This window comes from Anoplophora glabripennis, unplaced genomic scaffold, assembly GCF_000390285.2.
Source record: "Anoplophora glabripennis isolate ALB-LARVAE unplaced genomic scaffold, Agla_2.0 scaffold43, whole genome shotgun sequence".
Classification (NCBI taxonomy): Eukaryota; Metazoa; Arthropoda; class Insecta; order Coleoptera; family Cerambycidae; genus Anoplophora; species Anoplophora glabripennis.
In genome coordinates, this window is record NW_019416281.1 from 543,422 (window position 1) to 615,510 (window position 72,089).

Sequence of the window (72,089 nt, forward strand, 5' to 3'; positions counted from 1 at the left end):
GTTAACTTTAACGGGCTATAACTCCGAAAATAATGGGCGGATCATCAGTTTTTTTTTAAATACTCGTCTTTACGAGTACTTTCAGACCATATTTTAAAATAAAAAAAATTGAAAAAAACATTAAATTATTGTTTATAAGCGTGAAAATTGCGAAAATGTTTAAACAATCACCACGGCTCACCTAAACGTCCGATTGGAATTTTTCAAAAAGCATTTTAAAGCTTGAGAGCTCTTCTTTTTGTGGTGACATTTTCAAGTATTCAAAGGCTGTAGATTTTTAGAAATTTGATTTTGAAAATTTTTTAATTAAAAAAAAATTAAACAATTATGATGTAAAAACTATTGAACCGAATTAGATGAAATTTGGTGTGATGATTCTATGCACTAAGAATTTTAATTGGGAAGAGTATGAATATCCTAGATGTTAATCAAGTGTGTTAAAAAAAATTGACAAATAAACTAGCATTTTTTGCAATTTTTTAAATGATTTTTCCGATTTTTGCAACAGCAATAATTATTTTTTCGAATTGCAACTACCTCTATCTTGTTCAAAATTTAATTACAAAACTTTTTTCCTCTACCATTTTTGTCTAAAATGAATAGTTGCTAAGTTGTCGACGAGAAATCCAAGAAAAAAATGAATTTTTTACTATTTTTTTATACTTTTTTGCAATAACAATTATGCCCACGTTTTTTTATTTGCATAAAAAAATTATCATTTCTGATGTTATTTAGAAGCCGTTAAAGCAAAAATCTCCGATCATATGCATTCTACCCAACCCGAAACAGATACCGCCTGGACTAATCGTTATTGTAGTTGTTATGTAACTGTTACTAAATTAAGGTTTGATATCACAGTTAAGTAGATAGTTTTGTAGTAAACAGTAACAAGAAAATCAAAAAATACCAAAAAAAACATAAAACAAAATTTTTATTGTAAATGTAGTTTTACCGTTGAAGATAATATTGCATTATGGGCTAATTCAGACACGGCGGAAACCGCACGGAGCTTACTTGTTACCGTTTTCGAATTCGTTCACACCTGCCCGCCGTGGATAGTGATCCGCGCGGATTCATCTGTATCTAAACTAGTAGCCCTATAATAATTTGGTTTATTCTATGTTTATTACAGTATCTAAATTCAAAGAGTAACCGCAAAAAAAAACATTTTTTCGCCCGTTTTTGCGTAGTGTGTAGCAAGAACGGGGAAGGTCGTCCAGAGGTCTCCGTGGGCTTAAATTGATCGTCATGAAAAATCTAGGTGAGCATAATTACTTAAGGGGTGGAAACCACCCCTAAAACAAGAAACGTGAGAAATTGGTCGATCAATTCTTGGTAAAAATTGGCGGGAATTTGAATGGCAAGGAAGAGATCAGGGATGTTCTTCNTGAAGACGAATAAGTTGTTCTAACTTTAAGTGTTTTGTACATCAAACATTTTTTTCAGTTGGTATTTTTTAAGTATTACTATATTCATTTGTATGTCTTAATTCTTCAATAAAGTATATTCGTTTCAATCATAACTACTTAATTCAATTTCACTCATTGTTGAAAAGTACTAAGTCCTTACTTTTGAAAAATAGCAAAAAATACAAAAATTAAAAATTATCATTATTTCTGTAAGATAAACCAGTCCTAACCAATTCACCTTCACAACACTGACAGTATGTATCAATGAACTAAAATATATGATATCTAAACATATTTTTTTAATTTACTCAAAACTTTTATTTTTGGACTTTCACCCTTTCAACAATCCGATTCAATTGTTTATAAACGTGAAAATTACGAAAATGTTTAAACAATCACCACGACTCACCTAATCGTCCGATTTGAATTTTTCAAAAAGCATTTTAAAGCTTGAGAGCTCTTCCTTTTTTTTTGTGGTGAAATTTTCAAGTATTCAAATGCTGTAGATTTTTAGAAATTTGATTTTGAAAATTTTTTAATTAAAAAAAAATAAACAATTATTATGTAAAAACTATTGAACCGAATTAGATGAAATTTGGTGTGATGATTCTATGCACTAAGAAGTTTAATTGGGAAAAGTATGAAGATCCTAGGTATTATTCAAGTGTCTGAAAAAAATTGACAAATGAACTAGCATTTTTTGCAATTTTGTAAATGATTTTTCCGATTTATGCAACAGCAATAATTATTTTTTCGAATTGCAACTAACTCTATCTTGTTCAAAATTTAATTACAAAACTTTTTTCCTCTACTATTTTTGTCTAAAATGAATAGTTGCTAAGTTGTCGACGAGAAATCCAAGGAAAAAAATGAATGTTTTGCTATTTTTTATACTTTTTTGCAATAACAATTAAGCCCACATTTTTTTTATTTGCATAGAAAAATTATCATTTCTCATGTTATTTAGAAGCCGTTAAAGCAAAAATCTCCGATCATATGCATTTTACCCAACCCGAAACAAATACCGCCTGGACTAATCGTTATTGTAGTTGTTATAACTGTTACTAAATTTGGGTTTAATATCACAGTTAAGTGATAGTTTTGTAGTAAACAGTAACATAAATATTACTCTTATTATTTTAATTTGAAAATCAAAAAATACCAAAAAAACATAGAGCATACAATTTTTATTATAAATGTAGTTTCACCGTTGAAGATAATATTGCATTATGGGCTAATTCAGACACGGCGGAAACCGCGCGGAAGCAAATCGCACGGAGCTTACACGTTACCACTTTCGAATTCGTTCACACCTGCCCGCCGCGCCGTAGATAAGTGATCCGCGCGGATTCCTCTGTATTTAAACTAGTAGCCCTATAATAATTTGTTATTTTGTTATTAAATGTAGGATGAAGAGCAGAGTCGGTAGAAATGAAAATTTGTGATGAAAAGGAAGTATGGGTGTTTGAGAATTAGAACAGTAAATAGCAAAAGCAGGAAAAGAGCTGTTGAAGAGAAAATTGTGGTGCCAAAACCTCCGCACACCGATCGAGGACATCAACAATTGTTAGTAGAAGCAGAAGGCGTCCTGTTAGTATATTTCTCATTATTTATTTTCCGGAATAAAAGACGCATCAAAAGTGTTTGCTTGGATATCTGAGGTTTCTAGAATGTTATTGTTGTAAAGGAATTTAGTTATAATGTAAGAATATTTTTTTACAATATTCTGCATCAATTGGATTATTTGTATGTTGTTTAACAAATATTTTTTGTTCGCAGAAACACCTTAGCCAAAAGTCTGTCTAAGAAAGAGTGTAACAGTGAGAACTGTAAAAGAAATCGGTCTGAGTGAAAGCAAAAGGTACTGAGTATTGATGAAATTATTGAATACATTTTCAGTCAATATCGGGCATTTTGATAAAAATGTAATAGTTACACTTTATAGCTACTTTTTTCTTCAAGTAGGTTCACTGTGAATTGTTCAAAATATGCATTGATAGCTACAAAAAGAGACCAATTACACTGTTTAAAACAAACTAGCGTATTTATAACAAAAGTAGTATTAAAATTGAATAAGTCAATTAGAAGTTACGGCTATACAAACATCGAGCTTATTTAAACTAATCCAGTTCATATGAACCCGAGTTCAATTATTATTAACTGTTCAATATCATACTGAATAAACTGATTTCATTAAATTACGTGCCCACATTATTGTATTTCACCGTTCAATTCTAGCCGTTGCGAATGCAGCGTTCGCCAACTGCAATAATATCCATACTCGAAAAAATAATTTCAGCACTGAGTTTTGAGCTGTGCGAGCATTGATGTTCGTTTTAGTTGTCGATGGATTTAATTAGTGGACAATTTGGAATCTGAACTGTTTCGTTGGAGTAAATAATTAAATATTTCCAGTTTCCTATATCACTTTCATTATTGCATTACATATTAATCCTGCTTTTTTATTATTTTACGTATACATACTTTTATATTATTATGTGTTTATTCATCTTATAATTTCCTTTTCCGAGGAATGACCTAGTAAATAAATAAATTAAATAAATAGATAAATAAATAAATAAATAATTTAATTAAACAAACAAAAAACAAACAAACAAACCAAAACAACAAACAAACCAACAAACAAACCAAACAAACAAGCAAATAAATAAATAAATAAATTTGACGTAAGTTCTAAGTTTAATTTTAGTGTCTTCTTCCATAAATTAAATACGACGTTATTGAAGATTCCACGTTTTCGGTCTGATGTCTACCCTTCAAATTTTAAAATAAATTTTACACACGCAGTCACGCTGACATTGTTCACATTTTTTGCAAATATTTTTTATGGCATAATTTAAGCCAAATATATGTCTGAATTTTAACAAGGTTATATAACGTGATTTATCGCCGACAATGTCTCACCTAAATTAACTTTTAGAATGATACGTTGATATTTGAGATTCCACGCTTTGGAGACCTTCACCGAAACTCACATAATGGATATTGGTGGAACAGTGTATGGAGATGAGCGAGGAGAAAATTTAGTATTTTAGCGAATAATACATAATACAGAACGGTTTGTGTTGTTTTCCCTTGCTTGTTTAATAATTCCGGGGTTGTTCATAGGAATTAAGTTATTCCCGTCATGTGTAATATTATGCAAAAATGGTAATTAACTACAAGAATTTTTAATAGCTACACTGTAAAAAATCGGTGTGAGTGAAAGCAATAAAGGTAATAGTCCAGGATATATAGAGTTGGACGCGACTTTTAGTTTCGGCAGGCTGAATTTATCAGTAGATGCTAAATATTATGTACAATAACATTATTAGTTTCCACAGTCACAAACATGGGGGGAAGATTGTTTACAGGGTGGTTAATTGTATAATTTTTACGTAAATTCGCGTATTTCGCGATCTACCTTGAAAAAAATCAGTGCGATTGTGGAAGATCCTCGGGATCGTCCAGACTAATAATTAGAATAATTAGTTAATTTGTTTATAAGGCCACAACTTATAAACTATTCAACTTACCGATTCCAGATTTCATGTGAGTTATTAGAGAGTGATAAGAAATGAGAGAATGCGATGCCAAAACGTTCTGGTAATAATAACGCAGTTTATAAATGTTTAATTCTAAAGTCATAAATAAACTTCCTCTCTTTATAACTTTTGATCTAATCAATATTTTTTGACGCTCGAGGGCTAGTTTTGTAGGTCTTTTGAAGACGAAAAAAAAGTACTTTACTTTTTTCTCGTGGAAATGAACAGAATAAAGTTATGTGAAAAACGTGAATTTACGTAAAAATTATACAATTAAGGACCCTGTAAACAATCTTCTCCCCATTTTTATGACTGTGGAAACTAATATGTTATTGTACATAATATTTAGCATCTATAGTGATAAATTCAGCTTGCTGAATCAAAAAGTCGCGAAATGGTCATTTTCCAGCTTATTTTCCTGGCCTATAAGGAGTGAATGCGTTGTGTGAAATTATCGAGTACATTTTCACTTAATATTGAGCATTTTGATAATTTTATTCATTTGTGATAACATTTGAACTTAAACTGAGTACATTCACTCAAATATAGATACTCGCTAAATAAATTCTACAGATAATCTCGTATTTGGTACATTTACTGGTTTGTTTCCTTAACTGTAGTCACGATAACATTAACTCGAAATAAATTGCCCATTGTCAGTACGAATGTCTTTATATAATTTCAAAACGTTAACAAATTAAAGACATCTAGCATGATATTTGGCAAATCGTTAAAAAAATTAAAGAACAGCAGTGAAGCCAAGTTGGAACCTTGAGTAACACCTGAAGAAACTCAATATTGATTTAAAAAGATGTCATTATATTTTAATAAAAATATTCTATTTCTTAAATAAGAAATATAATAGATAAGAAATAAGCAATTTTAATCAAATAATCAATCAAAAATAGAAGTGCTTATCAGATTTCATTGTGGTGTGTGGGTTGCTGATAAGAACTATTGTTAAACTTCGTTTAAAAAAAATCTCAACGCGATAGAAGTTGAAAACAAAGTACGATATACCCACAATTCATAGTACAAAATATTCTATAGTATGTACTATCATAAACTCTTTTCTGCAAAAACCAGCGATTGTTTAAATTTGTTCAAAACTGAATAGAGTCGGGCTTATAATCTTCCAGCTGCAAACGGACTTGCGGTATGAGCATACTATTGTTTGTTTCCATGAACGAAAACACAAATCGTTTATTTTAAACTGGTGAGTTCATTTTAAAGGACCGTTCTCTATGCAGCATTATGACAGCACAACCCATTTATTCTCCCGAACGTTGTCAACTAATGGAAAAAGATTATAAATAACAACGGAGTGTACAAAGCCAAAAAGCCAACATTTTTGTGTCAACAGTGTTTTGTATGTGACAGGCCCTACACATATTTAGGGCGCTTTTGCAGGAGGAAAATGGCCAGAGTTTGCGTTTATTTGTTTTCTGTCTTAAACTGTGTACATAACATTAATAAATTTATTCTTATTTCCGTTCTACTGTAATTATTATCATGTTAATAATAGTTCATAAAATAATTAGTAGTTTTAATTACATACAAGATAATAATAATAATATTTATTTGTCCTTTATGACATTTTACAATGTATAGGATAAGTCATAAAAATAGTGTATAAACGACGATTTACACAGGAGTACAGAATGACAAACATACAACATAAACGAACACTTATAATTAAATACATAATCTTTGACGGGTCTATTACAGGGTTTAAAAACATTCATGTAAACTATAGAAGCATTTTGACTAGAAAATCCTCTTGATCTTATTTTTCAAGGGTTTGTTAAATATCCTTTATTTTCCTTGGAGACTTTATAATAAAGTATAGGAATAGTCAATAAAATTCAGTCAAATAAAAATTCTTGTACGGTAGTTATGGTACTCACAGTTACGCATGAAACTTTTATAATTACTTTTTGCGTATAGTATACATTTGTAGATGTATATAGAATAAAAAGTAAGTATATTAAATTGTTTAAAATAATCTTTGCATGTCTGTCTGAGAATAAGGTTAAATATTAGACGAATTATCCTCTTCTGAGAAATAAAAATTCTGGAAGCATCGCCCGCACTTCCCCATAAGATAATAACGTTGTAAGAAATATGAGAATAAAAAATAGCATATTAAACACCAATTAGTTGATCAATGGTAAATATATTTTTCAGCTGAAGTATTGCATAGAAACTACTATTTAACTTCTTACATATGTGATTTATGTGAGTAGTCCACCTCATATTACTATCCAAGTAGACTCCTAGGAATTTGGCGGTATTTGAAAACTGAATATTTATATTCTTAACTAAGACTGATATATTGCCTGAAATTTCCGTCCTGTTGAAAAAATGCATACAAACAGTTTTGTTTGCATTAACCATTAAAGCGTTTCTTTCGCACCAAGTTGTAAATTCCTTGGACAAAAGGTTCATATTTTTTATTAGCTCTTCTGGAGACTTTGCATCTGTTGCTAAAGTTGTGTCATCTGCATATAGAATAAGATGATTTGTACTCACATAATGTGGAAGATCATAATAAGAAAATTAGAGGTGCAAGAATTGCCCCTTGAGGTACTCCAAGCTCTCTTTGCTCAGAACCAGATCTCTGGTCACCCATTTTAAGTATAATTTTCCTAAATTGTGAGTAAGAAGTCTGCCATTTCAAAAAGCTACCACGAAATCCCAAATTATTTAATTTATTTACTATTACTTCATACAGAATCAAATGCCTTAGATAGGTCGAAGAAGAGTGCACCTACATACTTTCTTGCATCTAGTGAGCTACGTATACGAGAAAGAAAGCTATGCAATTTTATTTTACTTCACTTTAGGTCAGAGGCTTTCATGGTCACCTTGTATATTTAAGTTTCCCTGAATATTATAAACTCCAGTTTAATTTGTAAGTCTAATGATCAAGTCGATTATGACAGTTGATATGGTTTGTTTTTTGTTTATGAAACCATTTTTAGTTGAAGAATTGAAACATTATTTGAAGAAGCAGAACGACTTATTGTCGTAATTGTAAAAGGTGGCTTTTAAAGTAAAACAAAGTCCATACGTCAGTTTATTTGACATTTACCCTTAAACGAAATTGAAATTGGTGATTTTAAATACTGCTCTTTTAAAAACTACCCATTTATTAAATATATCTAATGTTGATTCCATCGGAAGAATTGATGTGACCTAAATACATAACTTACATTTGCAATAGCATGAACTTGGGACTTAACTTCAGTGAAGATTATTATTATCTTTGAAATACTCTCAGAATGTTTTTTTAAATTTCTTGCCATAACTATGGATATCGGCAATATATACAATAGTCTTTGAAATCATACCATGCTGAATCTTTTAATTGTAGCCGGCATGTCATGAAATCTCAATTTCCATAGAAAACGCAGTCTTTTCTTTATCATCTGGAGGAAGTTGGATTTGCCAATAGGCATTTTCAGATCTAGTGTTCAACAACATCGAATAAACACTTCCGACGTATCGTCTTTGTAACGAATAACAATCGTTCCTCATAACAACATTGATTCTTCCTTGATCTACGCAAAATATGGTAGCGAAATCTTTATTCTTTACCAAAACTATTGGAGAGATTCATAATCTTTGAGATAGTGCCATGACTCTCTATTGCTGCATGTCACTCAACATTCTCGATGTTTTTTGTTTCACCAAGAGAATTTTTCGTAGGACTTGGTTAATATTAGTGGTCGACATTCTGATATTACATAACACAATTTCCATTGTTTTATGTCGCAACGATAATTGGAATTTATAACAAGGTTCTGGAGTAGTTCGGGAAGTTTTCCAGGAGTTCGACGATATGTTGGTGATTTTACATTACTAATCACAGTTTAATAAGCTCAGTAGTCTTCAAAAGTCTTTGAGAAAGGTCCAACGCAAAATTGTGCCGTCATGACAGGTCCAAGAGCAACATCATAGGTGATATCTGCTACCAGAATGTTTCACGATGGTATAATACACAGGGGTAATTTTAACTGCACAAATACAATACAAAATATCGTCAAATGCCTTGCAAGATGATTAAATAATTTTTAAAACTGTTCAGAGTTATGTAGAATAGGTCGTTTACTACCTATTTTGACTAATTGAGACTTTTCGATTCAAAATAATCAAAGGAAAAACTTTTTTAACTTAAAGAATATTTAAGGGAACTTTCTTTAGTGTATGGAACAGTACTATTTGAACTAGCTACACTTTATAATGAGTTTAGCTGTTGTATTGATGTTTTTATCGGGAGAAAATACCAAAACTGTTTGAATTTATTTACGATATTCATTGCCACTAGTTAAATTAGCAGAAAATTACATTACGTAGCCGTTGAACACGGATTGTCATACACTCACGTTTTTTTTATAAATGTGGACGCTAATTTAACCGAATAATAATGATGATGGTGTTAAACAAGTCGGAATAAACGTCGCCACCAGATAATTCGCTCCCACATTTAAAACGGCATCTTAGCGTAGTAAGAATAATTGTTATTGCTCAAAATATATTCTCTTGTCAGTATCTGTTCCTTCAACAATCGTTTATATTCTTCCCCCCGAGTTTATTCAATCTTATCGGGCCAACCGACCATTAAAACAAATTTAACGACCTAACAGTTTTATAAGGTTGTTATGGCTTATATTTTCGCGCCGGGCCGTATTAAACCGACTCCATTATTCTCGAAGAATAAAAACTCTTCCACAACGACCTTATTCCTTATTACACGCCATAACATCCACTGGCTTAAGATTCGGTTATTACCGGGAGTACCACGTGGGTATAATGCTAATGCGATCGCCCTGATAAGAGAGATAAACCACGTTTATCTCCACCTTTATATCTTATAGGTTTCGTCGCCCGTAGTCCGAAATAATAATTTGATTACGCCCAGCTACTTGCGAAGCGTGGTTAAATAATAAGCCATTGATTTATTATCGAAGCGAGTGGAAAGGATGTAATGGAGCTGGGCCTGTTGTCGGTGGTTGGCGAGGTATATTTACTTTGAGAGAAATTTGCATATTTTTATATATGTGGCATGCCGAGGCGTCTGCATGTAAATGGTGTTGTCGTTTTTACTTTGTAATTACCAACTTTGCATTACTCGCTTCGCGGACGATGTTTTTGTCCAGAAAGAGGTGCGGACCTTGCAAACGGACTTTGTAGTGCTTTTATGCATTTTTATAAACGCTAATGGACACTTATGCCTAAGACTGATGCTACGCTATTCCAGCCTCTACAACTCTACTAGTCAGAGGTCAATAAATATTATAGCTGGAAAGGCAGCACTCTTAATCTCAGGGTTGAATTTGTCTTAAGTCAGAGCACACAAGGTTACCTGTGAAAAGGTAGGTGTGTGATTATTTATTAATAATCTGTGTTTGCCCATCGTTCACTGCAGGGACTGATGATAAAAGAAACTTACAGGTTAAGGTATATCATTTACTACTCATTCAGAGAATCAATGATATATAAGGTTGAATGTCAAATTTATGTCACAAATATCGTTAGTTATATCCCCCAAAGTGCAATTGCAAATTGTGTACAATTAGCTAACTTATAAAGTTAAAATCCTTAAACTAATATCATCAAATTAAACTATAAGCACTACAACAATACAGATATCGAATAAACAGTAAAGGATATAGAGGCCAGGTACTTATCTTCAAATGAGGTGTTAAAACTAGGTATATATTCCTACGACGAGTAAGGTGGTTCCTTGCTAGCTCTTTAGGGAACTAAAGTGGTGTCGGTGTCCTAATATCAACAAGTGTCTTGTCTCAGAATAGCTGTCAACTAAGCGAGGTTATGTCTCTCTACTACGCTAACAGAATCACGGAGCGTGGTGGTAGTAGAACGAGCTCAGCAGGGTGGGAAGACAGCATGTCCAATAGTATATTTTGTCAACGAATATTCCCCCAAGATCGCGGTGTTATAACTTATAACCATGCCCGTCTGTCGTACTTCCAAAATCTTATATTTCCCAAATAATCGTGATAATAAGACGATGAGGGACCGGCTCAAAGAAGCCTAAAAAGTAGATTAATATTTCGATGTGAATATTTTTGAATTTAAAAACCATCAGAGAAAATTATACAACTAGACCAGGCGGTATCTGTTTTGGTTTGGGTGAATCGTATATCCACGGAGATTTTTGGCTTTTTGGCTTTCAAATATCACTAGAAATGAAAATTTTTCTATGCGCATAAAAAAAAACCTGGGCCTAACTTTTGACGGCACAATATGTTAAAAAAATTCGAAAAATGTTTACAATTAAATTTTTTACAAAACATGTCTAGTTACAAATCGAATGAATCATGATTATTATGGTAAAAATCGAAAAAATCGCAAAAATGCGGTTAAAAAACAATACTTTTTAGGGATTTTTTTTGGGGTATTTAAATTGGTTATAGGACCTTTATACTTGGCTCAAAAAAACTTCATGTTACGTAGAATTATCACACCAAATTTCATCAAAATCGGTTCTATAGATTTTGCACAATAATTTTGCAATTCAGATTTTGAAAAAAAAATTCGCAAATCTTCAAAATTTTGCACAGCAAAAACCAAGGCCCTTAGATACTAGATTTAATCACATATAGAAGGGCTCTCAAGATTTCAAACTTTTTTTGAAAAATCCCAATCCGTCAATTAGAAAAGCTCTGGCGCTTGTTTAAACATTAGTCGAATTTTTGTACTTATAAACAATTAGAACTTTGTGAATATTCAATCAAATCAAATTTTTTAAAGCAGGTTTTATAAATTCTTGAAATCACGCTTCTTTAAAAAAAAACAGATCGATTGATCAATTAGTTACATAGTTATAGCCGATTCAATTTCGAGCAAGCCGAAGAGGCCGCGCTCTCTGCTTCCCCACCACCACCACCCATACGATTTTATTGAATATTGAATTTCAATCGTTCTGTTTTTTTTTTAAACAAGCGTCTTTCCAAGAACTTTTAAAACCTGCTTTAAAAAATTTGATTTGATTGAACATTCACAAAGTTCTAATTGTTTATAAGTACAAAAATTCGACAAATGTTTAAACAAGCGCCAGATCTCTCCTAATTGACGGATTTGAATTTTTCAAAAAAAGTTTGAAAGCTTGAGAGCCCTTCTATATGTGATTAAATTTTCAAGTATTTAAGGGCCTTGGTTTTTGCTGTGCAAAATTTTGAAAATTTGCAATTTTTTTTTCAAAATCTGGATTGCAAAATTATTATGCAAAATCTACCGAACCGATTTTGATGAAATTTGGTGTGATAATTCTACATAACATGAAGTTTTTTCGAGCCAAGTATAAAGGTCCTATACCCAATTTAAATACCCCAAAAAAATTCCCTAAAAAGTATTGTTTTTTAACCCCATTTTTGCGATTTTTTCGATTTTTACCATAATAATCATGATTCATTCGATTTGTAACTAGACGTGTTTTGTAAAAAATTTAATTGCAAACATTTTTTTCCTCCTCCATTTTCGTCTAAAATCAACTCTTGAAAATATACATAATTAAATAGGAAGAAAAATATGATTTTTCGAATTTTTTTAACATATTGTGCCGCCAAAAGTTAAGCCCACGTTTTTTTTTTATGCGCATAGAAAAATTTTCATTTCAAGTGATATTTGAAAGCCAAAAAGCCAAAAATCTCCTTGGATATACGATTCACCCAAATATGGCTTTTTGAAACAGATACCGTCTGGACTAAATCCTTACCCAACTAACTGAGCCTCTCCTCGTGAAATAAAATCCAGCACAGCTGCTTACGGGATAAACCCTATATAAATATTATTAACGAAATCCAACTTCCAAGTTGATTAACTTTCCAAAAGTTACACAATTGTTAATAATATCTTTCAACGAGCTAATGAAGCTACGAGCCCTTCAACGGTTGAGATTTAAAAGAAAGAACTGACCTATGGAATATAGAATTTTAAGACAATGGTCACGTGACTTAGATTTATTCGTTTTGATACAGAGTAAATTGAACCGTTTCACAATACCCTCGTCATCTATTTGAAACTGTTATATTATGTTATAAACAAAGTAATATAAAAAGTTATGAATATATACATTAATAATAGTAATTGATAATTAATTTTGAAATGAATTGAGTATATTACAACTGATAAAATAATTAATAAGTAATTATAAAGACATAATTTAATTATTTGTAAATGTTTATATATTAATAATTTTGAAAACCGTAACACTGATTCTACGAGAAATACAAGGTGTAGTAAGTCATTTAATAGCAACCTTTTAACTGACGTTTACAAATGCAATACAAAAGACTTTGCAGTCTGAAATAAAAAATGACTATTTCAGACACCTGAAATGTTATCAGCCTCAGTTAGTGGTTTCGGCTGATAATTCACGTTTGGTTTGAAACGCTTACAATGGCTGTCGTGGAATTCACGTCTCAAGGTTGACTAACCATTTCAGTCGCACCCTGTACATCAATAAACTACTGTATGAGAAATGCATATGAATGCAATCTGCAACTAAATAATAGATTTATGCAAAATAGCACAGTACATTGAATAATATTACCACAAAGATGCACAATGTCACGGTAAATAATGACTTCCTCAAGTAAAACGAAATTATGGTCGTGAATACATTTTATAAATTTTTAAATTAAATTCAAGACGTGCATTGTGGGGAATAAAAAGAATGAATGTTGATAATAATCGAATATTAATAATAATTTTCTTTTTGTTGGAGAACCATACTATTTGTTGAGTAGTCAAATAAAATTTCCGCTGTAATAACAAAGATTACTACCAAATTTGAATTCCCCATAATAAATTATGAATATAGAATTTATTTGTGTACAATTTATTTACATAATTTAAATGTTTACAGTTTGTTTTTGTTATTTGTTGTCGCATTACATTGAAATTAATAAAATAATTGGTTTGATTTGGAAATTAGTTATAGTTAATACTGCATTTTAATATTTTATATCAAAATGCATTGCTGCAGTATTTGGTTCAATAAAAATATTGCAAATATACCTTGAAAATAATATTTATTCAAACGTTAGTTAATTCGAACAGCATATTGTAGCGACTAGACACAAAGTTTTTAGCATATTTGAAGCAAGTACTCCATTCTTGTGACTTAAATATGTCGAAATAGATATTTGCACCATAAAAGAGGTAAGTATGATTTACCAGTCGAGGACGATTTTGCGCCCAAGCGGAGCTAGGGCTGGCAATAGAGTCCGGAACTTCTGTGATTTTCCTTTATGAAATAACAAATAAACATACTAAAATGGCCCACCAGTACACCTTGGTAAACATGGTGGTAACATAATATGAACAGCGCCTCTTACAAACACTTTCGGATTGTAAATCGAGCCAGCAGAGCTATCGATGAAGTCAGCGTTTCTAAAAATGTTCATCATATTATTGTGGTCAGTAGATATTAAAAAATGTATATTTGCCAGCCCTCGATTTATCTACTTTACAAATATTCGCTTTAACATGTACATCTGAGACAAAATCTGACACCATCATTTTCCGCTCCTATTATGTATGCCGCGCTTTTGGAATATTTTCATACGGGGCAATCGTTATTTGAGGCACACCACCAATAATGGAGGGTGGACATGACCTGAAAATGTAATGTCGACATCGTTCAATCCCATCGATGCGATGGTTGAACGTGAAGAAATCTCGCAGGACCCTGATATGTGGTTCACTTTAAATCAACATTTACCAATTCGCTGAAATTGTGTGCTGTGGGGATTACGTCCGATTCCTGTGATAAATAGAAAATATGAACTCCCTTAAGTTACTTCTGAGGATCTAGTACTCGCATACGGGGTGGACAGTTTTCCGGTGCCACTACTGGCGTCCGAGATATTGAAAAGTGTATAAAGTAAATTTAATCAATATAAAGTTCACATAGAAGGACTATTTTCTTTTAATGATTTGTTAGAATTTCATTTGCACCAGATGATAATTTTTTACTGATTAATCTAGGTTTTTTACTTACTGTAAATCGTTTTCCTAAATCATTGTTTCATGTTTAGGTAGTTGCTGTTTTTGCTGTTGATGATATATATTTAAGTGATATTTAAAGAATTTAACTAACAAAACAACTGTAAGTATTGGTCAGGCCAAAATCCACATTGGCTGGAAGATGTTCATACCCAACGACCACAGAAAGTAAATGTTTGTTGTGTCATTATACATCATAGTACCTTATTTTATAAACGGAAATTTGACCTCTGAAGAATATTTATTACTTTTGCAAGGTCTAGAGCTTACAATTAGACGATTATTCCCGGAAGAACAAATATGGTTTCAACAGGATGGGGCAAAATGAAGCATTTCCCGATAAATAGATTGGACGCAGAGTGGCAATTGAATGACCAGCTAGGTATCCCGATATAACCCCACTTCACTTCTTTCTGTGAGTTACATAAAAAATTTAGTCTACAAAAATAAGCTAAATATCGAAGAATTGCAGGAAAGGATATGTCATGAAATTTCCACTATTCCTCCCAACGTTTTTTTAAATTCACTATAAAATTTTGTTCAGCGAATTCATTTTATTGTCAGGGGGTAAATGGTGGACACTTTGAACACCTTATAAAAATAGAATTACAAAGAAATTGTTTAATAATACTTGTCTTCCCTCTTTTTTTATTCCGGTGTAACTATTGTTTTCATAAAATTTAAAACATCCAAGACAATAATTAAAATATACATTTTTTCGTTTCATACATTTTTATCAACCCTGAACTATTATGCTTGTTCAATTTCTGTAAAAAACTAATAACAAAATGAAATCATATCCATATCCTCCACCTTGTGTTATTTTCAAAATAAATATCCATAATTTGGAGCCCTTTTTCTTTTATAAATTTGAGAGTAGTAAAATAAAAAGTTACTTTCAAAGTTCGATATTTCGAATACGGTTAATTTAGGTACATGATGTACTATATGAATTTTGTTTAGAATTTCGAGAAAAATTGAAATATGGAATAATATACAGGGTATTTCAAAAAAGAAAAAGCAACTTTGTTTCGTCATGACTTTTTGATTGATCCTGTTACTTTCTTTATTGAAACAGATTTAAAAAGCCCCAAAAAACGCTGGCGTCTTATGATTTCTCGAAAGCTATCTTACTTTAGGAGATAATCGACGGTTTCCCTACATATCAACGACCCTGTATAAGTTAATTGATTAGAATAGGAGTAGCAGAAGTAGGAAGAACTAATAAATATATTTAAGAAAAATATCTTTGACGTATCGAACTTAAACACTTCATAGTTTATTTGTATCATATCTGTAGTAGACTCAGATGCTTTCATCAAATTTTCTATTAAAAATTAATGCATATTCATTTTCAATTTTACTATTTGAAATAAATTATGAATTACATTTTCTGCACGATAAACTCTATTTAAAATATATGTACGCATTTGTAAACCTGAATAATTTAATAATGAAAATTCATTTTTATTCCATGAGAGAGTAATAGCTTTGTCCACCTGTTAACATTGATCTAAAAACGTTAAACCAGACTAAGAATCTAATCCTACAGAAGAAATATGTAGTAAGGCCATTCAAGAAAGAAACGATGCGAGAAGCTGTTGCTGAAATGTGCAAAATTAATAGAACTACATTGCTCGAAGGTAGCTCTGCCAGTCAACGGTTTTGTCTCTGAATGAAGAGAAATTGCCCAGGCACTGAAAACGGTGAGTAACTCACGAGAGGGTCGATGTACGGGGTTATGTCAAAATATTGTTGAATGAAACAAGCTGTCTTTCGACAGTTTTAAATATATCACAAGAAAGAAAAAATATAGAACTAAACGGCATGCCAATGTAGCTAGCAGAAAATCAGACACTTCGCTTCGCATTTACATTTCTCTTAAAAATTGACGTAACTCTAAAAGTAATTCACTCTAACACCAATTGAGATAAACAGCTAAATTTAGGGACACGATAAATTAAAAAAAAATTGATAAAGGGAGGCAGGTAGAAATTGGTGATTTGTTAATTGTCCATCCTTATTGCCATACATTTTTGTAATGGCTTGACCGAACTCGATGAAAACTAAAATAGAATTGAGGATTACCTAGAAATGAACTAGCAATTTTTCTGTTTGCTACAAAAAACAGGACAAAGAAGCAGACCACACGCCACTTACAGCCAAGATATTCGTCTTTTTATGTAGTACATAGCCCAGGAACGAATCCAGAGATTCTCAACATGTTTCAAAATAACCCAAGACTGTAAACACCTTGTATTTTGTTGAAACCTGTGTTTTTTTCAGGCTTTGAGCACTAACCTATTATTGCAAAATTGACCTTTGCGTGTTATTATTGTAAGTAAATTGACGTAAGTAATTGAGAAATTAATTTTGCACAGGTTTGAACCTTTTAACCGGAAAACATTACAAAACGGTAGTGTAAAAAAAGTGTGCAATTCGCTCCGCTAAATTTATATTATATACTTCTACGTAAGTAAAGGGAAATAATATGCTGATTTGAATATGTAAATGAGGATATTTTTCAAGGCATTTACATGTCGACTGTATAAATAAATGCGTTATGCTAAAAGCACTGTGCTGAATCTAAAATTCATTCAGATAAAATAAAATTGTTCCAGCAGTGACCCCGCTGGAATATCTTTTAGGAAACTGCACTTGAAATCTGATGTCAAGGGATGTTCACATAAAATCCTGTTTTATTCTCTGCTTGTATAATATCTTTGCTCTATTTTGTACACCTAATGAAGGCGACTTCTTCTGGAAAGGTAACTATATATATTTCAACGAGGTATATACAGTAAATTGGTTAATGCAACTTTTGCATTAGTTATTTGTAAACTATGCTTTATTAGCTAGGTCGCGATATTTAGCAGAGTGGAACCATTTTAATTTGTATTTTAATTAAAGTTATTCTCAAATATTATCAACGGTATAATTCAGTTCAGCTTCTACGCTTAGATTCAGGAACCCATTAAAAGGCATTGCCTTTTAGGTTTATGTGATAAATGAATAGGAAAATTTTACAATATTTTAAATTAATGTGTAATTTGGTAACATTTTACCCGATATTTAGAACAATATTTCGTCTATGAAAAGAAAAAAAATCGAACTACTGCTTAATGTGTCATGGGTTTATAGGATTATGGGGTTATAGGGTTAAATATTATTATGTTATAAATAAATGTTTTGATATTTGTTTATAATGTTGAATTTGTAATTGTGTGTTGGTTGTTAATAATTAGTTGGGCGCCTTTATTGAAATATAAATGTTTTTAATTTGTTTACAATTTTTAATTTGTAATTTGTTGTGTACTGATAGTAGAACAGACTCAAGTTCAGTGGGTGGGTTTCTGTGGTTTCATTTACTTTTATAATCTGCTTAAAATTATTTAAAATGAAAGATGTTTTTAACTTTTACAAATACGGACATATTACACTTTATGTTTGTAATTGTGATCATAGGTTTGCTATATTTTAATATTATACCAGATTTATTGCATGCTCCTTCTTTATGTGTAAAACTGCCTAGTCACAATTTTGACAGATGTGACGTTTCATAGAACAATTTTAAGACTTATACTATTACAAACTTATTTTATATGTAAAAATATCCTTCATTTTACTTTATTCTGTATTCCACACCCTTTTTGTGTCAGATTTTACTATACTACAGTTAAATATTTTTATTTATTTCAAAAATTTTGTATGCTGGTACATCTTGAGTTACCATGCGAACAAATCATAACAATATATTCTGCTTATAGAGCCCCGATGAAAGATCAAGTCAAACTTCTGAGTTGATCTTTGAGGTTGAATGTATACCCACAAGGTGTACAACTCCCTTTACATGATCGTTGACAGCTTCGGTTATAAGGTGATATTAGCCCAGTTACTGTAGCTGAAAATATAGTAATACCTCCGAATTTTTTATAACTGCATAGATTTTTCTCAAAATTTAGGATTAGGCTCATCTTACCCTCCACTTCAAAACTTATATATGCGCTAGGTATACTTTTTGTTCTTAAGGGGCGAAAAGCACCCCTTATTGGAAAAAAGAAAAAATACAAATTTAAGCATTTTATGTAATCAAATCTGTTTTATTTATGCAGTATGAGTAATTTGATGTGCTATCTAACATGAAAATTAATGTATCCCAAATTTTCAACCCAATAAAACTTTTAAAAACCACCCCTTTGGATGAAAATAATATATAGAACAAATTTTTTCAACTTGAAACGTTTTAATCATGCATTTTTATCAAATTAAAATTGATTTCTTCATTAAAAAATCTTTTTTATCGATTGCTTTTCAACCCTTGAAAAATACCCCTTTTTTCTAAAATAAAATGAAAAAATATTATTGAAAAAGTAGAAACATTTTAAATATGCATTCGTATTAAATAAACATTTTTATTCCCTTCTTATAAATNTCTTTTTTTCAACTTTTTCAAGTTTTAATTATGCATTTTTATCAAATTAAAATTGATTTCTTGATTAAAAAATCTTTTTTATCTATTGCAAATTTTCAACCCTTGAAAAATACCCCTTCTTTCGAAAATAAAATGAAATATATTATTGAAAGAGTAAACATTTTAAATGTACATACAATAAAATAATTTTGAATTGATTGCAACTTTTCAACCCTTAAAAATTACTCCTTACATTTATAAATTTTTATTTTCCTTTTTAATAATAATAAATACAAAAAAAACATAATTATATGTAAATGATTATTCGTCGTCACTGCTATTCTCTTATTATTATTATTGTATGTGGTGTGTGTGTATTATAATATTATAGTACTGGTTTATTCGAATATACACATACTAAATACGTATATATACGAAAAAGATCTAAATGCTTCAAAATTTTTGTTTGACTTAAATTTTCCTAAAATTATCACCTATACACGTGTTTATTTTTTTGACGATAACTTTCTTACTTTTTAAGATTTTTAATCGCACAAAGGCTCATTTTGCGCGGAATTGTAAGGGCTACGTGAACTGTTGAGTTGATCTTTTTTAAGCCCTTCATTTTTAAGTTTGAAGGGTTTAAAGGGCTCGAAAAGGGTGGTTCTCTCATTCATATGATAACTTAAAATGGGGATATCTCGATTAATATTAATTTTAGAGGAATAAAAAGACACCCTTTAATTTTTAAGTTACAGTGTAAAAATCGATTTTTTTTTTAATTTGAAAAATTAATATTTTCAAAATTTAATTTTTTTTCGAAATCATGGTTTGTAAATGAGCCAAAGACCCAGAACATATTCTTAGAACATAAATGAAGAAATCTGTAAATGGATTGCATTTAATTTTAATTCTGTCGCCAAAGGCACTGATTTGTTTATTGATTTTTTTCTTAAAAAAATGAGACCATCATGTTATTCCGATCATATTTCCGTTAATTTTTATTCTAAAGACTTTTAAAACAGCTAATTTTAAAGATTTTTCGAAGTACTTTAAAAAAGGTTCAAAAATTTTTTTTCCTAATATTTATGGTTTTGGCGTTATTTAACGTTAACTGGTTCCAATTTAGTTTTTAGCTAACATATAATAATGTTTAAAAATCCATAACTCGGTTCATATTGCAATTAGAGAAAAACAAAATAATGTCATTAGATTTGTTTTTTTATTACCTTTCTTTTTGTTCATTATAACTTTCTCGTTAAATCCAATGGTTTCAGAATTATTTGCAAAAAACTGTCAGAAAACAACCACTTTTTCAGTAAAAAATCAACATTTTCAATGACGAATTACTCGGAAAGTATTGGATTATCCAAAAAACTTTATATGACATTTGTTAATTAAAATTGACTATCGATTCCTGAGGTTATTTTGGGCTTAAAAATGTCCACCCCCAAGAAGGGGTGGGAACCACCCCCAGGGCAAAAGCACACTTCGGCACTATATAAGTTTTGTTCCTTGAGGCATTCCCCACATTCAGTCAAAATTTCACGCCAATCGGTTCAGTTATAAAGAATTCGGAGGTAAAAACCCTGAGTAACTGGACTAATATGGGATTATCGGTGAAACGTGACGTGATGGGGTTAAATCCATGGATCCAAATGGATTCGGATTCAGCGATCCCGAAAACATATAGTAGATATAGTTTGACCTCAGACTCGAAACACATTCTTTTTTGTGGCTGTGAAATTGACATTGACACAGAGTTTTGTCGCCTAACTTGTCGATTTGCCCCACTGTGCGGCGTGCGGTAATGTACAGGGTGGTTGATTTTCGATAGTTTTATAGGGTATAGCCAAAACGGTGATAGGTACAAAAAATCTGATATCGATGTCCCGTCCTCTTTTTTTGAGTTTACTTCGCTGGTCCCAAAAGATCTTGGCTAACTTAATTAGTTTTAGATATACAGGGTTTTTTTGAAAAATGGCCCATTTACATTAACCTCTCTATCTCCGTTGTCATTCAATTTAGAAGAAAAAAGTGTGCACATTATTTGTTCTATATTTATTAGGAAGCCATTGGCGTACTCAGATTTTTTATAAATCGCACAGTTTCTCCGATATTGCATAAACATAGATTTTTTTTAAATAGAACACCCTGTATTTGGCCATCCCGTTGAGTAGCATTTTTTTTACCTTTTCAACCATATATAATAATAGATACTTTTTATTTGCCTAAATGAAGAAAAATATAAAAAATGTATAGATATTTTTTCAGTTGCCCATGAGATTTGTTTAGTATTGGTCTCTTCGTTTTCTATTATTATTTTTATATTAAGCACCTAACTTAGACTAAAAAATTAAAAGAAAAAATAAATTAGATTATCCATTTATCTTTACTTAATAGGTTTAATTATAGGTACACTTATAACTATTATTTAAACATAAACTAGACAAAAATAAGAACTATAAACTGAGAGAAACAACAATAAAACAAAAATGACATAACAAAGTCACAGCAAGTACTCGAATTGTCGGCCATTTTCGTTGATACATAACTGACAACGTTTGGCAATGAAGCGGGTCGCATTGTAAATGTGAATATTTGACACCCGCTGAATATAGTTTTCAAAATGTTCCCTTAGCTCCTCGACATTATTAGCTCTATACTTATAAATTTTGTCTTTAACATCCCCCCAAAAATAAAAGTCTATAGGGGTTAGGTCTGGTGACCTAGGCGGCCACCTGTTTGGCCCGTACGTACCAATCCAATTGTCCCCGAAATTATGATTTAATAATTCTCTAACTATGTGGGAATTATGTGGAGGCGCACCATCATGCTGAAAGGACATATTATATCGTCCAGCAGTTCAATAACATTTTCTTGTAAAATTCTCATATATCTCTGAGCGTTAAGGTTTTCATCGTACATTTCGTAAGCTAACACTCTATTGTGGAAAAGAGCTACCCATAGATGAAAACTAAACCGCCCTTGTTGAATTCTGGCCACAGTTTGGTGAGGATTCACATCTGACCAATAACGCGCATTATGCCGGTTGAATATACCTTCGCTGCTTATAAAAGCCTCGTCGGTCCAAATAACATTTTGAAAAAAATTGGGGTATACATGAGTTTGCTGCAAAAACCATTGGCAGAAAATGACGCGTCTCTCTTCATCTCCTGGATGCAAATGGTGGACTTTTCTTATAGTATATGGTCGAAACTTGTGTTTTTTTAAAATTCTCAATGCTTTGAATTTACCAATTCCTATCGTTCTTTGAATTTCTCTGCTGGATACATTGGGATTTGCGACAACAAAAGCTAAAGTATTGATTTCATCATTTTCTCTATTCTGTATATTATAAGATTTAGCTCTCGGTTTTTGAAAAGAACCAAACTCACACAAGTTATCATAGAGTCGGCTAAAAATTCTCTTTTCTGGCTGATGACGCTCTGGGTATCTCTCCAAATATAAGTTTAAAGCTGTGTCACTATTTTTTTCACTTTCAATGTAACACTCTAACATTTGAACTTTGTGAAGATTTTCGTACACCATTTTTATACTTTTCAAAATTAAAACCAAGTAATAGACGTTTAACAAGCTTTCAATCAGTCAAAAATAAACTAACTGTCAATATTAAACAACAAAAGACGAATAAATAAATAACATGGCCAACTGAAAAAATATCTATATCTACATTTTTGCATTTTTCTTCATTTAGGCAAATAAAAAGTATCTATTATTATATATGGCTGAAAAGGTAAAAAAAAATGCTACTCAACGGGATGGCCAAATACAGGGTGTTCTATTTAAAAAAACCTATGTTTATGCAATATCGGAGAAACTGTGCGATTTGTAAAAAATCTGAGTACGCCAATGGCTTCCTAATAAAAAATAGAACAAATAATGTGCACACTTTTTTCTTCTAAATTGAATGACAACGGAGATAGAGAGGTTAATGTAAATGGGCCATTTTTCAAAAAAACCCTGTATATCTAAAACTAATCAAGTTAGCCAAGATCTTTTGTTACCAGCGAAGTAAACTCAAAAAAAGAGGACGGGACATCGATATCAGATTTTTTGTATCTATCACCGTTTTGGCTGTACCCTATAAAACTATCGAAAATCAACCACCCTGTACAACTTGCCACACTTAAAATGGTGCGTGTAACTTTGCTTACCGCACGGTTGTAGATAAAATCCATTATTGTTGTACGATAATAGCTGTCATACCGTGGCATACAAATCAATAATGAAATGCAAATGAGAAGGCCATTTACTCTAAACAAACTCTACGATTCCCTAGTCTCCAGCGGGGCATCCGACAAATTGCCAATAATTCTCCATCCCTGAAGGAATGTCAAAAGAAATGTAATAATGAGTGAAAATATTTCAGTACACAAATTTAAATTTAAAGGCGCGTTATATGGGGTTAACTCTACAAGCGGCTCTAATTTCTCCAGGGACGCGAGCCGCGCTGCCGTTCCATTTGGTGGCGCGTCCCGGGGCCCGATTCCTTTTGCCTTTTTGCTGCGACTCGTTTGCTCCGTAATTGCCCGACTGCATCCTATCACTCCCATTTTAATTACATGAGCTGCATCCAATATACATTGATTCACTTTTATTCCCACCGATTGAATTATGTCCGTTCTTCCAACAAAAACCTTTTCGCTACATGTTTGTTTCGTTATCCAACAGCAGGTCTCTGTAATTGGAATCCTTTTCCGTCGATGTTCGATGTCGTTCATCAACGAATAATAAACAAAACGATGGATGGCATTATTCATAATTCCCTGTTATTATGAATAATGTTCGAAAGTTATGAATAATGCCCAAAATGATAAGTTGCCTAAAAACTGTTGATTCAATTTTTGAATACAAAACCAACTTGCTAAATAAATTTATTAGTCAATATTGGACAAATCAATTTTCAACTAAATGCTGGACATTATTCATTAACAACTACTTATTATTTTAAGAACATTACGTTGATACAACTTGTAACGTCAATAATTTATTCACATCTAACACTGCATAACAATTTAATGAAGAACATGATGAGCTATATTTAACATAGGCTGCACTTTTATTCCGTCAAAGTAAATTATATGCTGGCAAAATGATTTCTGGAATGTGTTTGTTTAATCATTCTTGCATTTTGTAATAATTAATGTAAATGAATAATAAAGTACTGAATAATGGTTTAATAAATATATACAGTATGTTATGTTTAAAACTCTGTAGCCCAATATCCCCAAAAAGAATGTAACTTTATGTATTATCGGTATAATCAATTATACAGGATGTTTCGTTTAAAACCCCCAAGGCTAATAATTAAAAGTTATAGCTATGTTCTGAAATAAAGGTAGCGTAACTACATAATTTTTTACTTTTTAATTTTTCTGAATTACCTATACTTTTTTATTTTTTAATATTTTTGTTTAACTCTATACGTTATTGTACGATTTGTAAAATAATGACAGATTACACATATTATATTTAGACCCATATTATAGTTATAAAAATCTGTTGATATAACAATTTTTATAAATTAGAAAAATTAACAAAACAGGGTTTTTTAAAACGCCATATTATAAGTATGAAAATTAATTTTGAAAAACTAATTGATGACTAAAATATCCGAAAAAAATCAACTTTGGAAAAAACAGTTTTATCCTATTGGAAAACATGGAAAATTTAGGAATAATTGGACTTTTGTTACAGTCTAGGATACCAATGAAGTCTAGATATTATATTCGCCAAACTAAACAATAAATTATTACGTATGTCCCTATATATTTAAAAAAAATACCTTTGGTAATTATAATAAAATAATAAATAAAATAAATAAATAAATAATAAAAACAACAAACCAATTTTTTTAAATAAAGCTGATAAAGATTTTGAATATATTCCAAATAAGCAAAAGCTGTAAATCAGATTATTCGCACTGTACTCAAAAAACCATTGCCATTAAGGCAATTTACAAAATTATATTTTTTAAACACGGTTTTTAACCGCTTTGTCAAAAAATTACTTAAAAGTTATTTTTAGTTATTCAAAACTGATATTTTGCGTATTCCTTGTTTTCTCATGAAAAATAAAGAATTTATTTAGTTAGATCATTTTGTTCTACAAAATACTACATTTAACTTTTTTTGAAGTACGCTCGAACTGGATTAATTTGAGACATGAGGGTATGCTGATAATAAATATATAAATTTTCTTAAAATATATTATTTCATACTCATTAAAGTTAGAGTTCCAACAAAATATACTATCTGGAAAATATTTTAATAAGTGTTTTTTAAGTCTTTATTTCCAGAATCTTTCAATCTTTTCAAATTTTGCTTATGGATAAAAAAGAGGGAAAAAATTTTTTCAAATTTTTCCCTTGTCTTTTTCCAAATTATTAAAACTCCAAGTGAAACAGTTTTTGTACTTTAAATAATATTTTTAGCAAATATCTTGGAATTGCTTATATTTCAAAAGTTATTTTGCTCATATCAAAATTTCTTTGGTGTGGTGCGTTACCTGTATCACTATTTGAAAAGATATCAAAAGTTTATCAGACACTTGTTTGAAATACACAACACTTTTTATAGAACTTATGTAGATATCTACTTCAGTTTTCAAGAGGCCTAGTGAGTTTTAAACGGAACTACTTATCATTGTCAATAAACGTGTATTCCTAACTTTGATTTTATTTTTANATACCAAAAGTTTATCAGACACTTGTTTGAAATACACAACACTTTTTATAGAACTTATGTAGATATCTACTTCAGTTTTCAAGAGGCCTAGTGAGTTTTAAAGGGAATGCCTTGTACAACTAATTATCATTATCAATAAACGTGCATTCCTAACTTTGATTTTATTTTTAAGTAAAAATTGGTGACTTTATAGACTACATATTTCAAAATGCTGCTCAAGCAATAGTAGCAAAAAATGTATTTTAAAACATATTTTCCTGAAATAACACCAGATCCGAAAGATCGCTGAAAATAAGACATGGGTTGTATATCTCACTTGTTAATACTGTCATCCTAAGTACTCTGTATGTTTACAATGCCTTTGACGTAGAGGGAAATTGACGTTTACTTTCTACGAACAATCTGCTGCGTGTCCTTTACTGCCTGTTGAAGTATACGGGACATTTACGTCTCATTTGTTTCCAAAGCTTAGAGAGACAAGCATAAAATGATCCGTTGGACAACTTCAGGCTTACTGGTTTGCAACTTTTCGCCGTCCGCGAAGTCATTTGTTCTCTACGGTGGTGCACGAAATTCAGCTACGACATAGGTCAATCGTTTCTGCATTTTAATAATCGCTTGGTATGTGAAAATTCAAATTCTTTCAGGTTAAGGGTGTAACAAAATTACCCGTTATTCGTACAGATTAGTTTTAATTTTAGTTAGATTTTAATTAGAATTAACCTCTTAAAAATTAAATTAAAATCTTGTATGGCTGTTTGTATCTCTAACAAAACTATGCACCAACTTTAGGATGATCAAAAAAAATTTCTTGAAGCCTACCCTGATCCGCAAACAATGGAATTTCTGACACTAATACATTTTAAGCTTTTTCCGTGAAAGAATAATTAAAACAATGCCAGGATTCCTTGTTTTTTTTTTTTGGTTTCTTAAGATGAGTACTTTTCTTTGTATCGGCAGTAATTATTTTAACGACGTCCTATTCAGAAACTGTCACATAAAATGTGTAGTTTATATTGTTCATAGAAAATTAACTAACAGTCAAACGAATTCGCGAGGAATACAGCGATGATCTTCAAAGGGCCGACTAAGCTGTGATGTTTTTCAATTTGACACGATTTTCATAAGCAGCGAGAGTTGTAAGCAACATTCTGTCACGTATGGGGATGTTGGTGTTTACGAGAAATTGATACAATATATTTTTATTAATTTGAAATTGTTGCGTTTATAAATACATGATGACAAAAATACTGGAGGGACAGTCCTTCATTATTTTTAAATCGGTTAAAGATTAATATGTCGAAATCTGTACACGAACAAAATATCGAGATGCAAACCATATTATTCCCAATGACAGTGGTGTAATTGAAGGAAAAAATTCGACAACGCAAACTTTAATTGTCACAAAATAATAAAATAAATAAAATAATTTTATTGTAGGAAATAAGACATGTTAAAAAATCAGTCAAGTTAAAAAATTAACTTTTAAAAAGACAATATGTTCCTATTTTGTTTTATAAGAATCATACTTTGTATTATTAGCTGTCCTATGTTGACTTTGTTTTACGGGTATTAAGGAGTGTAGGGTGCTATGAAAAAATGCAAACAATTTCGTATTATTGAGATATATTATTTACTTCAATCCTTACTTAATTAATTAATAGATGAGAGAAAGAAAAAAGAAGGATACTGCACATTTCACAGAGAAATAAATTATCAAACATAAAAAGTTCTGAGTTGTTATCCGCCAAAATAAACGCGAAGGAGTAACGGCAACAGCGCAATAGAGTATGAATAGGTGGCGGGAAATTTAAATAAACGTTTAGATACACAAATTAGTCATTAAAAATGGATTACATTCAACTTGTGTTTATTTAGATTAACAAAATTAAATTTGAAATTTTCAAATTAATCAGTTGTGCGAGCGATCACATAGCATAATGTGTACGTATATACATGACAAGGACTACCACTTAGAAATAATAAACTTAGCATCTCGTGCGCTGTTGCCAAGTTTCTGTTGCAACTTTTATTTATGCATATTGGGTCAAAAATCATAATTGAGAAATGAAAATATATAATTTTAAGTATTTTAAACTCGATTTTATTCAACATCTACAAGCAAGTATATCAATTTACTTACTTTCTAGTGATAATGAATATTTTTCTTTTCAGGACCCCTGCGTCCGATCCTTCTTAAGTTAAATCGTACAGATTCAAACATTTTTCTAAAAATTGTATTAAAAGTCAAAGAATTTTCTTCGATACCAAACCTCGGTATGCAAAATCTAACGACACAGACTGTTGATGATCTTAGAAACAACTACTAACCTAGGCTAACGTAGTCTAACCTATCCTAACCCAATCACGACAAACAACTATGCTATGGGCAATATACCCAACTAGTATTTAATTATACGAGTAATATTTAGTAAACATCTAATAGTTACAATTAACTAAAATAATGAAAAATAAATGTTTAAATATTATTAATGCTAAAATACATACCTACCTGATATAATGAAGATATTAAATAGTGTAGTCTTGCAGAGAAATATCTTGTAATTTTGTTATTCTAACATCATCTTTGACAGAGACCATGTAAAAATAGCCAGGATAGAAAGATCTTACTATATCTACATTTTACATAGGATTATTTTTTCAAATGGCCTTCTTGCAAATATTCGTAGAACAAAATTATTTATAAAAAGAAACAAATTTTATCCTGAAATCATTTATACGAAACTGTATAACACAACAGAATTCCAACAATTATACCATAGCTGCAATTTATACAGAACTGGGATTTGTCGAATAACTAATTTAATATTATTAGTGCAATCACATTCATGAAAAGTACTATTTCTGATGCAATTTACTATTTTCATATTGAATAAATTATACGATAATACCAACCACTACATAAATTAATAGGTATATGGTAACTCTGATGATTATGCATTTAGGTGAGATCATATTATTATTACAGAGCTCTAATAATGTTATGCGGATTATAATTTTGCCATAATTTGGTTTATATGAATTTTAAATTGATTATGTTGGAAAGGTTAAGAATAAATTAATAAAAACATGATCAGTTAGGCATTCAATATGGTTTCAATAAATTTTTGAAATTTCTGGCAGAAAAATAGTAACTACTAACATAAGATACATATTAATACTCTTGCGATGAAAATTGTTTACTTTGCAAAGATGCTTTAAAATATTACGGGTTTATTATATACCTCTATACAACAATCTTACAAAAATAGCCGAAATGTAGAAGTTCACCATTTCCATTCCCCTAATCGTGGAAGACTACCTCTATTTATCGTCCTAGACACTAAAATCGCTCCGATCGGACCACACCTGCGCCCAGCGGTGACGAAATAATTGTTAAATTTTGAAAGATTATGCTCCTCAAATAAACTGAGTGTTTCTATTATTCACTGCGCTTACATTTATGTGAAAGAAATCCTTATTTCTACCCCCAAATACTTTCACGTGTGTTCCCAGTCATACCTTACACGTTTGTTAATTAACAAACACGGTTTCTTAGCATATTCATGTCTAGCCGATTCAGCTACTCAAATCCTATTTCATACGTGTATCTCTTTGTTCCTATGAAAGCAATTCGTGATTCCGAGAACACAAGATAATTTCCTCGAACACAAATTCAATCTGCACGATTCAGATTGGGATCGTCTCATTACCAGATGTATTAAAAACTAGGAGCACGTTACTGAGGTAGATTTTCAAATTGAAAAAGCCGTGCATTTTTAAAAATAAGTGTTTGATTCTTAAAAATGTAACGCCACTGTAGTCTTTTGGTATTATCTGTAATTTTGTATTTCACAACAACTATCTCTCTGTCATTAACAAAATAAAACCATGCTAACTTATTGTCCTTTACCATATGATACAGTTTTTTCGTTTCTCTGGTGACATAAATAATACACAGTATTTAATTTTGTAATAAAAAATGGATTCGAGCGATTCTGGAGGGGTAGTTATCAGTAAAAGCGAAAGAAGTAACAGAAGATTTGCTGCCGGAAAAGTCTAATTCAAGGTATGGCAAGGAATACAACAGTTTCACCCAACCAACGGTACACTACAAAAAAGCGATAAGCATCAATGAAAATACTCTCATCGCTTATTGCGCTGTCAATTTTAAAACCAAAAAATCTATGGTGCTACCATTCCTTGTTGAAACCTACTTTGACTGTGGAAAAGAGCGCAAATTAATACTGAAAAATATCCTATACTAATACCATTTCTTAAGAAGAAATCAGTTGGATATAAGGCTAAATACCCAGGATATGTAAAATAGAAGAGTAGGTTTATTATGGAAGCATGGGGCGACGGTTCTTTAATGATGAAGGCAGGATTTGTTCTATTAGGTATTTATTAAGATTTAACCATATCCTAAATACTAGAAAATGTATATTTTAAATTATTGCCTTATTCATAAGATTAGAGGCAGCCTATTGAGAAGAGTTAGCCCAAATGACGTTAAATGACATCGAATAACAGGATAACATTTTTTATTATTACCATTTTTACTTCAAAATCATACTTAGGTAGAAAATTTGTAGTTTTTGTTCAGGAGAAGGAATATTTCATCAAGTAATGTGTCGCTGAGACTTTTGTTTGTACCACACCTCGACTGTTTTTATTCTTTTAAGAAAGGAAAGTGTACCAATGCACCACTAAGTGTTTATGAAATGAATTCTATTGGAATAGCTTCCTACATGAAATTACCACGTCCTACATAGCTACACATGCCACTGTTTTAATGGATGTCCGCAGCGCTATTGGCAGATGCCCGGAGACATCTCAGAATTTGAAACACCACGGTGGATGGAAATCGTCTGCTGATCAAAACTGAAATAGCGAAGAAAATCAGTTAAGTTGAGAAAATGGTTCAAATTGACGAATCAACGCCATCCTCTGCTAAGCGAATCTGCATCTATTAAAGTAAAGAGTGCTACTAACTCGATCATAACAATTTAATTAAAATAAGATGCATAGTCATAAATAGGCTTAGTGTGGCACGAAGTTGAACAGGACCGTAGTCAGATTGCGAATGAAAATATTAATATGTTTACAGAAAATACAGGGTGTCCCGCTAAGGTCGGCGAGATACGATATTAGGAAATGTATAGGCCCTAGAACTTTCGAAAATAATTTTGGGAATAAATTAACCAAGAGAAATCGCTGGAAATAGTGTTCAACTTCGTACTCTACCCAAAACAGAGTTGAATATTTCTCAGAAATGTTTCCTGTTCAGGTATATCATATAGTACAGATATGGATAGCCGGATTCATTGCACATAACTTTTGTTATTGCTATTTTGTTTTATCTCTCGACAGAAAGGGTGGGGGAAGCCCCTAATGCCTTATCAGAAAAATGCATTTTTTTAAGGATTGGCTCGTCAAAAGCCCATAGTGTTATACCTCGTTGGAAAGGTCTTTTCATGCTTTATCTCGTGGTGAATGGGTAATGTCATTTACCTCAATATGGAAACCTATAAATGGCGCTATTTCAAAAGAATACCGTTTTATATATTTTTCTGAAAAATTTTAAATGCAATGCTATACTTTCTTTACATAAATGAATTCAGCAACTTGGAAACTATTTCCATTGATTTTTCTTGGTCGATTTGTTAATCAAAATTTTTATCTCGAAGCTCTAGGACTTTCTCTAATATCGTACCTCGCCGACCTTATTGAGACATCCTATTACCATAGAGCAAGGCTAAGTAGAAGATCAAATACCTATATACATTTAAATGACGCCACTTACACGATAAACCTTAGTGTTGAGACAAGGCTTCCGTGGCATATTGGAAGGAGTTAAAACATATTACTACCTACGTGCATTTTTAAGTTGTCTTTAGTGAAACGGCAACGTTTATCACTTAATATTAACTTGTGTAGGGAAAACGACCGTTCAACGTCTACTGTTGACAACGGACAGTATGAGAAATTGTGGAGGCATATTATATATGAATATACTTGTTGGTAACTCCTGATATGTACCAGATAAAACTTTACATATGTTTTCCAAAATCTATCCTGGATTTTTTCCAACAGTCCTTGTAATTTTTCTTTTATCGTACTACTGACTGGGCATATATTATTGGCATCGTATATATATTTTTTGTACATCATCCACTATATCAAATTGTTCAATTAGGAATAGCCCATGTGATTCCAATTTACGGAATTATGCAACTTGGGGTTTTTTAGTTTGTTTAATGGAATATTTCTTGATAGAAAGGCGTCTGTAAGTCTTCAGCACTGGACGAAATGTCTTGTCACTTTAGTTTTGTTACAATAAGAGTTTATAATGCGTTCACACACAGTACAAAACAGGTCATTTCCTTTAATACTTATGTTCCTGTAATCTTCAGTGTCAAACCACATTTGAAATAATTCCCGTCTATTTCTTTTCTCTTTTGGCATTTTATTTCACTTTTCGCCCCACAACTAATAGTTGTTAATGTAAATTATGTTACTACTTATAAATAGTTATTTAAATACACACAGCGAATACAATTTACTGCAGACGTAAAAAAGGAAGGTATCGACGCGACACCAACTATTACAAGGTTCCGTAAATAACTGAACAGTTCGCGAACAAACGCGAGTCAGCTGTGAAGGCCATCGACCCCCGCGCCGGCTCTGTTAAACTCTGCACGTGCACTAAGCCTAGTCGTAAACATTGATATGTTTTAAAACTTTTTATTTTCGTTCATACATAAAAGGATTAACCTCGTTTTTTTCCTATTAAATATACTCTTTATTTTTTACATTAGCATTTTTTCGGTTCAGCTTTGAAAACGCTCCAGGAAAAAGAACGAACAACCCGCCGCGTCGGTTGTAATTCTACGTCATGGGAGATAAGTGCCGTCTCCGCGAGGTATTACATAAAAAACAGTTGTAATGCAATTGAAACACTCGAGCTGCTACCCCCCAGTCGAGCGAATGGGTCCACCAGGGGCAACTCTAAAACGACTCTATTACGTCACGGACTGCGGTTTATTGCCGCCATCTTGCCTAAGGCGTCTGCGATACAGGGCCATGCACGCTCGAATGGCCGGACATCACGACGCTTCTGTTTCTTTTTTTGCCTTAGAGGCTGGTGCATCTAACAAAATATCGACGTTTTTGTAAGCTCTCTAGTTAGCCCCGTAATATGTACAGGGCGTTCAGTGTCTGCAAATATATCTTCCTAAACAGTTGAAAAGAATACACAGTTTTGACAAAGGATAGACAAAGCCAATAAAGTAAAAATAAAATGAACAACAAAATCATTAGTGAGTAATTAATTTATACAACTTTTATTATAAAAATTGTTCAGGCAAAAGTTAAATTTTTTGCGTCATTAGATAATCATGAGTTTGTTTTGGAGCCAGTAATTTTGTTGTCATGGCAACCAATTTTGTTTTACTAAATAGGATCACTATTTTCTGTTCTTATTTGGAACCAACACTAACTTGTTTTTTGTACGGACGTGTACTCTGTGTATGGGGTTGCATTTGTTATGGAAATGGAATGTCATATTCTCAGCAACTATAATTAATAGAATGAAAATTCAGTTAAATCTAGAACAGACAGGTACAGAAATGGAAAATTTAAAATTTTTTAATTTTGTAAATAACTCTAATTCTAATACGTATTATTCGATTTTGATTATTTTTGGGGTTTGGACTTACTTTCAATCTACAAATTTTGGTGTTATATACAGTGTTTTTTAAAACTTACAACTCCTACAAAATTGATGTATGGTGATAATATCCGTTCATAACTTTTTCCTCTTTCGGGCAATAATGACAATTTTTTATTTGATAGGTAATTAGAAGTTTTTGAATCTATTGGGTAGAATAACAGAGCCAATAATAATGCTATCGATAATCCCAAACTCATTGATAAGAAATTCATGCTGATAATGTTTCACTTTGACAGTATGTGGATTTTCTTAAGCATCAGTTCATTATGAGTATTTATTATTCCTCTTCTAGTAAAATAGAATTGACAGGTACAATGACTCAAAGATCAAACTGAAATTCCAGTCAACCTACAAAATCAGTGACTACTAGCATTTTGTTAAGTATTGTAATATGGGTGGCTAGATAATGTAGACACTTAAAAAATATATTTTTGTACTCAAACCGCTCATTTAATCAAAATTCTATAAGCGGTTGAAAAACTTCCAAATGGTATCACCTATCAAATACAAAATAATTGTCAATATTGCCCAAAAGAGGAAAAAGTTATGAACTGATATTATTACCAAACATCAATTTTGTAGGAGTTGCAAGTTTAAAACACTCTGTATAACACCAAAATTTGTAGATTGAAAGCAAAAGTTCGCACCCCAAAAATAATCAAAATCGATTAATGCATATTCGAGTTATTTACAAAATTCAAAAAAATTTCACGAACTTTGAGGCAAACAAAGCGATTTGGGATATAGGTGGATTAGCCTAAATCTGCCTATTTTGAGTCACCGAAATTGTGGTCTTCCGTTGTACACGTTATTCTGGGACACCCTGTGTATATAATTACAAAATAAATTGCTAAAAAGGTTTTCATATAACAATTTAAGTAAAAATTTTGACAGTATCGTCGAAAACACAAACAGTGATGATTTTGTAAAAAGCAAAAGAATATTGATTAGAGAAAATGCAGACCGCAAAGATGAATTTGATTTTAATAGGAATCGTGAGCAAAAATTAGTCGCTGAAATTTCGTTGCCTGATTTTCCAAAAATAGCATAAACATCCATAATTTTCCTATCAAAAAGATTAAATTGTCATAGTAGATAATCCCAGTGAAGATTTCATTAGAATTTTGAAGTTAATTTAAGAACATCTATGGAAAAACAAATTTTAATAGCGGCAACCGAATAAAAAGTAGGAAAATTATAGAAAAAATGTGGAAAGGGTGAAAACCCCATGCTAAAAAACATAAAGGTAACCTAATCAGTTATATAGCAGAAAAGCTTTAAAAAAATGTATAAAAAGGAACTAGTAGCAGATTTAAGTACAGATCAAGCATAGTGTAGGAATTCTAACGAAATTAGCTGTCAAAGGTAACTTTATAACTTATTTCCGGCAAACAGCATCTCACCAAATAAGCAAAAGTGGTAGACCTAGTCTAGTTGACGAAGGAGATTTCTTATTGGATGGCACGAATCTAAGCTTATTGGCTTACTCAAATAAATCAGTGACACTAATATGGACTAGAAGCAATCAAACTGAGTTAGTTTAACAAATGTACAAAAGCAGTTTAATTTTAGGTATATCAGGGTAACTAATTCCGGATTTTTTTTTATATATAAAGTAAATTGTAAATTAGCAACCCTTCAGTAAAAATACAAAAATCCGAGTTCAGGAGCATTGCCGATGAGAAGGCCTTGCCCAGTAAAAAATTTGACACGAAATTTGAAGAGATTTTATTTTCCTATTTCATGAACAAATGCTTTGAATTTTTTGCCCCTTTATAGTTGTTTCAAAATTATACTATCCAAGAACGCTTGGGTTTTCGGAGCCGCTCTGTTGTAGCACTTCTGCTTATACCGGAAGTCGCCATCTACTTGCTTATTTTAAATGGAACACCCTGTGTATTTCTACATATTTGGATGTGCGTAATTTTAATTGGACTTTTATCAAGCTTCACTATATCTATTTCTAATGGTCTTCGAGATATTTCAATTCTATAAAAAAAGTTGTTTTTCAATAGCCTAATTCAAAATTGTCTATTTTTTACATCGTGCATGCTGAAATAGTGATATTTGGAAGAAAGATAGGAGTTCGAACCCCAAAACTTATTTTTTCTAAATAGAACACATCTATTTTAGTTTTTCTGTTATTGGCGATTTTTGTGATAAGTAATTAAGATGGTCTAATGTCTTGCGAGGATAGCTATGAAATTGCTAGCAACTTGACTAATATGTCATAAGTCATCATTTGCCGTTTTGCTGTGAGAGATAGAGATATAGGGAAGTGTAATATAGACAGATAGAAGGTAAAATTCTACAACAGTTTTTGGTTAAATATACAGGGTGCCCCATTTAGAAAAAGTCGAGTTTTGGCATTTGCATTCGTACGCCTTTTTAAATTGCAACTTTTTGAAGAAATTGAAATATATCGAGGACTAGTAGAGACAGATACATGGAAGGTTGATAAAAGTCCCCCTAAAATTACGAGTAGAATCCAAATATGCAAAAATATACAGGATGTTCCATTTAAAATAAGCAAGAAGATGACGACTTTCGGTACAATAATTGCATTATTTTATTTAAGGAGAGAATTTTAGATAATATTTGTATGGGTTTTTTCGAAGAAGACAATTTAGGCACAGAACATAGGTACTATTATTGGACAATATTTATGAAATTTGATCTTTAACTGTTGAGGTGGCCAAATACGGAAAATAAACAGGAAAAACAGACATGATCCCTTCTAAAATATGAACCATTTCCCAATCTTCAGGAGTTGAACACTTCTAATAAAATTTTTATAAACCTTAAATTAGCCACATCAAACTGGCGAGCTAATATATATGAAACCGTATTTCAAACCTCGAGGGCTGGTGCGCGATTCCGGTGAAATATTCGATATGAGCTCTTATTTACGACCGAGATAGCAGCTGCATCGGAACTGGGTTATAGCAAGTATAATATTCCCGACAAGTGAGTTTATATTATTCCAGCGGAATTCCAGAAGACGCGCAAAGGTCCTTTGAATGGTGTCAGATAACAGAAGGATCGAAAAATCTAATAGAATGTATGCGAGGCGGATCCCCTTGCAAGTGTTCTAGCGTTAAGAGAATGCAGTGATAGATGATGATAACAGGTCCGTGCACTGATTTACATGAAAATAGTCGAAATAGAGTGGATCTGTACCAACGGGGCATTAGTAAGATTGATTAATGGGCAAGAATCCTTTGACAAATGTAGGTGCATTGAACCAGTGCGAGCGGTGTTGCTGGCGGCGGTATCTGCTTAGTTCATTTAGTGCTTACGATTACTCTCGCCTGTATTAATCAAATGGCAGCTGATTTTCATCACACTGATGACAACTTAAAAACTTATTCTCGGTTGCACCGATATTATGCTAAGAACTACTTAAGTTATACTTAATTTATTAGTGTAGCGGCAACAACTCAGAAATTTAGTGACTTCTAGTAACTTTGTCACTATACAGGGTGTTTGTTGAAATAAGGGCCTTCCTTGAAAAGGGCACGAATCACGAAAATAAGCAACTTATATTAAGCAAATGATGGTCTAAATGCTCCTGGTTACGAGAAAATGAATTAAGAAAATAAATGTAAGCCTACCCTGTGCAACTTGTGCACGTGCGTTGTGTGTTATAGTATTATTTAGCCGACGTATAAAATGTTTTCTGCAGATATGGTGTTAATGTCAGTACATACAATTCAAATGAGACGTGTCGTTTGTATTGGACCAATCCAAAATTGTTGATGAGTTTAAATGAAGCATAAATGCAACCTAGTTCCCTATATCTTATGAAATGGTATATTATAGAGAATATATACCACTTTGTTCAACAAAGAGAATGTAAATTAAATAACACAAATGTTGTATCAGGCATACCACAGGGCTCAGTGCTCGGACCGTTACTATTTAACATTCTTATATTTTAAAATACGATACTAGTTAATTGTTTTATGCTGATATTAAACCATACCTTAGAATTTACTCCATTGACGACTGTAATCGTTCACTGTCTTTTAGAGAATGGATACTTGGTGTTACGAAAAAAACTAATAAGATATGCTACATCAGGTACTATTTCCAAACGTCCTCAATTTTTTAAAGATATCAGTTCTATTTGATTAAAAACTAGATATTATAACACTACATAGACCTGACCACACTTTTACTTATATGACATGACAAGTACTAATTTATTCCAATAAAGAAATTAATAACATTAGTCATCATTTTAATGATTTTATTTGCTATTTTAAATGCTCAAAAATACCTCCATTTCCACGAATACAGGCCCGACATCTTTTTAGTAACGAAAATGTAATTAGTTCAAAATTTATTGTTACTTGAATCTGATAAAAAGCATTATTTATTCTTTCTTCTAACTGCTCAGAATGTCAAAGTTGCTATCGCAGCCCACTATGTAATTTTAAAAAGCATTATATTCGAATATCGAATGTGTTTTCAGTTGATTTTTTAAGTTTTACTCGAAAATCAGGCTTTTTTCGAAAAACATAAGAGGGTAGTAATTTGTAGAAAATTGAAAGACGAATCCGATATCCGAATATCATGGTTGTTACCGTAAAGCAGTGGCGTACAATTTTATTTAGAAAAATATGCCACCGACACCCTATATATCCGCCACTGGAGCATGTAAATTTTAGGAAAAGCCCTCAGATTTTGGACAATGTTTACATAAATACATGTGCTCAATTTCAAATTATTTCACTTACTAGTTTTATTTAAAAAAATAAATAATTTAATGTATCTTGTATGTATCTTTTTAACGAAGCGTCCTAGATAAAAACTTTATAGGAAAGACTTCCCTTAAAATTCACCAAAGAATACGAGGTTTTGGTCACCATTTGTGAACACCTTGTAAAGTATGTCCACGGTTATCAAAGAGGGAAAATATTTTTATTTTTCAATTTACGAGAAAAAGGCATTCTTGATTAAAACTTTTGTTTGTCTTTAAAATACGGTTGGCATGGAAAACATTCATATAGCATGTACAGGGTGATCAGAAAATCGGTAAATATAAAAATCACTCAAGAATAAACTGCCTTTGTTTTTAACAATACAGAAATATGTTATTAAGGAAAGTTGCTTAGAATTGCAATTTATATAACAATTTCAATTTGTATATAAATCGGCCTACTTTGATAGAAACAGAGAGTAATTTTTTTTTACGATTGATTAAAATTTTTGCTTATCTCTAAAGACATTTTAAAGATATCTTATAGACAAGCTAAAATTTTATCATGAGTCTTTTTCTAGTAAATTGAAAAATAAAAATATTTTCCCTCTTTTCCACTCGTACCTTGGACATACTGTATACAAGCAATTGCCATTTTCTTGTTTATTGGAATAGTACAAAATTGTTAAATGCGGCAAGAAAACAAGTAAAAAACTAAATTTTAATAACGGTATTTAAGAACATTCTTAAAATATTTCATATATTTTCTTCAATTCCATTTCCTTTTACAAACCAACATTACATAAAAAAAAAGAATGATTTACCGGTTCTAGAAAGCCTGCTTTGATATCTTTACGTTTTAAATTGCTACTTTATTTCAGGCCAGAAATATTATTTGAACTTCCCCAAAATCTATATTTTTTTCCAATCGTTATTGTAAATGTTATTTAAAAACACGAAATATTTAAGCTCAACCAATTCGCGATGTACATTTTTTAATAGAACACAACGTGGCAACTACAGAATATACTCCTTATAATGTAAGGAAACCGGAGGATTCACGTACAACAAGAAAGAAACAGTTGCCACTTAAATAAATGTTTGTAGTTAGATTTCTTGACAAGCGTATTCCCAGTGTTATAGTCTACAATAAACCTACGTAGAAATAGTAACAAGATGTAGGTATGTTCCTATAAAACACAATTTATACAAGCAATTTCAAACTCACTGGCAAATAACTTAATTGCATTTTAAGAATCGAACGTTTTATCTGTATATTCACGTTAACAACGCAATATTTAAAGCAAATCAACTTTAATTTGAAATGACTGAAAGAAATTCCTTTGCTAGAAATCAATGGAGAATGCAGTTTTATAAAACGAGACTTTTCAAACATTCAGGAACGGAAAATACAAAGTGATTGACATTTAATTTAAATTTTTATAAATAAAGAAATTGAATTTCACAAAAAATTCCAATTACCGATCTGCGCTTATGGTACATAAGTATACAGGGTGATTCAGAACTTATCCAAAACAAAATTCTGGATGTACAGGGGACCCTTATAAATACAATTTTGTAAAGAAAAAATCAAAAAGGGCAGTTCGAAAATGATTTAAAAATACACTTCTGCACGGCACTGGAAACTGGTCCACTGTAAAACCCTACCTCGCACAATGCGACCGTCATGGCGGTGTGATAAAAACGGAAAAAAACTTTCGCAAGGAAAGAAATATGTAAATAAAATTTTATTGCACCTATTTTATATCGGCAAATTCAACTGCTTTTGCCTTTATTAATTAATAAAATTAATTTGTGTTAAATAATAAAATCATTTGACATACCCGATGTTACAACAATTGTTCAAAATTGTATCCACCAATGAGTAAACACATTTGGGTCCGTTGTACTCAGTTTCTACGAACTAACACAAATGTTGTCTTGTTTCACCATAACACAAATGCTTCACCATAAATTAAAACGACCCAAATTAAAACTACCCATTTTTGACACTTACTACTAAAAACCTTTTGTAAACACCACAGATAACAGGTAAATACTATCGTAACGACGATTGCAAAATCCGATTTCAGTATTCGGAGTCGCTGAGGCCACATGGCGAATAATGCTAGAGACTACAGTTGTCCAGCTATGTAGTAGTTGAATGTACTATAACTTCAATATTTTTTTTCTTGGAAACTATTAAGGATTTTATAAAAAAATTTTTTACGATATTGATTCCGTTTCTCATGCTGCATCTGTTCCCAAATTTTTTTGGATAAGTTGTGAATAACATTATCAAATAGAAACAATTATTACTGAAACATTCACTTTATCCTTAATTAAATTTGTGTAAGCCACTATATTTACTCAAAGGGAGAACATTTGTTTTATTATGTACAAAATCGATACACAGCATGTGCTATAAGCACATGATAATACAGAGACCTACGTATATGCTCTGGTGATTTGGGAAGAAATACAAGTTCTGGGTAATGCAATATAGTTCATCCTAATCGTAGCACATTATAGTATAATATAAGCCCAAGGGAGGTATAATGTTTACCCATTTTCTTACCTCAAGAGGTTGTTATTGTCGAGGATGCTTTATAATCCAGCCAATTTTCGCCTGAGGCTATACAAAATTTTTTCTTCCAATACTCATCGTTGAAGTTACTTTTCATTTGAGAAACGATACAGTTTTTTTTCTACTTATTATAAAGGTGTTTCGGATAAGAACCAACACAGAGCAGGGACAGGCCGTTTTCTCTCGCGTAAAATTCTTCTACTCCATCCGATAATTGCTGATTGTTTCTAATAAATGTGCGTTTATTCGTAATCCGATTCCACAATTCTGCTCGAGACGCAACTGACGAGGAATACACAAATTCTTTTAACGTTCTCCAAAGAAGGAAGTCACATTTGTTCTTATAGATTACAAGCCCATCGGAAATTTTCAAGGGGTTATTTGACCCAGCATGAATTACTTATAAATCAATACTACCACATACAGCAATAACTTTAGAAACTATGCTGTCAATTTTTGTTGGTACAGGTGAGTACACAGATAAGCTAAACCTGTCCACCAAGGGGGGGGGGGGTTTCGGCAAAACATTTTTGTACGGCATTTCTAAAGTATATATAGGTTACACAAAAAAATGAATCTCGACCTAATGCCGTACAAAAATAGCAATACTGGAAGCCAGGAAAATTTTAGATTTTCCGAAAATTTTAGCCCGGCTTTTGGTGATTTACTACAGTACGGCATTTATAATGCAAGTTTCGAATTGACGACATACTTTCTAAAGTTATTGTTATATGTGGTAGTATTAATTTATAAGTAATTTATGCTGGGTCAAATGACCCCTTGAAAATTTCCGATGGGCTTGTAGTCTATTAGTATAAACGTAGTAAGTTGTGTTAAATCACCATATTTTGGGTTGCCCTAGATGCCCCTATTCTGTGTCGGTTTTTATACGAAGCACCCTGTATATAAAGTTTCATCTACTTACTTCAAGACAAACAAACAAGTATGTATAAAGCCAATCAAAGTAGCTTTAGAATATCATTGAATCACATATATGCATGTTTTAAAATAACTCACTTTTCACATATCGGATCCACCAAATAACTTTAAAACAAATTTACTACCCCCATATCTCCTTATCTCGTAAATCAAGCGGACAAAAAACCAAAACCAGTAAATATAAAATAATGTAAGTCTGGCAGATCCAATGTTCACTGGTGGAATGACACAGGAAAATTTATGAAGAATGTTCGTGTAAGTTTGATAGTTTCGGAAACATTAAATTTGTTCGGTAGAATTTTTACAACTCGTAATATAAAGATTGATCTCTGCCAATATAAGGAGTATAAAAAATGTTGAGCGTCTACCAACACAACTTTACTTTATGGCACTTGTTCGTCTAACTTTGTTACAAGGTAATCATTCACATTGTTGCATGCCCCGGGGTGATATATCGCGAGCACATCCTTTACTTTTACTTGTGGCACATAAATGAACAGAATTATTAGTGGGAAGGGATTTCTCGCAGTTCGAGAAAGTCTACGTGTTGTTTCGCTGTCGTGTTTCTGTAAATGTAATGTTCTCGGGTGTAATTTCACATAAAACTCATTTACTATAATAAAATGTATTCAGAAACAAACCTTAGATTCACCGTGTTGACAAAATAACTCGTTCTTGATAAGTTTTTAATGTAATTCAAGTCAGTAAAAAATATTGTTTTTTTCATAAAATTGACAGTTTAGCTCTGTTTCCCCAAGTAGTCATTTTTTTGGTATTTTGGCTACCAATTTTTTCAGATGGAATGGATTGACGTGAAATTTAAACTGTAGCTAATGAATAGCCCAAGAAACAAAAGATATATAGTGCCGATGCGTGCTTTTACCCTAGGGGTGGATACCACCCCTTCTGGAGGGTGGGAATTTTTTTATTAAAAATAACCTCACGATTCGATAGAGGGATGAATTCTAAGCAAAAAATGTTATATAAGAACTTTTTGTACAGTCAATACTTTTTGAGTTATTTGCCCTTAGGTGCACATGTTCGTTTTTAGCCCAAAAAATGCATGTTTTTGAGCCATTTTTCGCGAAAATCTCAAAAACTACAAGTTTCATCAAAAAAATTGTCATAGGCCAAAATGGAGGTAATTAAATAGCAAAGAGATTGCTTTTTTTTTAATTTTGTAGGTGGTATAGAACCCGAGTTATGACTCCCAGAAGTTGAAGTCAATTTCGAAACGTTCAACGTCCTGTAGCGGAAAAATTAAAGGTTTTTCGAGGAAACCTTATTAAAGTTCTTGAAAAGACCTTTAAATTGAGTGGTAATAAAAGTCGTTAGCATGAAAACTAATGAAGCTACAATCAAAATAAAATGATTGCCTTGATTTTTGAAAAAAAAAAAAAAAATCGGTATTAAAATGAAACGTATTCCTTCTGCAGTTTACTTTATTTATGTATTAACAGTAGATTCTGGGAATTTGAACGATTTTAGAAGCCTAAATTTAAAAAAATATTTCATTTACTTTTGTACATTTTTAAATTTTTTAAAATTTCCCCTTTTTTCAAAATATTTCAAAAACTAACAAAGTTATACAAAAATGGTAGAATAAGAAATTGTAGGTTTTTTCTTACTGAACAATTTGCTTCTTTTTAAATTTTTGTAGGACAAAATTTGACTGAGTTATCACCGTTAGAAGCTCAAAACTATGCTCCAAGACTGCCTTTTCTGAGCCCTTTTAGCTTACAAATCTAAAAAGCGAAATGCTCAAAAAAACTGGAAATCACAAAACTTAGTGCTTTAAATTCCCTACAAAATGGTTTTTTGAGTAAATTTATAACTTTAAAATTATAAAAGTTATGGTAAAAAAATTAATGGCATTTTTTCGGTAAAATTTTCGTAGCAGGTAAATTACCATTATCTTTGTGTATTTTGAGGCACTTGTGAACTGATTTGAGTAAGTATTGTAATAATATACATACACAGACGTATCCATTTATAATGTATATAAAAATTTTGTTATTTGATATTAATTTAATAAAAAAATATTAAGAATAAATTCAACAAAATTAAAAAATATATATTATATCATCATACTCGCATATAATTTTTAGGAAGTTTTTCTATAAGGGGCCTATTTCGCCCTTCCACAAATAAGAAGTGGATCTCATTTGTGGAAGGGCGAAATGGGCGGTGACTATTAGACGCTTTCATTATAGCCATCTTTCTCTATCGCACGAATTTCTATGACTTTCTTTATCGCTCTCACGTAACGGCCCATGAACCATGGGGACTTTCCGACCCTGTATATGTTAATAGTGCTACATCAAACCAAGACCTGGAAGTTTGTATGCTAAAACCGCAAAAATACGACAGTCAAGCGATACGTATAAATGGTTAAAATATGTTACTCTACCAGCAACGAACTAGCGTAGCTGTTTGGAATAATAACAGGCAAATATGTGTGTATATTTGATATGTACCGCCTCAAAGATGTAAGAGTCGACGAGATTGCATTTCCATGTTGGTTCAAACAATCTTATAAGCACTTCCGTATCGGAATCCTATTACATGTTAACGCGCTGCTAGAAACTAAACATACGAATTTCTTAAAATATTAATGGATGCACCTCTCTCCTGGTACATACGTAATGATTTCGCACTTTGTACCGCTGCAGCGAATGGGGGAAATGGAGAGCGTGGATTTGTTTCAATTTTTACAAAGCTAGTATTACGAATACTAGGATTACTAGGTATGTTTGGTAAGAATTCTGCAGGTATTTGTCTACATTTTAAAATATATAAAACGTACTAATTCTGACTTTAGATTCGAAATCAGCGACCTTTAATCTGAAGAACTGGAAATTGGGGTGCTGGTAATTTGATTTGTTTCTGTTTTCGAGTCTTCACTCTACTCAATTTCCGAATATTAACAAATATGTCAAACTAATTAATTCCAAAAAACGGTTTCTCGAAGAGCAAAGAAAATATTCGTATTATTCAAAACCAGATTTTGAAGAAGTGTAGTACGTTCATATTTCATAACGAGTTTTCTGAAGAAAATTGGAGGAAAATGTTTTTATTAGTGAAACATTTTTAAATTTGAATAAGAGAAACGCCCTTCCGATATGTATTTCACCCTGTATCTAAAGTTCAATGTAGAGGAAACTATATTCTAAACATTATAGGAAAACTTTTGCAGTCTGTAAATGTTTTTAAGTAGTTTAAAAGGGAGTATTACTGTAGCAACAAACAGGCTTATTAATGAATATAAATTATTAATTTACTTTAAGCCTGCTTCCAATAAATAGGAAGAGCTAAAAAAATGCTAGGAAAGACTACTTAATGTAAAAATTTCATAAAATTAATGTACCTACATAAAATATTATATTATTAAATTATTTGAGTGATTCTAGATCGAAAAGAAAATAATACAATAAATTGCATTGAGTCTTCTCAGTTAATAAGTGTTGATCTAATTAAAATTATTCTTTATTTTCTAAATACAATTTTCGTACAAAAACACTTATCTAATTTAGAATTACAGCTTAGGATAACATGATTTCTAAAAGTTTGTCCCCTGCAATATTTTCTGTGTCTCTAGTAGCAAGGCAAATGCACAAGATCATTGATTGAGTTATGTCACTTACATTTGAAATTGATATTTTGTTGAGGTTAAATCAGGCAGTACCTTACACGGTAGACACATATCAACTAAAGCCTTCCGCTACCGTCGGCCCTTGTTGGCACTACCTATTTAGCTACATAATAAGACATTATAAAGTAGTTTATGTAAAACAAACGAACACTCCTAATTCTAAGGCTTAAGCTTTTGTAAATATTGCAGATTTATACAGTGTAAATAAAATACTTGGCCAAACTTCACTGATGAATTCTAAGTCACAAATAAACAGAAAATTCTTTCTAAATTCGGCAAAAAAAAAGCAGAAAATTTTTGAACTTAGTGAATAAAATAGTGAAAAACTTTTTTCATGTCACTCTCGGCGCAATCACAAGAAATAATGTAAGGCAAAAATTTTACCAATTTTTTTTCCAAAACCGCTCACGGGCTCAACAAATGTTTTTCTGGTTTAATCAACGCCAGGATTTTTCAGCCTGATTAATCAGCTTCAATTTGTTTTTTTATTCTCTGTACGATTATTTCTCATTGAAATATCGACTATTGAGTGAAAAGTCACTTTTTTTTATCATCGATATGTCATGAACGTACAGCAAACGGAAGGTAGGTATTACAAATCTGAATCAATCGTCTTCAAAGGCCTTTTAGCATGTTTGAGAATTTTTTTTCATACTCAGCATTAATGTGAAAAGTACAAAAAATTAATTTTATCTGCTCCCACCATGGTAAATAAATCATTAATACATTGTTTTTAAGGAGATAAGTAGATTTTACCGTAGCAGTGGAAGTTGCTATGGACAAGGGGAGGAAAGTGAGGTAACTTACCTTCCAAGGGAAAAAAGCGATTTCGAGTTATAAATGCATATTTTATGAACAAATAAATAGAAATATTTGATTTTATTAATTATTATGAATCAATATTTATAGTAATTGTATAGTTATCACATTTAGTAACATTTATAAAGTCTGGATAATTTTGTTGCGTTTGTCATATTTTTCTCAAAATGATTTGACCGCTCTAAGTCAGTCACCGGAAGCTCAATATTATCTGATTGATCCATTAATACAGCATGACGCGACGTACTACTAGAACCTGGAGTGAAGTGTCATTGTAAAGAATCCTGTTGGCTATTTAATTTTTGTTACTTAAACTGTCAGCAACATAACTTTCTGCAATTGTGGCTGATTTCCACCCACCATGTCTCTTGATTAGCCAGTAACGTTGCCGATGTTCTTCGGGATGAATGGCCTGTATATGTTTCAGGATGTTCTAGTTTCAAAAACTGTGCAATCTTATTAAGAATCATAGAATGAGTATTCTTGCCGACTGGTTGGTTGTAACATGTACCTGCTTGATAGCACATAAAAAAGCGTGAAATTTCAGTTTTAATTTCCAAACTAATCTTGATATATTTCTTGAGTATTTCTAGGTGAGACACAGAACCCAGACGAAAAGTAATTGTAAACGTACGTGACATACTATTTTTAGAATTTGGAATTGTAACTACAATGTCATCGAAATTTTTGAAATTGACGTTGTCCAAAGTAAGTTTGCATAACTCATCAGAACGGCATGCTCCTGTAATGCCTAAGACCATCACTACCTTCATTGGCAAATATGTGTTATAGGGTGCCTGAACGAGAAAATCGTTGACTTGTTCGCTTGTAAAAACGTTTGACTTTTTAGGTATATAGCCGTCATTCTTACGTTTCAAAAATGCTCTCAACTTGGGGTATTTTGATATATCCACGTTCTCCACTATGAAAATAGTGGAGTTCTCGAGCAATCAAAATTCGCAGGTAGCATTTGCTGCACTTTCTATTTGAAACAATAATTCAAAACCAGCAAAATTGCAACTTTTACATAGCTTTGTTTATAGAAACGACAAAATCCAAACAACCAAAGCGACTTTGCAAGATCTCGAATAATGTCAAAATGAATTGATTAAGAAATGTCAAAAAATAAAACCTAATCTTTATTTCATGAACCTTAAAGAACTGTAAGAGTGGATACACCACGCAGCAGTTAAGTATAATTTACCAGTCTCGGACTCTATAGCCAGCCTCACTCCGCTCGGGCGCAAAATCGTCCTCGACTGGTAAATAATAATACTTACCTCTTTATGGTGTAAATAATAAATAACTATTTCTGCTGTTTTGGATAATAACACCACCACACTCAAAAAAAAGTTTTCTGAAATGTACATACGATTTCCGATGTATTTTCGCCCGCTGAACACGAATCCGGAGAATCAGAATTGCTCCATCACCCTTCAATTTTCAGCAAATCGCTGAAGAATCTTCTGAAAAAGGAAAATTTTCATTTTTCAGAAGATTCTTCAGCGTTTTGCTGAAAATTGAAGGGTGATGAAGATGAAATAATTTTTTTTTTGCTTTATTTTTCTCACAATTATTGTGCGTTAAATATATCATCAAATATCGAAAAAAAAATTATAATTTAAAAATCTAATTTTTTTTTCTTGATGTTTGAAATTTGCAATGTAAAATTGCAAAAAGGTGATGCAACAAATTTTGAAAAATTTTGAAAAATTTATTTGTTTTTCAAAATACATAGGTTTTTGGATAAACAGTAACTGAGGCTATATACCTATTTTGAATTAAATCACTTCAACCGTTTTCTTGTAATTTGAAAAATACGATTTTTTAAAGCCTGTGCTATAATGTCATGAAAAGGAAACAATTATTTCCTTAATTAAAGGTATTGAAATGGATCGGAATTACTTCGATCCGGAGCTTTAGTGTAAATAACCGTCTACTCGAGAACTATTGTGTTTCAAAGCTATCGAAAGAAAGAAACCGACTAATGCGTTTAAGCGTTGACAGAGCTCCCGCATTGCTTCTAATAGTATCATCTCGGCACTCTAATTCCATTATCTGCTGTACCTTTTTACGTCAGCCTCGTCAGGTTGAGGAAATACCAACTTTAACTCGGTCCTACCCTTCGAGAGGAAAAAAAAATATCAAATTATCTGTGGATGTGCGCAGTATAATTCTGACATGTACCACACGTCTCTCAGAATTTTGTGTGGGTTTCGCTCTGGACTATTTCATAAGTTTCTTACGCCGTGACGATTTTAGTTACATCTTAGTGCGCTGTCGAAACTACCACTTTACTTTATGGTCAAGTTACCAGAACGGTAAAGTTACTTCAATTGTTATTTTTATACTTATTTAAAATTTGCAACGAAACAGTTTTATTACATTCCATTTTCAGTGTAGCTTGTTGTATTTAAATTATATTTTACTCATCTGTATAATTAATTTTCGTATTTGAAGTCATCTATTTTGTTGTACAGAAAAATTCCTAATATTATGTAGAATAAGAATTCGAGTTTGCCAATTCTAAAAAACCATTGCTAAATTCAGAGGAATAATAAACATACAAAAAGAACGAAAAAATACTAGTTTTTCGACATATTTTTCCCTGTAACATTGAAAGTAAGCCCTAAATAAAATTCATTCTTTATTTTTTGTTTATTTGACAATTTTCTCTAACAAGTGCGAATCAAAAAAGTTGAATTTTGCATTACAATGGGCGGAAACATATGTCAATTCTATCCCAAAAATTTTGCAACGATCGATGGCGTGGTTTTAGATTGACAGGATTGTTAATTAAGAAAATTTCAAAAAGTTTATCGCGTGCCGTGGGTTTAAATTAAGATTTAGAAAGGGCACACAATTTTTTAGAGGTACTTGTTGTCATAATAAACAATGATCAATACTAAAAATTCAGATTTTTTTTTATTTTTCAACATTTTACTCTATAAAAAATTATTTATTGCCCAGGTAATTTTCTATGCAATCTATCTAAAAAATGGTGTGCCCTTTCTAAACCATAATTTAAACCCACGGTACGCGATAAACTTTTTGAAATTTTCTTAATTAACAATCCTGTCAATCGAAAACCACGCGATCGATCGTTGCAAAATTTTTGGAGTAGAATTGACATATGTTTTACTATTTGTTCATAAAGTTTCATCAATATTTATAAATAAATTTAAGACGACAATACAATTTATAATATTTATTATTTAATATTGTTTGTGGTGAGTATACAGTGTGTCCCCGGAAGGGAGTACACTCTTTTTTTATTGTTTATTTTTCCAGAAAAATGTATTCTTGTTAAAAAATTTTTGCTTATCTTGGGAAGCCATGGGCAGTAATCAAATATGTGATAAAACATACAGGGCGTCACAAAAAATGTCAAATTTTCCCTAAGCATAGTAGGTATACCTTTAATTTTTGTTTTCGTTAAAAACTACGAGCCCAGGCTCATATTAGTTTGGCCAGGTATAATTTTACTACTAATGTATTTAAATAAAAGTAGTAACACTCTCAAAGCTATTTCATTAAAGAAAAATAATGGTGACAGAAACAAAGTATAAACTTTTAACTTAAATACGATTAAATATTACTACGTAATAATGTGTCAATTAGTAGAAATTATTACTGGCCGAACTATTATGAGCCTGGGCTCATATATTTAACAAATTTGTCAAACATACGGAGTTTACTCAAAAAAGAATAATAATAACATTTGGCAAATAAGAAGACGTCGCAACTTTTAACCATCTTACATACCATATAATTACCATGAATATTTCAATGTCAAAGTCAACATATTTATTTTTATTAACTGCCCACCGATTGTGTTTTTTTAAGAGGAACACCCTGTATTTGAGTGGATATTTATATTTTACTTGGAATTATGCAATGTTTTCGTAATAGGTACTATGTGTCAAAAATTGGCCGTTTCCGAGATATTAATATTTCAATATAAAAAATGACATTTTCGGCGTTACACTTATTCGTTGTTGTTATACTCGTTTTTGAGATACAGTCTAAGCAATCGTGCAATCGTTCACCGTAAATTTTGAAGTGGTTACTGTTTATAAATGTCATACAGGGTGTTCACAAAATCGTACCAAGTGTTATGGTCAAAAGCAAAGATGTTGTTTTTTTCAGATGTATTTTTTAACGGGATGTGGAAGACCCTCTCAAAATCTACAACATTCAACATTTGTTAATAGTTTACAACCGATATTATCTTCCAAGGGCTTATCTTGTAGGACTTTAAGCCGCTATTACTTCGTATACACTATTTCTTTGTTTCTACAGATTTTCTAGATGTACGAGTATTTGTTAAATTAGTTAACGATAATTTTTAGGTAAATCATAAACTTCTGCGATTCTTTATTCAATTTTTGCAAAATCACCCACAGGTTTATTTTTTTATTGAAACATGCGGTCTGATTAAAAGTTATTTTCATATTTTTAAGCAGAATTTAAAATATTTACAACTTCATAAGCGGACTATTATTTAATACAAGTAGTCTTAAAGAGAAACTTTTAAATTTGTATATGAAAATTATTTTCCATTATTAATTGATGCAATTTTAAGTAGAGTTTAAAAGTGACGCTCATTCAGACTGTGTAGTCAGATTAAAAAAAGATCTAAACTAGTTTTGCTTAAAATCGTGAAATGATATATATTATATCGAAAACATTTTAAAAGGGCGCGTTAATGGATCAACCTCATTTAACAATATGATAAATAAATAAATAATGTAAAATTACATTATTTTGCAGTATTAATGTCCTATATTAAAATTTTCATGTCATATAATACGTAGGTATGATATATGCTAGTTACAATGCAGTGCAAGTAAAATAATGTAAAATCATCAGGAAGATATATGGACAACAATTTCGAACGAAGTAAACATTGGTATGGGATACATTAGTTTGTAAATTATATGTATAACTGGGACACAGTATCACGTTGTCTAACAATGAAATATTTTTGTGTCGTTACTGAAATCACCCGAAAAATGTTGTAATTAGTAAACAGGACGTTATTTTAAAAAAATTAATGTATATGTCTAATGCATGATAGAAAAAATAATAATAATAATAATAATAATAATAATAATAAAATTTATTGATGTCAGAACATAAGATAAATGTTTACACAAGTTACAAAAGAAATATGACACCAAAAGTAAGTAAAAGTAATTAAAAATAGGTTAAAACTAAAGCACAGATATGTGAATAAATCATTTAAAAAAATTCTACATAGAAATACTATAGATACAAAAAGAGGCACTATTACAAAATACATAAAGAAATATATCACATCATCACACACATTACATGGTATTCCTAGGGGACTAACAAGAGCAACAAAATCATCATTAAAATAATCATCAAATGAGTAAAAAGCCTTCAGTTTAAGAAAGTTCCTTATTCTCATTTTATAGTGAGCATTACACAAGGATCCAGTTAGTTCAGGTAGCATATTAAAAAAGCGCACGCAATGGTAATTAGAACCGAATCTAGTTCTACTTAGTCTATAGTCCAATTAACTAAGCCTTTAAATCGAAATTTTGCCAACTTGGCTGAATTTTTGATATGAGTTAGTTTAAGGTATATTATAACAATAAGTGAGAGTAATTTTTTGTTGAACCCCCGGCCAAGGGTGGAAAAAGATAAAACAAAGGGCTTTTTCAAGATAACTCAAAAAGGGTAAGAGCTAGAAGTTTTTCATGAAAGCTGTAAAGCAGACAATTCTACATAAAAATGGTCTCTTAGCTTTTTCTTGTACTATTAAAATTAACAGAGTTAGGGAGGCTAGAAGTTAAGGGAAGATTTCAGAAATTTAATTTTGTTAAATCATTAAAATTAACGATTAAAAATTTGATTTTTTGTTATAACTTTCTTATTAAAAATTAAAAAATATATCTATTTCTCTGAAAAGAAAAGTTACATATTTTAGAGCAGATTGAAAAAAAAAATTACAAAATTCAATCATTTTTCTGTTTGTTATGATTTTTTTTAAATTTCTGAAATCTTCCCTTAACTTCTAGCCTCCCTAACTCTGTTAATTTTAATAGTACAAGAAAAAGCTAAGAGACCATTTTTATGTAGAATTGTCTGCTTTACAACTTTCATGAAAAACTTTTTTTTCTAGCTCTTACCCTTTTTGAGTTATCTTGAAAAAGCCCTTTGTTTTATCTTTTTCCACCCTTGGCCGGGGGTTGAACAAAAAATTACTCTCACTTATTGTTATAATATACCTTAAACTAACTCATATCAAAAATTCAGCCAAGTTGGCAAAATTTCGATTTAAAGGCTTAGTTAATTGGACTACTAAGAGACTCCGTGATTCATGGTTAAGCATGAAGATTTACTTCCATTAAAAGAGACAAATTGAGATATGTCACTCAGATATGATTTAATAAGGGAGATACTATTTGGATCAAAGTTATATCGCGAAAGTTTTTGAATTAAAATGTTGTGGCTCACATAGTCAAAAGCTTTAGTAAGGTCATATAAAGGACCATTAGTAATGTCTCTATTCTCAAAGCCACTCAGAACTGAGTGCATTAAGTTGTTTATTGCTAGTGGGGTGGACCTTATATCACCAAAGCCAAATTGACGGGAACGAAATAAGTTGTTTGATTCAAAATATTCGTTAATTTGATACTTTAGGATCATTTCCAAAATCTTGGATATAATTGGAGTTAAGGAGATGGGTCTATAGTAACGCAGTAATAGGAGCTGCAAAAGCACTCCATGAGAACTAGATTGGATCGATCTATGTATCGAATCCTGATGCAGATCTATACTGTTGATATATGTATGTGCCCATCAAAGGGTTGTAGAAGAATCTGAGGCTTCGACTATACCCGGCAGGTAAGTATTTGCAAAATTTATCATCAAAAAAGGGGAAAAAATCGTCGTACTTTACACAATAAAAGAAATTGATACATTTTTTGACCTTGAATTAATTGTTATGTGTAAAACACAAAATTGTTGTAAATTTACTGATGAAATTGTAATAGGACTGTCTCTAATTTTCTAACAATTTTGTAGTGAAATCGGTTTAAACATTAAACACCCGTCTTTCGAAAAGAATTCGATAATTTTTCAAAACAATCCATACGACAGGCAACTCTCGCCAAAATAATATATAATTCGAAGACAAATCATCGCAGACGACCTACTAGACCGAATGTTTCGAATATTCCTAGAATTTCCCCCTGAAGCCACAATTGCCCTCAAAATTGCTCCCACCTTCCGAATATTTCCCGCCGAATCACCATGACTACCGCCAAACTAATCACAATAATTTTCAGAACCATAAATCTTTGCAGAAGGCATCCAACCGCAAAGGAATAGTTTTCCAAAATACAAATTATCCGAATCTGGCTCAGACCTCACTGATGAACACCCTGTGGAACCAACATCAAGTGTGATCGAACGTTAGCCCGGGCACCATACAGTTCAATAACCAGTGTCGGACCTTGGCCAGTACCAGTAGTAAGCACCCAATTATTTCATGAATCGTATGCAAACTGTTACGTTTATTTATTGTTATTACATGCTAAATAACCAATGAATCTCACAAAAAAATTTCATTCAAAACTGAGTTAAGTTCAACACTCGCAAGCGTACCACCGAGGCTGTTTTTACTCTGCGGTGAAGATCCGACAAGATACAACTCCTGAAGTTGCCGTACACACGACTTCTAAAGCTACCATACACAAGCCCTCCAACGAGAAATAATAAATTCTATCTTCTAAACCTTCCACACAAGCTCTCTAAGGAGTCCATACACATTCGTAAACTTGGTAGTTCTCTCCATGTAGTAATCATCCCATATTTAAACAAAAGATACAGCCAAATTAAAAGACTCCTTCTTGAAGTATTCTTGAAAGTATAAAATGTTTTTCCCCGTAACTGTAACCATATGTTAGAAATTACTTTTTATTGTGTCAATTGTCTACAGCAGTTTCCGATTGTGTAAATAAATAGGCCCATTAATGTCCACAGAACCGACAATTTGATTCCAAACATATCCGGAAACACCAATTGACATTTACGAATTTCGATGTACTTTAAATTGATATGGCTTTCACCTGTTCCCTTACCCTAGCGTTCTGACAAATGATGGTACGAAGTAAAGGTGGTTAAATATGCAAACCTGTGTAATTTATCAGCATGGCCTTTTCGCAGACTATATCTTTACTCATCGATTTAAGATACAACATACTCCACTGCAGTAAAAAAATATTTATTTAAGGAGCAGGAAGACTGACAAAATCAAAAAAGCAATAACAGGGCAACAGTAGAAAACGAAACAAGACAAGGGAATTAAGCACAAGTTGATTATTTCTATGTTCTAGAAAAAAAAAAACAGAAAATCATATAATTATGTACAAAAATATAAAAGATATATCTAATGTGAACAGCTGTGATTTATTAAAAGTATCCACTAACTGACAAAAGTTTATTAAAATATCGTGCTATTCGAAGAAATACTGAGTTTAAATTACAATTACTATGCGAAAATTGAGTAAAATATAGTGTTAACTGCCGATCAACATAGGCTGAAACTGAAACATACATATACAGGGTGATTCACAAGTGGTGACCAAAAATGAAACCTCGTGTTCTTTGGTGAATTTTAAGAGGAATCTTTCCTATAAAGTTTTTATCTAGGACGCTCCGTTAAAAAGATACAGGGTGTTAAACTTAAGACAATATTTTTTTAAATAATTTAAAAACTAGTAAGTGAAATAATTTGAAATTGGGCACATGTATTTAATAATAATAATACTAATAAAACATTTATTTTCCATTTATAGATACAAAGTAAAAGTAAAACATATAATTAGTTCTACTGGTATTGAAAGAGTAGAAAAACCTCTAGGCTGTGCTCAAGCAGATAGAGCAAGCTCCATCTCTCGATGTGATGCACTTACCTAGTATATCAGATAGATATTTACAGTAAAGTATAGCCTAATGTAAGTAATTAACTAACTAATTAAAATATTACAACAGTAGTAGCCAAGAGAACAGAGGGGAAAAAAACAACAAATAAGAAAAACAATTTGACAATATAAGATAACCTAAAATTAGCAAAAAATATAGTTGCTCACTGATTACTAAATAAGTATTCTGAAACTTTGGTTTTAAAATTCTTTGAAGACAATATTTTAAAGTCATCTGGCAGTGCGTTGTAAAGTTTTGAAATGTTATAAGTAAATGATCGTTCGTAGAAACTAGTTTTATGTGAAGGTGGTGTTATAAAATGCTTATTTCTAATGTTTATATTATGTACATCAGTACGAAAGCGAATTTTGTTATACAAATATGAAGAAGTTTTTGTACAAATTATTTGATGATATAGGCTCAAAGTTTGTAATCTCAGACGATTGTTCATATTTAACCATTTCAAATCCTGTAATTTATGAGAAATGTGATCGCGTCGAATGCCAAATATGTACCTTAGACATAAATTCTGACACATCTGTATTCTGTTTTTGGTTAAGACATCAATACATGGATAATAAACAGGAGCACAGTATGAAAAATTCGCAAAGTTCGTTTTTATTCTTACAGATAAATAATGTCTGTGTGGATAGAGCAGTTTCAAAGTCATGCATGATCTTTGTATATACTTACTAACTTGTGAACAAAATCTAAATGTATTGTCAAAAGTCAGACCCAAGTTAGAAGCACTCTGAACTATAGGATCAAAAGTGTCATTTATCACAACCCTAAAATTAACGGAGATTTCGGATATCGCTAATTTATTACCAAACAAAATTAACTTTGATTTGGAGCGATTCAAAAACAAGGAATGTTCTTCTGATATTTGAGAGACAATTTTAAGATCTGAATTAATTCTATTCAATGCTTCATTACAATTAGTTTTATCGAAAGATAAATGCAATTGGGTATCGTCAGCATGCATGAGCGGACTACAATATTTCAAGCTTTTGCAGAGATTACTGGTATATACACACAATAATAGGGGTCCTAGAATAGATCCTTGAGGGACACCTACTTATGTAAACATTGTCCAAAATCTGAAGGCTTTTCCTAAAATTTATATGATCCAGTGGTGGACATATAGGTGGCATATTTTTCTAAATAAAATAGTACGCCACTGCTTTACATTAAGTACAACTTAAAAACAAACTGAGAACACACTTCGATATTCGAATATAATGCTTTTTAAAATTACATAGTGGGCTGCGATAGCAACTTTGACATTCTGAGCAGTTAGAAGAAAGAATAAATAATGCTTTTCATCAGATTCAAGCAAAAGTAAATTTCGAAAAAATTACATTTTCGTTACTAAACAAATGTCGGGCCTGTGTTCGTGGAAATGGAGGTATTTTTGAGCATTTAATCAAATAAAATCACTAAAATGATGACTGTTAATAATTTCTTTATTCGAATAAATAACCGAATGATTAGTGCTTGTCATGTAATTTAAGTAAGTGTTTTCAGTTGGTTTTTTAAGTTTTATCCGAAAATCAAGATTGAAATCAAAATCAAATAAAAATTGAAAGACGAATTCGAGAATATCATAATTGTTACCGTAAAGCAGTGGCGTACTATTTTATTTAGAAAAATATGTCATCGATACCCTGTACCTCTGCCACTGGAGCAATAAATTAGCAAAAGCCCTCAGATTTTGAACAATGTTTATATAAATAGATGTGTCCAATTTCAAATTATTTCACTTACTAGTTTTTAAATTATTTAAAAAAATAAGTTTAACACCTTGTATCTTTTTAACAAAGCATCCTAGATAAAAACTTTATAGGAAAAACTCCCCTTAAAATTCATAAAAGAATACGAGGTTCCATTTTTGGTCACCATTTGTGACTGACCCTGTATATTTGTATCAATATAATTCGTAGCTTTCTAAGATTTTTTAAGCATTTTTTGTTAAAATCATTTAAAGCTTTTTCACTCAACTCATTTACGATTTTAGGTCCAAAACTTTTAAACCTGTAAATATAAAATACTCTGTATTATAAACTGATAATATCTCATATTCTAAATTTTTATGTAAAGATTTTTTATAAAAAAGTTTTTAAATTGATTTTCCTAAAAATCATGGGATATCCTGATTCGTAGTGAACCATACTATATACCAACCTCATTTAACAGTAATGCAAATAAATAATCTCAGATTACACTATTTTACATTGTTAATGTTCGATATTAAAATTTCAGTGTCGTATATTATGTATGACATATGTCAGTTACTTTGCACTGCAAGTAAAAATAATGTAAAATCATCAGGAAGATATATGGCCGATAATTTCCAACGAAGCAAAACATTGGTAGTGCATATGAAACCATTAGTTTGTAAATTATATGTATGACCGAGCCACAGTAGCTGGTTGTCTAACAACGAAATATTTTTGCGTCACTACTAGAATAATCGCGAACATATCATAATAAATAAACAGGATTCTATTCTAAAAAAGTTTAATGTAAATGTTTACTACACGATAAAACTGTGTTCTCCGAACTGATAATTGATATAAAAAAATTAAGTAATTAATTGCAATACATAAATTTTATATAATTATAATTAATTACTTATATTTCTTAGGTTTCCACGGGCGTTGTATGTGATTGTGGAGTTTCTCCGGGTTCCTTTCCGCGTTGAATCTGCATGGTCTTCAAAAGAACCATTAATTTGACGTTTCGGTAGACTCCCATTTACCATCTTCAGGTCTTCTTACTTCTGCTTCGCGTTACTATAAGCCAAACGTAGTATGATAAATTTAACATTTACTGAAGGAGTTGATACAAAACAATGATGTCGTAATAATTTCAACTTGTATCCTCCTAATAAACCTTTATTACATACGAACACGCTACTAAGCAACCCAAAATATTTACAGCAACGGAAACACCTGCATTTTTCGCAAGCGGATAACAAATAGACGAACTTCTATCCCACCATAATACCTGCATTAGCTGTAGTCCCGATTGCAGCTAAATTATGCACTGTCGGGAGGAAAGACTACTGTAAATTTTTTACGTTATCTTGGCGCTCAGTCTACTCAAGCAGTACGATCACTTGGAGCGGTTAAATGAACGGCTGGCTGTAGTACGATTTGAGATAGCATCAGTAGAGAGTCATTCATGTTAAGAATTCACTTTATACCGCGATCCTGTCAATTATTCGCCGTCGAAGTAGAGCATCCTCCTCAGACAGATAAATGGAAGACGTATCACGAAATTGAAAAGTTTAAACAGGGCACCTTATAGAGCTGACAATCCCCACATATACAAACGTATAAGTATGCGAGGCAGGCAGCGAGATAACTTGAATGAACGTTGTTGATGAATTATGTGGAGTTAATTTGGAATAATCGATGTTTCAGTAAGGCAATGCCATGCAAAGATAGTACATTTTCATCTAGATAAAATGACAGATCAACACTAAAAATAATATCTAGGCACATATAATAGTCCAGGCGCTAGAGCATTCGAGGCGTTTATATTTGAAATCATCTATTTTGTTATAAAGAAAAATCCCAAATATTATGTAGAATAAGAATCCGAAATTCCTTAAACCCAGGAAAAGAGTGAGTACAGCCTATTGTAGTATAACAACCCCGGGTTCGATCGAAAAAAAGAAAAATAAACGTAGTTGTGGCCAGAAATATGTGATCGTCATGAGGAATACCTACGTTGTATACATCTATTTTTTTATTGACCAGAAGGCGCTGGCTACTAACTTTAAAAAGGGAAAGTATGGTTTAATTTTATAAAACAAAAGCAGAGTAAATACACCCAACTTTATTATTTACGTACAACAGTCTTCAAATTAAACATGTGACACATAGAAAGAACGATAAAACATTAACAACCATTTAACATAAAGTGAGTGTGCCAGACTCACCTAAAGCTTCTGTGGGGAAAGAGCATGGCAGAGAAACCCACGATCGTTGCTCTAACTACCCAAATATAAATACAAAACAACCGCTAACAAAAGGCATAAATTAAGATCCTTTGCTAATGATAAATAACACCCGACTCATGTCTCACTAAATATCACCTCACTCGAATTAGACATACACACTTCCAAGTAAAACTGAAGAGGTTTGGTGTTAGTTAGCCGGCAAGGCCGGAAGGTACTGGAGTCCAATACGGGAGGCAATCCAGCTATGAGTTGAGATCTCGGAAGATCTGTTTTAGCAATTCTTTTTTTGTATTTAATTATTCTTTTTTTCAGATTCGTTCCTCAAGGGCGAAAATGTTAGTAAATTCAACAAGGCCCGTATAGGCGTATGACATAAAGTGAGCACAAGAAATGCTTTATTATTTGTTTTTCGAACAACGTAATCATGACAAAACAAGTTAAATATGAAACAAAGGAGTTGTTATTGCAATATCCGGGCAGTCACGACAATATATACATATTTTAACATAATAAATAATGAGCAATCGTTAATAATAATTGTAACAATTTTATCTTAGAAAAATATACGCCCCTGAGCGTAAGACAATGAAGGCTAAACATACACAGTATTTTTATCATGAAACATCTATAATCATCACAATCATAAGATTACATAGAACAATTAACAGCAAAGTACTTAGAGAATAATTACCTGCTAATTAATACCGGTTAAACACTTTTAATTTTTCACTATTTATATATTTTCATCGTACACCGATCGGCTTACTTTTCACTCTGCGCTATCCTCACTTCCACTATCTAGGCTTCCTTTCATAAATCTCCACCTACAAGCGTTTGTTTTTGCGCTTCCTTCTACCAACTGTCAATATTACGTTTTCATTATTGTATAACACCCGTGTAACAAGTGACGTCGAAGTTGATACGATAAGTATGGTTTTGCACACTATAATATACTTTTTCATCATGAATTATCAAACTAGATCTTTGTAGATTCGTTTATTGTCATGTTAAGATAATTAAATATTGTTTATTTCATACTAAATTATTTAACAAATCAATAATGAACATATTCTCACAAATGATTGATTTTTATCTTCTCATACAATAAATACAGCAACAAATATTAATAGATAAATAAAGATTATTCACTTAACTTGTGTGTATATTCGAAATATATTCGAATATATTCGAAACAGCCATAGGAGAGGATGGATTATTATCTCCAGAATTACAGACTAAGCCTAATAGTGGGGATGAATAATTACTGAAAGTTTGCGACAACTTTAGAATAGTTCTACTATACCCACACTCTATTCAATACTTGTAAGAAAGAAATGGACAATTGATATAACTTATTACTATTCCATTCATTTTTATTTAGGTCTTAATATTTAAGTTCAGTGCAATCATTTATTTATTTATTTATTTGTTTATTTTTTATTTATAGCCAGCCCGTAGCAATAATCTCGTAATTTATTTCTACGTGACGTAACGTCATAATTATTAATACTAATATTTAACTATTTCCAATATTAATATACCGGAGCAAATTTAATTAAACTAATTTTGGAATTAATTGAAGTTAAAACTATGTATTAAATATTAAATATAAAAGTAGGGATATAATTGATATGGATTCCTCATTACCAAAGCAAATTAAAATCACAAAAAAATGAAAATGAATGTTGTCAATTTAACAGACACGCTGTACTGATATATATATATATATATCTGAAGATTTAAAGATAAATGACAATAGTAATGCACATTTCGCTTCTGCTTCTTGAATTTAGGAACTTAAGTACTGCATGTGCAACAAAGGAATAATAGACTTCATATTAGTCGTCACTATCAATGCCAGAAGCATAATTCGTGAGCGACTTGACAAGTGTAATTGCATAATATATGAAAAGTAAGGGAAGCTCCTTGATGAAATATGAAAACAAAAAGACTTTTTGTGTGTTTCTTACGTGATTAGTTTTGGCAAAAGTGATAATACATATGATAGCAAGAATAGAGTACATTTTTTTAAATGATTCTAGTATTTACCAATTTCAATATATCAAATGTGCTTCTAATTAAACATAGGTATTTAGTTTTTATTAGCTTATTAGTTAGATTTCTGATATCCCAAAATATTGTTTAACATCATTTTTTTAGTCAAGATTTCTGGGAAAATTATTTACAAATTAAAAAAAAATGTGTGAATCATTCTGTTTAGTACCTTTAAAATGGGATAAAGAAAATGTGTGAGCTAATAATATAATATTTGCTTTTGATATATTCGTTTTATAAAAATCAATCCCATACCCTTACACAAATTACCTCTTCTGAGCAGATACGACTTTTTTAATGTCATCATCAGCTTCGCCGGTGGAATTTACAAAAAATAACTAGCACTATGTTTGATTTTTTTTTATAAATATTTCACAGTATGCAGATTAATATAAGAAAAAGTTCATTGGTCTATCGATTTCCCAAAATCCAAAAAAATTTGAATAACATTTTGATTTTCGAAATTCCTTAATATTTTGCACTGGGATGAAGATGGAGAAAAATTGGATCAAGACAGAGAAAAATAAAAAGTACCACCTTAGGGGAAGTTTTCTCCAATAAAAACGATATTTTGTACTTTTTTCGTCCGAGCTATGGTATGGCCGGAAAAAAATCAATAAACCAGGTATGCATTCCGCTCGCGGGAAGCTCGGCCAACCGCGTGAGAACCTATTTTTTGAAGCACGGCTATGTAACTTTTTTCTATGATTTTGTAATAAAAATATGTACATATATAATGTTGCAATAACAATATGTAAATATTAGCTTGTATTTACTATTTACTACCTTAAGTATATTCGAAAATATAAAAAAAAAAATTGGAAAATATTTTTCGAATTTTTTATATTTTTGCATTTAATTAAGATCGAATATTAATTTCTACATATTAATGTATTCAATATATAAGTGAAACTTCACAATTCTTACGGTTGAAGAGTGAACTTATTCGCTTTGAATTGTCAGTGTTGCGAGAAACAACTACTCCGAGAGCTATACGCCCCTACCGGCATTGAATTATACTCGCAACACCTAGTGCAACAGCTAGGATCGTTTGTCAGTTTAACCCACCAGGCACAGACCGGTCTCGGACTTATTTGCCCTCCCGCGTACAATGTATTTCCTTGTCGTGACGATACGACGAAGAACAGCTGGGTCGTTTGTCGGCTGTCGCACCTATAACACACTGATGAGGACTAATAAGTCCGAAACCGGTCTGTGCCTGGTGGGTTAAACTGATGACAAACGATCCTAGATGTTGCACTAGGTGTTGCGAGTATAATTCAATGCCGGTAGGGGCATATAGCTCTCGGAGTAGTTGTTTCTCGCAACACTGACAAATCAAACATTGTGTTACGCCCTCTGTGGGTGGCAGCCGTGCAACAAAGTACCTGCAGTTAGCTGGTCGCTTCCTACTGTAGCCATTAAGTGGCACAGTTGGTATCCGCACGACAGATGGAGCCATTTGTGCTCCCGCGCACAACTTATTCACTTGTTTGTCCGCGGACAATGACTTGAGTTTAATAATGTTTTCCAGACAAATCATAGCTCGGACAAAAAAGTTACGAAGTATCTTTTTTGTTGGAAAAATCTTCTTCTAGTAGGTAGTATTTTTTATTTTTCTGTATCTTGATCGTAGTCCAAAATATTAAAGAATTTCGAAAATTAAAATGTTTTCAAAAATATAAAAAAAATTAGACATATTGCTAATTACTTGTGCTTTTGGTGCAAAATTACTTCCAAACTTCGAAAAAACGGTTCTACTACTGTTTCTAAAAATAAATAAAAACTACTCTTTTTCGCTACCATCTCAAGGGCGGTAACTCCCTTAAAAAGCACTGTAGGTTCTATATTTATAAGAACTTCTTTTCTTATTTCTTGAAGTACCATCACCTATGAGGTCCAGTCCATTATTTTTTTGACAGCCTGTATATTTCGAATGTGACAAACAAAACCTTGGATAGTTTTCAGGGGGTTTTCTTGCAGGCAATATCAGCCAATATTTACAAAGGAAAATCACTTCCTCTCAAATAAATATCACCGTTTCTTATTTTCAAATAAGGGAATTTATACCCTAATAAGGTACATGACGGCCTGCTCAGAATCTGGCAAAGCAGCAAAGGAAAATTTTGAGATCACTCATCACATAAATTGATTGTTATAAAAATACGTATTATACTTCCCGAAGTATTCTCCATTTACGCAGTTTCGTTGCGTGAAATCGACATGCCCTTAGAAGGCCGTCATATCAAATTATCCAAGGAGGTATAGGCACCGATATTTCCATAACAAGCCCGTTTCATGGCCCTGATAGGCTTATTTAAAAATACGCTGTAGGAGTAACTTTGTAAGCTTGTTTATTATTAATCAATACAGGGATGTTATATATGGGTGTAAGGGTGTGAAAGGGGAGTTTTCTTCTAATATACTGTTATGATTTTATCTGTCGTGCTCGGAACAAAACTTTCTTTTATTCCTTTTTGCTTTCTTACCAAAATATTTTATATAATAGTAAGTACATTATGTACAAGTGATTAAAATAAGCCATTATAATCAAGTGAGCTACTTATTTGACGCGCACGCGCTTGCGCGAATGTCAAAAGTCAAGCACTCAAGTCTTGGTTGTTAACATCGGTCGTCACGGATAATTGTTGAATTGTTGATAAATAACAAGTTTTCTAATTTCCATTTCGGATGAAGTCTAATAAAAAATATTAGAAGAAACCGAAGCTGCATCTGTGAGATTACTTCGAAAACCCAAAGAAATTTAGGACAAGAAATATTCGTTATTCAAAGCTTTTAAGACAGAAATACACTCGAAAAAAATTTTCTCGACGAATTTCTTACGAGATTGTTATTATTAATATGTTAATAAATTGCAATCTTCTAGTACGTTATTTAGCCACGAAAAGACAGTGTCGCGCAACCAAAAGAGTCGTCGGTTTTTTTAAGACAACGAATTTATTGTAAACGTACCAATAATAGCGTATTATTGATAAAAGTTTTTTACATTTAACCTATTTTATCATATTATTACTTTAAGTTTAGTTTTTGCTGTTGCTGATGGGTGTAAATGTGACAAACTAGTGAATATGTGTATAGAGCAAATATAAGAGAAGGGTGATATTTCTTTGTAGTTCTCCCATTCACAAAACTTCACAGTCTTTCACGATTTCAAGTAATGGTTTTGGCATAGAGTTGTATCGAAAATACTTCAATTTGCGCTCACAGAAAACGGCAACCAGTCGACTTTTCTCGATTACCAACAAGGAAAATGTTTGTTCAATCTATTGGCACTAACACTTTCGGAACCTACAAATATCGCCAAATTCATGAAAGTAGAAAATCCAAAAACATATCGTCATTCATTTGGCAGATCATCAGCTACTTTCTTAGCAAATTGTGGGGTAGAAATCACTTTTTAGGTGCGTTTTGTAAGTTGAAAAAGCGACACAACGTAGGTGAAGGATATGTCGTATCTCTTCAATAATAATTACTGATAAAGTGCCATGATTAGGTGTTAATTTTATTTCAGACGTTAATATTGATTTTTACCATTACTATGTATTTTTGTCTTAGTATAATATGGCATAATTTAGAGATGATTCTGATGATGACACCAATGGGGTATCGAAAGCAGATATGAGGAATATTTTCTATACATAATATCTATTATCTAGAACGAGATAAAGTGACAAGATTGTATGAACAATGTAGTAGCAGCAGTACTATGGAAATTCTACCAATAATAATTCAAATGGCCAACAATTTTTTTTTATAGGTATTTACTAAAATATAGTTTCTTATACATTAATGATATTTTGGACGTTGCTAAATTTGCTATATTATAAAGAATTTTTTTTTCAGCTGCATTTTATAAGAAAAAAAATGCTATATTGAGTTTCTATGTATTTTTATAATAAACTTTGATAATATCTAGTTTCAAATTTTTCTTTTTTACCTACAGTTCAAGGATTACATACTACTTAACTAAAATTTATGAAAATCCAATACACAAAGATTTTTAAAACTAAACTCGTTTTCATAATGTTCATTACACCTTTTCCTAATCAGTGCAGTTCTGATATTTTCCTTCCCAGTTGATCGATTGATCCCAGTTTATGATTTTTTTGGATTGCTCTGAATTTCATGTTTTCTTATCCAGCTTATTTTTCTCTGGAACCTATTCTGCCACTTGCATTCGTATGCTAAGTTTTAATGTTTATCTGTTTCTGCCGCTTATACTTACTTGTCTTCGGAGTATTCGATACTTGACAAGGTAGATTGTTGCGGGACTTTTTTCACTTACATAATTTGTACTTGTGAAATTGTAACCTTATTTCTTTTACTGTTCAATTTATTTTTGTCATTATCAACTTAGAGGTTGTTTCAAAATTATATTCAGGCTGCATACGTGATTTTTACAGACTGACTCAAGTAAATGTGACATTTCTTACGTAAACTTTGTCGAAACAAACGAAAGTTGCAAAATTTTGCAGAATGCCGTTTAGAATAATCTTTAAATCTGCTTTTATTTCATTCTTGTACAATGTTAAATTCCTTTTTGCTGTATGAATGGTTATAACGTTTTTTATACCAAAAATCATGGTAAGCAAAAGATATCTACTTCACTGACAAAATTTCTCATATTATTGCAGGTAACACCTACTCTCTGTAATGTTAAGCATGCGAAATACGTTTTATTAGTATTGTTCAACCATATGTAGGCACCAGTTAAATGCAGTTAATATTGTAAATACGAGAGATGATTTGTCAACCACAAAAACATTGAGCAATTCCTCGTCTATCTCTCTTCAAGTACCACTCGCTAAATGAGGGGCTATTTCGTTGTGAAGCAATGACTAATTTGCGAATCAAAATTGAATTATTCACAATCAGTACACCTGTGGCCAACAGTAATTAATTTAATGGTATAACAGGGATACGATTTGTTCCCCCTCAAATAAAACGTAATGCGTCAATTCCAGTTGCTGCCCCCCTTTCTCTAATAAAAAAACACGCAGATTATCTAGTATATAATAAACATTCGAGTAAAACACAATATCTACAGGGCGTTTACGAACATTTATATCTAACACTGACAAATATACTACATATTTTTGAACTTGAAACATGACATACTCCGATTTCAAATTTTTTAAATTTGTAATTACGCTATAATTTGAAATCAAATGAAAATCGTATAACAACATTTGAGTTTTTTCTTATTATTTTGAGGTATATAATATATTCCTAGAGTTTGGTACGTTTCTCCCGACTCACCCTGTGGACGTTTGAGTGGTTTTTTCGGCTTTCTTAAAAGGGTATTAGGTATTACCGCGTCTTAAGTTATTGGAACATCTTTCTTCCACGTTACCTTTCATAACTCGTTGCTCTCCAAGGATATGGCGCACAAAAAATATTGATTTATATAATATATAACCCCTTCAATGAATCTCTATGATTAATGCGAATCCTTAAGGTAGTTTATGTGGTAGAAACAACTTGAGTTATATATCTTGTTGGGGCCAGTTTAGTGTACAAGTCCAATCACCCTCGGTTTATGCCGATGCTAGATAGGAATTTGAAATTTAAGGACTCTCGTTGATATTCCTGTAAAAAAAATAGTTGCTTAAGCGCAGACTTCCAACTACTTTTATCTTCGTTATACGCGAAATATGTGTCGTAGTATTCGCGGAAAAAACAGGGTGGAGCTAAAATGCTTGATTTTGGCACGTGAAGAACAAATTTTCAAATATAGTTTGGCAACGTGTCAAATGTAGTTGTTTGCACAAGTTATACACATTTGAACTAAACTTGGGAACGACTTCTTAATTATATTCATTTTTAGTAACCAAAACAGTAGAAATTATAAAATCATGCAAATATTGATAATAATCAAAACTTTCTTAAAACTTATTAAGAACCTCTGGAATAGTTGCGGACATAGATAGCGCGCCGCTTGCTATTGTGTACTGCTTTATGTAATAAACAACATAAATGCTATAATTATTTTAAGTTATAATCAGTTCTACTTTAGTTTTTCAATACTGAAACATGTTCTTTTATTATTTAAATTTCAAATAAAACGTTTAGGAGTGAACAGACGTTAAACGAAATAATTTACTTCTCTGGATTCTTACTTTTACCTGTCTTCCTTTTATAAAAAGACAATTTGTTTGAGTCGTGTGTACACGTTTAAACGCAGCTATCGATGAAGTCAGCGGTCCCAAAAATGTTTCTTCATATTGCTGCAACAAATCGGTAGGTATTAAAGAAACATTTTCTTTAAATATCGTCTCCTTGTTTAAAACTCCATGTGTATATACTTTTGTTTGGAATCTAAAATTACCATGAAGGAATCTGGTGGTTTAAAAAGTACTAATGTCACCGATAATTGTATGGAAATCTCTCTGGAAAATAAAGTGAGAGTAGCAAAAAATCAATTCCAAATGAACAGGGTGATTCACTATATTTTGACCACCCCCCTTAACTTTATTGTTTTAAGAGTTGTAAAAAAATGTCAAATACAAAAGTTGTACGAGTTATGAATTTTTCGAAAATGATAATAGAAAAACAAATGAAGTCCAAACAAAATGGCCGCGGATGTTAAGTTAAATGGAACACGCTGTATATTTTTACATATTTGGANATTTCAAATAAAACGTTTAGGAGTGAACAGACGTTAAACGAAATAATTTACTTCTCTGGATTCTTACTTTTACCTGTCTTCTTTTTATAAAAAGACAATTTGTTTGAGTCGTGTGTACACGTTTAAACGCAGCTATCGATGAAGTCAGCGGTCCCAAAAATGTTTCTTCATATTGCTGCAACAAATCGGTAGGTATTAAAGAAACATTTTCTTTAAATATCGTCTCCTTGTTTAAAACTCCATGTGTATATACTTTTGTTTGGAATCTAAAATTACCATGAACGGATCTGGTGGTTTAAAAAGTACTAATGTCACCGATAATTGTATGGAAATCTCTCTGGAGAACAAAATGAGAGTAGCAAAAAATCAGTTCCAAATGAATAGGGTGAGTCAATATATTTTGACACCCCCCTTTAACTTTTTTGTTTTAAGAGTTGTAAAAAAATGTCAAATACAAAAGTTGTACGAGTTATGAATTTTTCGAAAATGATAATAGAGAAACAAATGAAGCCCAAACAAAATGGCCGCGGATGTTAACTTTGTTAAGTTAAATAGAACACCCTGTATATTTTTTCATATTTTGATAGAACGTTCCCTGTCGAGCATAGTCATGTAGGGTTTGTTGAATTCATCTCTAACAATAAGCGAGATACTATTAAAAAACGAAAAAAGTTTTTTCATTAAGAAAATAAGATATCTTGTAATTGTTAAACTTCTTTCATAGTCCAGGAGAATTACACATTGGCATGGTTGTTGCTTAACGTAGTTTAGATATTATTAAAAATCGGTCGAAAATAATATAAACAATGAAAATATAAGGTTGCGCCAAGAAAAAAAGTTGTGCTATTTGCAGAAAAAATTAAAAATTGCAAAAATGCTTAAAAATCACGTATTTTTTCTAACATTTTCCAATATAACTTCTTAAATATGCAGTTTACAAAAAAAACTATTAGTGATGAAATTGTTTGTTATAAAATTTGCTATAAGACAGAATTGTTCTGATACCTGCCCATTTAATATTTTTGTTGCTAGATAGCCAAAACAGCGTGAGATAGTAATGAAAATTGAGGTAATTTTGAAGCGTTCAACTGATAGGTAAGAAATTGTCCAATTCTACTATAAATGTAGATGTAAGTACTTTAAAGGATTACAAAACGAAATCCCAAAACCCGATCGAAATCGGTCTGATAGTTTTGGTATGAAACAAAGTGTTACTAAATTTTAGCGCGAAATGTCGTTATTTTTTTGCGTCAGTGCTGAGGTTAAAGTTAGGCATTTTAATTGGCGCTGATTTTTTTACACATACTTGGATTCCTTAACTATCATATATAATCGTTATAATATTAATTTTCTTTTTTTTTAATAATTTTTGGAGCGATTTTAAAAAGTCGAAAAATTTTTACTTTATAAACAAATACTTTCGTGAAGCGGTTTTGCGGGTTGGAATATATACCAAAGTACTAAAAAATAGTTATCGGAAAGCCGCTTAACTTGAAAAAAAGAATGTTCAAATCGGCCACATAAGTTCCGAGATATCAAGTGTCAAAGTCAACAAGCGTTAGCTGCAAAACTATGCATAATGTAACAACAAAAATTGAATTTGGTAGGTTTTTTAAGAACTTTTCATATGTGCTTTTATAAATATTATCGCACGTGTGCTTTTTATATGAAAATTCAATGAATATCGCCAAACCGACCATTTGAGCCGCAANGCCGCTTAACTTGAAAAAAATAATGTTCAAATCGGCCACATAAGTTCCGAGATATCAAGTGTCAAAGTCAACAAGCGTTAGCTGCAAAACTATGCATAATGTAAGAACAAAAATTAAATTTGGTAGGTTTTTTAAGAACTTTTCGTATGTGCTTTTATAAATATTATCGCACGTGTGCTTTTTATATAAAATTCAATGAATATCGCCAAACCTACCATTTGAGCCGCAAAACCGGGTGGAGGGGATGAATGATAGAAATTGAAATCGCGCGTTCAAAAAGAGCGTGCCCTCTTCGGCGTTCAATATCTCGGCTTCTACGGCTCCGATTTTGATGATTTTTTTAAAAATCGATATAGCAAAATGAGAGGAATTCAATTATCATGATTTCATTGAAATATTATAAAGTCTTATCAGCCTATTACGACTGCTTAAAATTTCACACATTTCATTGTTGTATATTCATGTAAATAATATCGATGGTAGATATTCTATTGTTAATAGGTATTAATTTTAACAACTAGGTACTTGGTAATAACGTTTAAAATCTTGAAATGTTTATGTAATAATGTAATTTATTTATGAAAGAGGTCTAACAATTATAAGATGTATTATTTTCTTAATAAAAAAAAACTTCTTTTCGTTTTTTAATAGTATCTTGCTTATTGTTAAAGATGGACCTAACAAACCCTATATCCAAATATGTAATTTAACTTAACAAAGTTAGCATACACGACCATTTTGTTTGAACTTCATTTGTTTTTAAAACAAAAAAGTTAAAGGGAGGGTCAAAATATAGTGAATCACCCTGCACATGTTTTTAATATGGAATTGGACATAACTTCCAAACATTAAATAATAATTAAGTACTGTATTTTTTAAAATATGGCAGTTGGTATTATAAATAAAATTAAACCTTAACTCAAATTTTACCCTAATAATAAAGAACTCATGATAATTAAATTCAGAAAGTTAAATACTATCATGAATTTTAAAATTGCACTATTTAAAAATCTAATTTTTTAATTATTCACAAAAAAAACCTAACCTCTTTATTGAAAAATTAAAGATTTAAACAGTAACACTTAACTGGTTTCCATAGTAAAGACACTTCACTTTATCTCACCACAACTACAACCTCTAACTACGCCACATTTGAAAATTGATCCCAATAAAATAACGAATATTAAATTTCAACTGAGAAATATATTTCGATTATGTACAAATAGGCTTTAAATAAAATAAAATACTCATTAATACAGATTCATTGTTAAAACACCAACTTCTAGTTTGCTGCAACATTCGTTTCACAGATCTGGGGAACATCCATGTTGATAAATTTGACATTTTTATTGATTTTAACCAACAGCAGTATTTTATTTACTGATATTATGTAGAATCACCTGCTTACATAATTATTACAAAGCCTTTAAAATAATTTTCTCTTTTCCAACTTAGAGGTGGGCAAACGATCAGGCTCTTAGTAACTACCAAAGAGTTCCTTCAGTATACCTTTCAGAAAGATTGAGAAAATTTTACTTTATCTTCAAAGGTAATTGCAAACCGCTCTACCATATTACTACTTAACAAACTCTCTAAGAACAGTTTGAACTTGTCTTATCCTGCCAAATATTTTCTCAAAGTTTGAAGACCCTTTTATATTGGCGGATCACGGAATTAAATAAGATTCAAAGTATCTAGAAGGAAATATAAACACGCAAAATTTATATTTTTAAGAAGCATCTACAAAAATATTGTTTCAAAGGAAGTGTGGTCTTTTCTTTATCTTTAATTAAACAAAAATAGACATTTTTATGTTGCTTCAATACTCTCGCCATAGTATATTTGATAACTTTGACGTTACCACCGCTTTCGGAATATATTATACACCAGAAATAGGTCAACCCATGTTGAGAATCCGTCCACATGTGAAAATTCAAAGCAATAAAATTGCTCTAACGCTAAAACGCGTGATAAATTTTTGTTGATGTTTTTAATACGTGATGGAAATCCCTGAATGATGGTTCACTTCTGGAAAAGCAATTTATCGAAAAAGTATAAAACGATTGCTGGAAGCAATGCTAGCTAGATAGGGGCGAAATGGAATAGTAAGTCACATAAATATAACGGATTGATTCTGCAGGTCAGAGACTGGTGTTCACGACTGCCGACGCCAGTTTTGACAGCTGCCACAT